The sequence below is a fragment of the Hibiscus syriacus genome, unplaced genomic scaffold (assembly GCF_006381635.1).
Source record: "Hibiscus syriacus cultivar Baekdansim isolate YM2019G1 unplaced genomic scaffold, ASM638163v2 tig00110462_pilon, whole genome shotgun sequence".
NCBI classification, from domain to species: Eukaryota; Viridiplantae; Streptophyta; class Magnoliopsida; order Malvales; family Malvaceae; genus Hibiscus; species Hibiscus syriacus.
The window spans coordinates 1,201,490-1,273,578 of record NW_024062747.1 but is presented as its reverse complement, the minus strand read 5'-3'; the positions used below and the strand labels follow the sequence as shown (position 1 = coordinate 1,273,578).

Genomic DNA, 72,089 nt, shown 5'->3' with positions numbered 1-72,089 from the left:
TAAAAACAAATATATAATAAGGACAATTTAATAAAATATACATTCTAATAATCTTTTATTTTTTTAACCAAACACAGTAATCTTATAGTCATACTAAACAAACCAAACATAAAATACAACATTCTCAATAATCTTATTCTCTGATAATCTTTTATTCCTACTAATAATTTTACGAAACCGTAAGAATTGTTAAATACGTAATATGGACGTGGGAATAGGATTCACAGGAATCCAAGCAAAAAAATATTATTGATAATGCTCTGTTGCCCCTTTGAGACAATGATTTTGAACCAAACAAAAATATGAGATTCAGAAAAGGTTTGGGTGTCGCCTACTCAACCTTTAACCACCAACTTCTTCTTCTTTAACATTTTCTCTGCCCCCAGAAAGATTTTTATGTTCTCATTCTATCGGCTAAACTCTCGAGATAACGTTCTCGAATAAATTAATTCACGAGATAATGCACTCCTCAGATTAATTGCTCAAATAGGGTGAAATCTACAGTGTTGCTCGTAGGTCGCCATGCCATCCGGGCGACCTACTAGGTCGCCATGTCTTCCCGGCGAGCTATGAGAGAGATTGCATGTGTCATGCACGTTCCAACACGTTGGGCATCCGAAGCCATCCGACCGAGGGCATTCGACCGAGGGCATCCGAGCGAGCTATGCGAGGGCATCCGAGGGCAAGAGGAATCACGCGAGGAGCAGGAGGAGTGCATGGCGACCTACAAGGTCGCCCGGAGTGCATGGCGACCTATGCTGGGAAGCTGCCACGCCGTAGGTCGCCCGGAAGGCATGGCGACCTACGGCCAACACTGTGCAATTCGCCCTATTTGAGCAATTAATCTTGGGAGTACGTTATATCGTTAAATAAATAATTCGAGAACATTATCTCGAAAATTTTGCCCATTCTATCGCTCCCAAATTAATGAATAATTATTAATTTATCTACTGCTAGATTTTCTTTAACTATCACTATATCAAATAATAATTATTTTACATATAATATTTGACTTTTGCCTAATGTGGCACTTAGTTGAATATTTTTCTGACGTGATATTTATATTTTTATTATAATTGTTAAGTATTAATAAATTTGTCATAAATTCAGACTAGATGTTATAGATACTCATTATATAGTGATTTTGTAATTTAATTTGTTTCATTTATAATATCAAAATTTAAATCTTATTTAACGGTCTAATACTTCATATCCTTAATCTAATTGACAATTAATATGTGATACTTGACATATGATATTATATGTCCAATGATAACATGACATATAAATTGTATCGACATTAATTTTTTAATAATCAATAAAATGATGACAACTACTTCATTAGTTGAATATACAATATCACGAATGCATTTAAATATTAAAATGTATAATATTTATTAAATTCAAGTATCACACCTAAACTAAACAGTATAAGCATCACATTTGATACACTTATCAAATTAAATACCAAATCTATAATATTTAATAAATTCAATGTGTAGTGGGGAAGTACTTTTACGTTGCGTCAGGTGCTGTAAATTTAATATTTCCATTGTGGAGGTTTGTGGGGCACAAGATGGGTTACTGGGGCGCATGAGGGTTTTGTGGGTAGTTGCGTTTGGAGGCTTTCGATGTGAGCAGAGGGGTTTTGGTTCTCTTTGGTTGTTTTGTTGTTCTAGATTTTAAGCGCATCGATTGAGGTTTTGGAGGTTCATTTGGTCTGTCTGCCTAGGTTTTCTATCGTAGCATCCAGGTAATCTTCTCCTAGTTACCGAGGTAGTGCTTAATGGAGGCTTCTAGCATTGCAAGTCGTTTTCATTCATAGGGTGCTCCGTTGCGGTCTCTTCATCGACTTTTTTCTTTGGTGGTCCGCTTTTGAGCTTTTGGAACGGTTTGACTGTCTTTGAATCACTCTTGAGATTATTGTTCGCGTTGATGTTTTTGAGTTGCTTTCTTTAGGTGTTGGTGATCATTGTATGCATGGCTTTCGTTTTTGGGTTGTATTTGTAGTGTTTCTCTTATGCTGCACTCTTTTCCTCCAATTAGACTAGGAAAGTTTTTAACGAGGCTCATAAGTTGTATTTCGACTCGTGATTTTAATAAATCTTCTTTCCTATAAAAAATGAACTAAATTTGAAAAAAAAAACACAATCACCAGATTAAATAACAAATGCTTATCGAGCCTCTAAACGTCAAGAATGAGGAATTAGAAATCTCAACCAAATATTTTGAAAAATTATATTATCATGAATCAGTCGATTTTAGGGGTGAATATTTTATCGAGTAATTTTTTTTATTAATTTAGTCGTGTTAACGAGTCTTAATCCATCTGCGCCACACACTCCTGAGTATGCATACAATCGTGCCAATCTACGAGGTGCAAGTTTATTATGCTATTTTCAGAAGAAAAAAAAGTTTTATTATGCTAATTGCTAAATATATACGACATAATAATAATATTAATAATAATAACTCTACAACAAAAAGGAATTCAAAATTTAAGTTGAAGATAGGTTGTACCTGTTTTCAGTTGATCTGAAAGTTATAAATTTTTGAAGATAGGAAGAACTATAAGTTCAAAATTTATGTTTTAGGACAAAGGAATGAGAATGTTATCAAAAATGGTTTCCCGACTGTGGTGCATTCATTCAGACAAATGAAAATTCGTTAGAAATGTTTGATAAATTTTAAATCATTTGGTATTGCAGGATCAAACATTAGATTGATATAATAAAGATGTCGCTAACTGATTCATCTCGAGAGGAAAATGTTTACATAGCCAAGTTGGCTGAGCAGGCGGAGCGATACAAGGAAATGGTAGAGTTCATGGAAAAAGTTGAAAAACTGTCGATGTGGAGCTGACTGTCGAGGAAATGAACCTTCTTTCTGTGGATTACAAAAATGTTATTGGGGCGAGGAGGGCTTCATGGAGGATCATCTCTTCTATTGAGCAGAAAGAAGAGAGTAGAGGAAATGAGGATCATGTTGCAACCATCAAGGAGTATAGGGCCAAGATTGAAGCTGAGCTCAGCAAGATATGTGATGGGATTTTGAGCCTTCTTGAGTCTCACCTCGTTCCTTCAGCTTTATCTGCTGAGTCCAAGGTGTTTTACCTTAAAATGAAGGGTGATTATCACAGGTATCTTGTTTAGTTTAAGACTAGTTCTGAGAGGAAGGAGTCCGCTGAGAGCACTTTGTTGGCTTACAAATCTGCTCAGGTGGGTGAAATTGATAATGACATCTTGTCAATGAGTTATTTCATTATAGTTTTTTTGTGTTGCGGAAGACGGCTACCGGATAGAGCAAAATCGCAACTAATAATTTGAGAAAATAAAAATGAAGATAAAAGAGACAAAATTTACGTGAAAAACCCCTAAATAATATAGGGTAAAAACCACGGGCAACGGTAGAAGAATTTCACTATGAGAAAATAGGAATTACAACCTCTCTCGATCTACCAAGTAGAAAACAATGATAATTCTCTCTTGATAAAAAGAAGAAAACAACTCTCAAGAAACTCTCTAAATTCTCTAGTATTGGAAGAAAACTAGAATGCTTTGGGATGGTTTTAAAGCTAAATGAGGTAGGGTATTTATAGTTGAACCCTTAAAGACTAATCTTGTAAATACCCTAAAAGTAAAGTGACTAAATTGGGTATTTTAGCCTTTATTATTTTATCAAATTTGGTGGCCAAATTTTACTAACATTAGCCACCCTTAATACTGCCAAGCCGCCCCATTTGTTTCCTTCTCCCTTTTTGACTTTCAACAATCTCCCACTTGAAGATTTTATTGGAACAATTATATCTTCACACCATTCTTTCTACCTTGTACCTTCATGTTGCTTACGTTTCTGACATGCCACAAGAGGATCGACACCAAGTAAATTTATCAGTACTGATCGCCTTGGTCATGAAATCTGCTATGTTGTCTTTGGTATGGATCTTCTGCATATCTACCGTCTCTTCTTCCACCTTTTCATGAATGAAATGGTACTGAACTCGTATGTTCTTTGTCCTTGAATGAAATGTTGGATTCCTTGCTAGATGCAAGGCGCTTTGACTGTCACAAAACAGAGAGACATACTCTTGATTGTGCCCAAGCTCCTCCAATAGCATCTTCAACCAAATTGCTTCTTTACTGGGTTGTGTAGCTGCTACATATTCTGCTTCTGTTGTGGATATAGCCACAACTGACTGTAATTTTGAAACCCAACTTATAGCTCCACCAGCAACTTTAAACATATATCCTGTAGTAGATTTGCTTTTATCCAAATCCCCTGCATTGTCAGAATCTACATACCCATTGATTAGTAAGTTTGATCCTCTGTAATATAATGCAACATTTGAGGTCCCTTTGATGTATCTCAGGATCCTTTTTACTGTATTCCAATGCTCTTTGCCTGGATTCGCCATGTACCGACTAACCACTCCCACTGCTTGTGCAATGTCTGGTCTTGTGCATATCATAGCGAACATTAAACTTCTCACTGCTGATGCATACGACACTCGAGACATCTCCATCCTCTCTTCTTCACTGCTAGGACTCATACTGGAGGATAATTTGAAGTTAATAGGAGAGGGGTAGAAATTGGCTTACAATCTTGCATGTTGAATCGTGATAAAATCTTCTTCAAATAATTCTTTTGTGAAAGCCAAATCTTCCTATTACATCTGTATCGATGAATTTGCATCCCTAGAATCTTGTTTGCCGATCCCAAGTCCTTCATTTCAAATTCCCTAGCCAGTTGTGCCTTCAATTCTTCAATATGATCTTTGTTGGGTCCTGCAACCAACATGTCATCCACATACAACAACAATATAACAAAATCGTTATCACCAGACCTCTTGAAATAAGCACAAGGGTCAGCATTAAGTCTGTTGTATCCAAGGCACATAATAAAGGAATCAAATCTCTTATACCAACACCTCGGTGCCTGCTTTAGACCGTACAGAGATTTGTTCAACCTGCAAACCAAGTTCTTCTTTTCTTTTTCTTCAAAACCTTCAGGCTGAAGCATGTAAATCTCTTTTTCAAGATTTCCATGAAGAAAAGCTGTTTTAACATCTAGCTGCTCTAGATGTAAGTTCAATGTAGCACACATTGCCAAGACTACTCGAACTGTTGTTAGTCGAACCACAGGAGAAAAGATTTCATTAAAATCAATACCTTCTTTTTGAGTATATCCTTTGACCACCAGTCTTGCACGATACCTCTCCACTTGATCGTCACCATTTTTCTTGATTTTGAAAACCCATTTGTTACCAATTGGCTTCCTTCCTTGTGGTAGTGGCACAAGGTCCCATGTATTATTTTTATGAAGGGCTTCAATTTCTTCTTGCATTGTCATCATCCACAGTGAAGCATCTGAGTTGTTTATTGCCTCCTGGTATGTTGATGGCTCACCGTCCTCTGTTAAAAGGTAGTATGCAATATTACCTTCTATAACATAATCTGAGTGCCAATTGGGACGTCTTCTAACACGATCTGATTGACGAGTTGTTGGATCTTCAGAACTCTCTGGTTCTTGTTCATCATGTGCTGGTTCTGCTTCAGAAGAATCTCCTTGTTCAAACTCATTTTCCACATGTATATGTGTAGTCTTTGACTTTTCAACGCTATTATCATATTTTTTTCTTTGTAGCTTATCTTCTACAAAGATAACATCCTTGCTGATGATCACTTTGCGGGCAGTGGGATCCCACAAGCGATACCCCTTTACTCCATCAGCATACCCCAAGAATTTGCATTTCCTGCATTTTGGATCTAGCTTTGAAATTTCTTGGGAGTTGTACATCACGTACACAATACTTCCAAATACATGGAGGTTTGAATAATCAGCTGGTTTACCAGTCCACATCTTCATTGGTGTCTTCAGCTCTAATGCAGTTGATGAAACTCGATTCACCAAATAACAGGTGGTATTGACTACTTCTGCCCAAAATGATTTTTCTAGGCCTGTGTCCCTCAATATTGCTCTTGTTCTTTCTAACAAGGTTTTGTTCATCCGCTCTGCCACTCCATTTTGTTGAGGAGTGTTCGCCACTATGAACTGTCTTTTGATGCCTTCTTTCTTGCAAAAGTCATCAAATTCTTTGCTTGTGGATTCTCCTCTATTATCTGTTCTGAAACACTTGATCTTATTTCCAGAATCAAGTTCCACCCGCGCTTTGAAGTTTTTGAAAGTTGAAAACACGTCTGACTTCTTCTTAATAGGGTACACCCAACATCTCTTAGAGTAGTCATCAATAAATGAGACAATATATTTTGCTCCGCCTAGGGATGTAACTGGTGCTTGCCATACGTCAGAGTGAACCAATTCTAGAACACTTTTACCTCTAGAATTTGACATGTTGAATTTTAACCGGTGCTGCTTACTTGTTATGCAATGCTCACACAAAGTAAGTGATACATTTGTTAAGCCTGGAAGTAGCTTTTCCTCCACAAGGACTTTCATTCCTTGTTCTGATATGTGTCTAAGTTTCTGATGCCATAGCATTGAAGAATCTGAACTACATGAGGCAACAGAGGCTTCTGCTTCTAGCAAAGTCTCTCCCTTCAGCATGTACAAGTTTGCAGCTATCTTTTAGCCTTTCAGCACCACAAGCGCTCCACGGAACACCTTCATGATTCCTTTCCGTGTTTCAATCTTGCTTGCATTATTATCCAACAATCCGTAGGATAATAAATTTTTCTTCAGGCCTTTCACGTGCCGCACATCTCAAACAACTTTGATTGTTCCATCGTACATCTTCAATTTGATGGTTCCCACGTCAATGATCTCTAAGGCATGATCATTGCAACTATACACAGATCCTCCTGAGACAGGTTAATACTGATGGAACCATTCTCTTCTTGAGGTCATGTGATATGTTGCTCCCCGAATTAATGAGCCGTATATCTGCAAATCATTTTCTACCTTCCACGGTGGTTGACGCTTCACAGCATATATCATCTCCATCATCTGAAGTTTTTACGGTATTGCCTTGTGGATTGGAGTTTTATTTAGACTCCAATAATCCTTCTTCAAGTGACCCTTCTTTCCACAGTGGTAGCACTTTAAATTCTTTTTGCTTCTTGACTTCGATCTACTATGTTTGTGACTGTTGCTTTGGTCACGTTCTGTTGATCTCCCTCTCATCGTTGTCAACGCTTCTGCTTGTTGCAGATTTACTTGTCTGTCTTCCTTGTTCTTGCGCCAATTTTCTTCTTGTAGAACAGTAGTTGCAACGTCATCGAAGACTAGACTGGTGACATTACTGTTTGTCAAGTTGATAATGAGTTGATCGTACGAATCTGGTAGACTTTGAAGTAGAAGTTCAGCACGTTCTTGTTCTCCTATTTTACAGCTTAAGGATGTAAGCTGAGAAAATAAGGTGTTCAATGTATTTAAGTGCTCCGTCACTAAAGTAGATTCTGGCATACGGAGAGTGTACAATTTCCTCTTAAGGAAAATTTTATTGTGCAGCGATGTGGCCTCGTACAATTTGGTGAGATGATCCAATATCTCCTTAGCTGTCTTCTTCTCCTCGATGCTTGACAATACTTCATCTGCTAATGCCGATGAAAGTTTGCCACAGCATTCACGTCCATCTCGTTCCATTTGATGTCATCTGTGAAATCCACCGGCCTTTCATTGATAGCTGCTAGACACCCGTCTTTCCTTAGGATGTCCTTCATCTTCAATTTCCACAATGAGAAATTTCTCCCATTGAACTTTTCGATGTCAAATTTTGTTGCCATAGCTTCTATTATTGATAGCTCCCACTATTTCACTATCGTGAATAGTTATCTAGAACCTCAAAGAATGGGTAATACCTTCTTATTTTCTTATGTTGGAGGATCCACCTTTTGGTGGCAACCACAAAGACAATAAGCAAATATTACACACTCAAATCTGGCTCGGATACCAATTTTTGCGGAAGACGGCTACCAGATGGAGCAAAATCGCAAGTGATAATTTGAGAAAATAAAAATGAAGATAAAAGAGACACAAAATTTACGTGGAAAACCCCTAAATAATATAGGGTAAAAACCACGGGTAACGGTAGAAGAATTTCACTATGAGAAAATAGGAATTACAACCTCTCTCGATCTACCAAGGAGAAAACAATGATAATTCTCTCTTGATAAAAAGAAGAAAACAACTCTCAAGAAACTCTCTAAATTCTCTAGTATTGAAAGAAATCTAGAATGCTTTGGGATGGTTTTGAAGCTAAATGAGGTAGGGTATTTATAGTTGAAGCCTTAAGGACTAATCTTTTAAATACCCTAAAAGTAAAGTGACTAAATTGGGTATTTTACCCTTTATTATTTTATCAAATTTGGTGGCCAAATTTGACTAACATTAGCCGCCCTTAATACTGCCAAGCCGCCCCATTTATTTCCTTCTCCCTTTTTGACTTTCAACATTTTGAGCATCCTCTGATAAGAAGTTCATAGTTTCTTTTTATGCTGTTCATGATGGCAGGATATTGCACTCGGTGACCTAGCACCTACTCACCCAATTAGGCTGGGACTTGCTCTTAACGTCTCCGTTTTCTACTATGAAATCCTAAACTCACCTGATCGTGCTTGCAATCTTGCAAAACAGATAATGAACCGAATTATGCTGTTTTAGTTGTCTGTTTATTGAACTTCTGTTGCTAGAGTCTCATGTGTTTACGATGCTATAGTAAATTGCTATAATGTAATCATGCCCCCACTTGATCTGCTTTTGATGCAACTTTGATTACATCTATTAGAGTTGCTGGCCTGAGAACCTTTTAACTCCTCCATATATTTTGTGAACCTGTTTGATACTTGTGATGTTATGGACACTGAGCTTAAAAGAAGCTTGAAGGAGTGACTATATCTCCACACTTTCTGATCATAAATTGTGGTTCTTTATAGCATGGAGCGAGTCTACATAATAAGATGTTGGCGATTGCTTTCTGAATTTCATAAAATGTTATCCATTTTAATGAGGTTTATTAATTTACCCTATACATGTACAATTAGGGGTGTGTAAAAAAATCCGATCTGACCGATCCGATCCTAAAATTCAGATATCCGATCCGTTTTTCAATTTTTAGATAGTTCGGATCGGGTATCCGATTTTTTTTCGGATTTTCGGATCGATCAAAATCCGGTTTCGGATTATCCGAAACCCGAAAAAATTTGGGCTATATTATTAGCCCAGAGTTGTTTGGGCTATATTAGATTTATGTATGTATAGATTTCTGGATTCTAGCTTGTATTTTACATGGCTTGAAACACAAGTCGGACAAGGTTGAAAATCAGTAGTCGAAGCTAGAAAACTTACTTGAAGGCCAAAAATATATCGACACATTTAGCGGTTCCATCTCTACCAAGGAAAGTGTCAAAGAGATAGAGAACAACGATCAAATCGTTGTGTAAGCAAAACAAGCCGACGTTCGGGGTAAAGCCGAGCAACTTGATGTACTGCTGCAAGGAATGCAATGCAGGGTAACAGAACTGGAGACGATCTGTGGAATAATGCATGCTCAAATAGGAAATATTTTCGAGAACAAGATTATCCAGTGTAGGTAATAATGCCAGATTCTTACCAAAACTCTCCTCTTGAAACATACCCTTGCCTCCAGAGTCTTTCATAGTTTGGCCCTGTATTGTTTTTGAAAAATATTTGTATATTCTAAGCCAATTAATGTAAATATAGATTATTTTTGTCACAAATGTTGTAAAAGAGTGACCAGTGGATGGCAAATATTGTCACTTTTTATGACTTAATTAGATTTGTATTTGATGATTTTCTGTTAGTTTCATTTCCAGATCAAGTTTTTCCATTCTGTTGACTTCATATAAATGAAACAAGTAAAAAAGAAAGTTCCAAGTTTTGCTAGGTTTTACCAACTGACGACTAACAACAGTTTGTTGAATGTCAATAAAATGTTGTTCACAAATCAGTCATTATCAACATCTCAAAATCTCAAACTACATCTCTAAATGCTCATCACATCACTTTTTATCATATTCTTATTTCTGCAAGAAAATTAACTGCGTTAGATACATGGCACCCAAGGAGAATATGATGTGGAAAAATCCATAGCTATAGCGGATATCATCCTTTAGTTTCACCATATCTTTGCTAAATTGGGAAATCATAAGAGCTATAAGTGTTTCTTATTTGATTAATGCTTTTATTATGTTGATTTTTTTTTTTGAATTTTTTGCAAAAAAAAAAAATCGGATTCGGATATTCGGATATCCGATCCAAAATTTTGGATATCCGATTTTTTCGGATCGGATACGGATCATTACTTTAGGTATCTGATAATGCACACCCCTATGTACAACACGTCGATTTTAGATTGTTCTTATGTGAAGATCCAGAAATATTTCCAAGGTGATGAACTGAATGTCTAAAGATTGTTTGTCTTCTAACATAAAATGAGATGTTCTTCATTTGGCAGGCTTTTGATGAGCCTATTTCTGAGTTGGATACATTGGGTGAGGAGTCCTACAAGGATAGTACATTGATCATGCAACTTCTTCGGGATAATCTGACCCTTTGGACATCCGACATAACGGTCTCTCTCTCTCTCTCATGAGTTTTCTTCCATAGCCTTCTAAATCTTTCTGCTTTATTTACTGTAATAAAAATTCTGTGTCTAAAGTCAACAAGCCATAACAGTTTACATGGGATGTTGGATTACTTACATAGTATGTTGATTTGCATGTGCTTGAATGTGGTGTTCTGTGATTGAATGTTTGTCTTCTTTGGTTTAGGACGAAGCCGGAGACGAGATCAAGGAAGCTTCCAAACCCGAATCGGGCGAGGGACAGCAGTAATGAGTGAAGTTCATATGATATGTACTCTGTATGCTGTAATTTATGTTGCATGGATTTACTTTTACATTGATGCAATGTGGGCTGTTGTAGAAGGTTCCTTTTTTATACATTCATCGGCACTTGGAGTTGAATGTTGTACATTCCAGGGGATTATTGCTATTATTATTATTATTGGGCGAGAATTTGATTTTGTTTGGTTTCATGTTGTAATGCTAGAATCGAGTTATTAAATCTTTTCATTAGAAAGATGAGAGAATAAACAGTTTAGTAATGCATCTTATCGTAAATGACAGTTGATTATAAGTAATGCTCAACTATCAAAAGATGAAAGAAAGTAATTCGAAAAAATTTAAAGATAAAATTAGAACAATTTATAATTCAGTGACTAAATTTAAAATCTACACAGATTATTACAGACATTATAACTTGTTTATTGAATTTTCGCATATGAATACACAAATTAAATTAGAATAAACCGAATCTAGTTTTGAACATTTTTATTAATCCATAATCCAATCGTTTTACTTTTAATTAAATAATTAATTTCAAAAACGCATTAAAAAGGAGGGAGAGAGAGAAAAGGACAAGTGGAGGGACATTTCACATTCGAAAAGAAACGGAAAACAGAAAAATGTTGGACAATATATGATATCATGTGTACATACACAGATTATATTTATGTCAAAATAAGTTAATAAAATAAAAATTTACTATTTTTAATTCAAATGGCAAGCAGTTTAATATCGTTTAAGAATGTATAGAGTTCGATTCATTGTTTATGCAGCAAACTTCCGTTGGGAGACTCACTTACTAAAATCATGTGTGTAACTCAGGTCGATGCAAATTAATTAAGTTGAAATATTGGGGAAATGCTCACGTGTAGTGTTAATATACGACAAAAAAAAATGTGCTATCGGTTTTGTTATTTTTGTTATTATTTAAATAACAAAACCGATAAAAATGATCGAAAACATTATTATGCTCTAAAAAATACCGATTTTGTTATTATTAGGCGTTTTAACAAGATTTTTGAAAAAAAATGATCGGAAAAATTATTAGGCGCTAAAAAATAACCGAAAATATTATTAGACGCTAAAAATGACCGAAAATATTAAAAAATAATGTTTTAGATAAAATAATAATATTACCGATAATTTTTTATCAATTTTATTATTTAAACAATAAAAAATCGATAATACCTTATTTTAACATTATATTAAAGTTTCACACAGTAAAACTTCCCGAAATATTGACAACCGAGAGGGCAGCGAAAAGAATTATAATTTGATATATATAATATGTAAAAATCAAATAAGTGACTAAAATCGTGTGTATTGAAAGTGAATTCTTATAACTTGGAAGACTTGAAAAAAAAATAACCGCAACCATTTAAAGATGGAAAAGGCTGACATTGAAAAGACTTGAAAAAGCGCAAGAGATGGTCTAAAATCTGAATTAACGGGTTTAAAAGTGTGAAATGACTGCTACAGTCCCCCCACTCCCGACCTTTAGTCCCTGATTTATTCTCCATTTTGTATTTAATTTATTGTCTTCTGTCTATATAAATTTATATTCTATTTCACTTCTTGTTTTTGTTATAATAATTGACATTGATTCAGTTTGATTAATTAAAATTGAATATTATACAAGTTTATTTCAGTTGTATATAATATTACTAATTAAGTTTATTTTATTCATTGGTTCATGAATTAAATTTTTAATCATATTTAAATGATTTATCGTCTTAAAATATTAGATCAATTAATCGTTGATATTAGACTTAATTTTTAATGCAATTAAATTGTTTTTTATGTATGATTAATACAATTAATTGTTCAAAATATTAATCCTAGAAAAATTCATGTAAAACTCATTGAGTTTTACACTAAGTAGACACATCTTTTAAAAATAAACATAAGATTAAAATTTTAACAACATTACAAAAAATAATTATTAATTGAGTTTTAATTTATTGATATTATTGAATGATGAATTATATGAACATGGAAAATATAATAAACAAATAATTTTATGTTATTTGTTGTTGTAAAAGATATTGAAATAATCTTATGCAGTTAAGCTTAATTTGACACGTATGTGCATATATTAATATTTATTAAAAATTAAGGTTAACATGTTAAGTTATTTATTAGATGATCCCGAAGTGTTTTCTACATATAATTGTGTACTAATTTAAAAGATCAACATTATAATATCGAGAATATTTTCTTTATAATACATTCAAATACACTTTCATATTTTATTTATAATTATTGATAATTTGACATGTCAGATCTTAAGTTAAAAGTTTTATATTAATTTTATTTCACTTATATGATTACAATATTACTATATGTAAAAGAATATGAGTTACAACATAAATAAACACGGAATATCATAGACAAATGTATATAAAGAACGTCTCCCAAAATTTTGATTGAATAACATTTTAGGTTCTTATAAGTTTAAATTTATGTAAAATTAGATTTTTACTTCTTTAGTTTCTTAAAATAATATGTAATAAGTTCATATTATTTTGAACTAAGTATATTGTCCCTTCTAATATTTGATCATAGGTTTTTCTAGGAATGGCAGAACGACCCGAACCCGATGGGGAAATCCGAAACCCGGTTAAGTTCGGGTCGGGTTTGAATAATATCGGGTCGGGTATCGGGGTAAAATTCGGGGATTTTTTCGGGTTCGGTTCGGGGCAAGGTATCCCGCCCTGCCCCGATTATATATATATATATATATATATAATATTTTATATATTTTTATATTAATTATATATATATAAACAAAACATTTAACCTAGGTTTCCCAGTTCCCACTTTCCCCTTAGTATTTGCTATCCACTTTGACTTAATATTACGTATGCATATTCGTTGTATGATTTGAATATCGGAACAAGTTTGTATTTAATTATGTATGTGTTTTATTTTGGAGTTTAGACAATTATTTAGAATTGAGTTTGAATTTGTGATTATAGTTTTAATTGTAAATCATGTAGACTAATTTTTCAGTTTTTTTGTGATTGTTTTTTCTATTTTTTTATGAAAACTACGGCTGCTCGGTTTTTTTCAGGATTGGGTCGGGTTCGGATACAACATTTCGGGTCGGGTTCGGTTATGAGGTAAAAGAAATCCCCAACGGGACGCCCCGATAAAAAAATCCGACGGAGAACGGGGCGGGGACGGGGGAGTAAAACCGCCCCGAACTCGTCCCGTTGCCATTCCTAGCTTTCCCGTATAATATCTCTTGATATATGTATAGAAATATAAATAATTGAGAATTTGTATAAAAATGTTTATTTATATACATCATTATATTAAATAATAAATTAAAATTTGAAACAAAACTCATATAATTAAAATATCAGTAATAGCCTTTCCATTACCTTTAAGGAGTGTTTGGTTCAGGTAATATGAGATTATCGACGGAATGTAATCTTATTCCACCGTTTGGTTGGCCAACATTCTTAGCCCACAGTAATCTTTTATTACCAACAGTTGATTTTTTGAGGTATATTACCAGGAATGTCATTACCTCCATTCCCTTAGGTATTGTTGGATTACCAGCATTTTGGACTAAAATGCCCTTAATTTTTTTTCCCAAAAATATCATTCTTCTGTCGTTGAATAATAAAAATTCTACGAAGGTTTAATTACAAATTTATCCTTAAACTATTTTAGATTTACAAAAAAAATTTATAATTAAAATTTTATATGAAGTTCAGGGGTTAAAATAAAATTTTATCATTTCATTAAACCTATTTATCTTTTCAATTTTGTAAAAGAAATTATATAAATTTTATGAATTTAATTTTTTTAAAGAAAATATATAAATTAATTATAATAATATTATAGTAGAATTCAACTTGTTAAAAAAACAAATATATAATAAGGATAATTTGGTAAAATATACATTCCAATAATCTTTTATTCCTTTAATCAAACACAATAATCTTACATTTCTGCTAAACCCACCAAACACAAAATACAACATTATCAGTAATCATATTCGTTGGTAATCTTTTATTCCCATTGATAATCTTATATTCCGTGAACCAAACGCACCCTAAGGGCGTTTGGTTCAGGGTATCTCACATTACCAGGGGAATGGAATGTTATTCCCCCATTTGGTTGGCTAACATTCCCAGCCCCCGGTAATAAGTTATTCCCAACAGTGGTATTTTGGGGGTATATTACCGAGAATGTGAATACCCCATTCCCTTAGGTATTATTACATTCCCGGCGTTTTGGACTAAAATGCTCTTAAATTGTTTTATCAAAAATATCATTCTTTTGTCATTGAATAAAAAAAAATCTATGAAGGTTAAATTACAAATTTATTTTTAAACTATTTTAGATTTACAAAAAAATCCATAATTAAAATTTTATATAAAATTCAGGTGTTAAAATGAAAATTTACCCTTTCATTAAATCTATTTATCTTTTTAATTTTACAAAAAAATAATAATAATATGAATTTTATGAATTTAATTTTTTTTAAAGAAAATATATAAATTAATTATGGGTGAATCCACGAGATAATGCACATCCCAGATTAATTGCTGAAATGGGTGAATTCTACAGTGAGCTTGGAGGTCGCCATGGCATCCGAGCGACCTTGGAGGTCGCCATGGCATCCTTGGAGGTCGCCATGGCATCCGGGCGACCTTGGAGGTCGCCATGGCATCCGAGCGACCTGTGGGGTGTTTTGCAAAGGACCAGGTGTAGGTCGCCATGCAATCAAATAGTGTGGTGTTTTCAGATTCAATTTTTAAAGCATTTTTGGTCTATTATTGTATTTTATTTACATTTATTTATAATACCTTTAGGCATCTTTGTTTCTCTGTTTAATTTTTAAGATTAACAGAGTTGTGTATATATAGAAATTTATTATTGAATTTAGAGAAAAAAGATTAATTATGAAGTCTAGCATTTGTATTGGAATGTCCAGCGTGATACGTTTTTGTAGGTCGCCATGCACGTCCCAACACGCTGGGCATCCGAGGCCATCCGACCGAGGCCATCCGAAAGCATCCGATGCCATCCGAGAGCATCCGAGGCCATCCGAACGAGCTATGTGAGGGCATCCGAACGAGCTATGCGAGGGCATCCGAGGGCAACCGAGCGAGCTATGCGAGGGTATGAGGGCAACCGAGCGAGGGTAGGTCGCCCGGAGTACATGGCTCGCTCGGTTGCCCTCGGATTCCCTCGCATAGCTCGCTCGGTTGCCCTCGGATTCCCTCGCATAGCTCGCTCGGTTGCCCTCGGATGCCCTCGCATAGCTCGTTCGGATGGCCTCGGTCGGATGGTCTCGGATGCCCAGCGTGTTGGGGCGTGCATGGCGACCTGGTAGGTCGCTGGGCGTGCATGGCGACCTGGTAGGTCGCTGGCGTGCATGGCGAGGGCACTATCTCGTGAAAAAAAAATTTTCAACGCATTATCTCGTTGATTTTGCCAATTAATTATAGTAATATTATAGTAGAATTCAATTTGTTAAAAAACAAATATATAATAAGGATAATTTAATAAATTATACATTTTAATAATCTTTTATTACTTTAACCAAACACTGTATTATTACATTTCTATTAAATAAAACAAACATAAAAATATAATATTCTCACTAATCTTATTTTCACCGGTAATATTATTCGTATAGATAAAGTTACATTCTGCGTTCATAAATTTCAGGAGAAAAAAAATCGGCCAAAAGTGAAATAGTCTCGCTCAGTGTGTTTATAGCAGCTCGCTAAGCTAAGTTTGGATGTGGTTCTGAAACACGAGGCAAACAACTCGAACCCGTCTTCCCTGCAGTTGCTTTGTCCATGTCTAAATTCTTCTTCCGCAGATCGAATCCCCACATTTTTTCTAATTTTGTTAAAAGCAACTGAACTCCTCCTCAAACAACACTAGTTTTGTCTAAGCAAAGATGTTCTTTCCAATCTCAGCTAACAACTATAATATCAACCCTTTTTCTCACCTTCCTCCTCCTCCTCCTCCTTCTTCTTCTTTCTTATCTTCCATCTTCCCCAAGTTCTTTAAGCCACGAACTAATGACAATGTCCTCCTTAATCACCACCATCATGATCTGGTGTCGGCTTCTTCATTGTTGCCCGCCGCTGCAAACCCTCAGCAGCTTAACCTCAACGAGACTTTGCTCAACATGGCGCTTTTGAACGAGGACGGGGACCATGGAGTACTTGATTTTAGTGGTGGGCTTCGTCCGGGGTTTGTTTTATCCGTCAAGAAGGCTCTGAAGAAAGATCGGCACAGCAAGATTTGCACTGCGAAAGGGGTGAGGGATAGGAGGGTGAGGCTGTCCATAGAAATCGCCCGCGATTTCTTTGATCTTCAAGATATGTTAGGGTTGATAAAGCTAGCAAAACGTTGAGTGGTGCTTAGGAAATCGAGGAACGCCATTAAGAGCTGACGAAGATGAAGCAATACGGGAATGTTGGTTGTCGGTGGTCAAAAGAGGTTGTCTCTTGTCTTGATGATGACGATCAGCACGAAATGATGGCTAAGAATCGAGTGTTTGTTCGATGGAGGAGAAAGCAACTCACTTGAGCTAGAGGGTGTTGTTTCAAAAGAGAAAAAGTTACAGAAATTAGCGGCAACCCCTCTTAAAGAGTCAAGGGCAAGGGCAAGGGCAAAGGCAAGGGCAAGAGCAAGGGAAAGAACTAGAGAAAAGATGAACAGTGCTAATGAGTGGAAAATATGTTCAGATTCAAGCACTCACCCATTGAGTTCTTGACCCAACTGAAACATCCAAGATACCTGCAGATCATTTAGTTTATGGCCACAACAACATGGTATCGTTCCTTTAAAGTCGTTGCTCATCAAGTTGAACAACCTAGTGCAGCATCAGAGAAAATGTCATCGAAAATCTATAGTAATCAGAAGGATGTTGAAGCCATCTACAATTTTGGGTTATCAGCAAAGCCTTGCAACTTCAAAGGATGCAAACTGCTGCAACAGCTTTGACAGTAATGGCTTCCCAATTTGTCCCAGAATTGGGATACTAATGGTACAAACGGCACTCTACCCTTTGTGCTATAACTAATGTCGACCTCTCAACAGGTACCATCCAAGAACATATATACACATACACACTAACACACACATATATATGAGGCCCTTCATACATCTGATTATCTCATTCACATACAATTAATCGATTTCAGTCTTGATTTTCAGGAGTTCGACTATATGGAAAACCCTGAGAGGCCTGCTTTACTTGCAACGAAGGACCATAGTGCTTATATGCAGCGCATGAGCATCGAAGATGTAAGCTACAGTTTCAATTTGTTGTTTTATTTAAGGTTTGATGGAGGAAATAAAACTCTTTGAATGCTTGCTTTTCTTTTGAACCTCTCAACTCAATTGCTGATCTTGAACCATATATCCTTTTCTCTACTAGCTTGGTTGTTTCTCTAGGTTTCCATCACTATGCTTCTGTTGATGATTAGCGGACAGCATGTAAATGAAGTTGGGCTTAAATTTGTCTCAAGTACTCGAGAATCCATTCGTTAAATTACAGTACAGAATTCATTGGATGGAACCTCTTGTACCATACTCTTATTTTGGCTAATGATTTTTATGAGATAATTATCTAATATTAATTTTGGCAGCGGCACTTTAGCTTTTTCCTTGAACCAAATGATGAGAAAGATTTAATTATGATATATGACCTAATTAAGATACCAGATGATGACAACGATGAAATATGTATTGAACCATCTGGAAAATGGTTAATCAACGGATATCTGGGGTTAAGAATGATTAGTTTTATAAGAGGAAGAGATGGTTCAAGGATCGAACCCGAAATTAATGTTAACTTTTGTCACTCTATCATGGTTTAGTCAACAAATTAAAAATAAACTAACTTGTAGGGAGAGTTAACAATATTAAGTCATTTTCTCTGATAACCGTTTAACCAGTTAGAAGAGTAGTGAACTATGAAACCTTTAGTAAATCTTCAAGTTGAAAAATGATGCAGAGATAAAAGTGAAAAATATGATGTAACACCTCGATTCGTACTCGACCCAGATACGACTATGAGGTGTCACATTGACTTTTCAACTCTTTGACTCTTTGAGAGTTTTAACTAAAATTTGACTTTTATTGGGAAAAAAATTAAAACACATCATAGCATCTACAATTTAGAACATAATTAGTACATGCCAACAACATTTCAAAATCAATACTTATACAATTCAAAATTTCTCTCTGATCTAATAATTCTCACCAGTATGTTGTCTTGCTCTTGCATATTCAACGTACTTCTCGAAGCTCGGATCCTACGTGTGCAAACAAACACACGCTAAGTCTCTTATTCTCATAAAGTACATTCACCTATGGTTCACTTTCACGCATATCACTTTTGCTGAGCACATAGATTATTTTCGTATAGAACATCTTCATGTAAACATTTTCACATATCATCTTCATGTAAAAACCTTTACATAGTATATCCCATAGTATTATGTTTAAATCTATATATCATTTCATGTCAGACTTCGTAAACAAAATATATCAAATTATTAGAAAAGATAAAGTCATAATTCAAATCATTTACATTAACAAATTTTTAAGATTTGGCTCTTCACGGACCAAATTATTCACAATGAAACGTCGAATTTAGTATTTCAGCATGAATAATATCGGTACTCTACCTGTAGTACCAATACTTCTCTTATAGTGTACTGATACTTACTCTAGTATCGATACCAATTCGACATTCTGGAATTTCTTCTTTACTTACAGTATTGATACCTTATCCTTGGTATCGATACCTTCATATAAGTATCGATACTTCTTCAACCAATATTGATACTGTTTATTCAATTCATATTATTTCCTTCAATTTAACCTTATAGTATAGGTACTGTTCTTCCAGTACCGATACCCTAACCCATTATTCATCTATTTCCCTTCAAAATTTTACCCAACTTCATTAAAATCTTCTACTTAGACTCTATTCATGCCTTTAAACTCATTTACAGTTATTACAACTAACTTATATCTATTAAAACCCCTCTAACACCCCAATTTCTCCATGAAACTCTTGAAACTAAAAATCATATCAATTATCCAAACTTGTTCTTAATCCTTTCTAACACTTCTATCCCCTTAATTAAACCCTTGACAAGTCAAATATATCTTTAAAAAATCAAAAAACTGTCAATTTAAATCAATTCTCCTAAAAAACCATTTTATTAAATCACCATTAAATCCTTAATCTCTTAGTTTCAATTCATCCTTAGGCTTAAGCTTCTAAATCACCCAAAGAACCAAAATCAACTCAGAAATGAAAGAAACAATCAACTTTTAAATCTCTTACCTTAGCATGGAGGTTCATGGGGAAGAGAAGAAGAGAGGAGCAAGCTTCCAGAGTTTTCCTTTCTTTCTTTCTCCCTTGATCACGTGTTAAATAACCCTTAAAAATGAATTTTTAATCCATTTCTTATCAAAAGACCATTTTACCCTTCAATCCTTCAACCTTTGATAATAAGTCCTAAACAATAATTCCCAAAATTAGTCCTTGAACTTTTCAGTTTATCAAATTTTATCGTTAACTTTTAAATCCTTACACTTTAGTCACTAACTCGATGTTTGGGGTGTTACATATGAGAAAAATGATTTTAATTCATCTGAGTTAAGAATCTTCATGTATTTAATTTGTTCCTGTAGAGTACGAAATTCATGGCATGTAGGTGTCATTGTGCATATACAATTTTTTACACTAAAACATGTGTAGAAAATTATAAATTAAGGGCTCATGTTTTTGACAATTTTGTGAATTGATCTAATCACCCTCCATTCCTTATAAAGGGTATTTATTAAATAGTTTCAATTTATATGCAAATAAGTTGATAGAAGAAGCTAATGTATCTATAATATGCATGCATGCTACGCCACAGTAGATCCTATAAGTTGCCACATTGTGCTTGTTGGAAAGAAACCCAAAAATCTTTTAATCCAGTTTTGTATGTCATAGCATTAAAGTGCAGACAGGATTGGATCATAGAACTCCTTATAGCAATCTCAAAATTAAACAAACTTAATCTTGTGGAAATTATATATGAAATGTCCATAGTTTTAAGCTTAAAAGTATGCATTTAGTGAATGATGAATTCTCTTTAGCCATTGTGCTGTGTTGTGCATAAAATTTTATAGCAGTTTTGTCTGAGAGCAAGACTCAACAGGGCCGAGGGGAGTGTATCACAGGAAAAACTTATTTTTAATATAATCCGAGACTTGAACATAATTTCTTAGCCAAACCATAGCCTTGAAACCAAAACCTAGGCTATATACAAATGCAGAGAGTTGTGCTAGAAGAGAATTTTCATATTTTTTCTCGACAATATAATTTTATTTAGTAATCATACACGTTTTGATGTGGTTTGTCTTAAATAGGGGTAGAATTTCCATTTCGTTTTGAGGATTGATGAGCATAAAGACCATATGGATTGTCAGTACTGCATTAAATGAATTCTACCAATGGATAGATTTTTGTTACCATCTTTACTCCTAAAAACATTACTACACAATGCACAGGTCTTGACATCACCACATCACTTTAGCACCCCTTTGATCCTATAGTTGCGGATCCAAGGTCTAGGTAGGGTAGATAAAGACGTACTTTGAAATCTGAATTTTCTGTTGTTAATTGCACATTTTATTGATTATGTCCATTTGAAAATTTATTTGTATCAACTCATACACAAAATTTTTATATGGTTAATATATGTGTCCACCCTAAAAAAATATTTCTAGATCTACCACCATTGATCTTATCCCCGCTTTCCATATAGGTGTCTTAGTCCTAGGTTAAGTTAGTGGTGCATGCTTTATAATTTGTTCTTGTTCCTATGTTATGTTGGATTGGTAGCAATCATTGTTTAGGCTGGGGCTCACCGTTTTGGAAGCTTCCTTCCTTTTTTTTCTTCTTGTTCTTTTCTTTTTTTCCTTGTTTTTTTTGGGGTTTGTATGTTACTCTTGTGTCTGATGTTAACACTGTTGTGTTTGAGTGTTTCAGTTTCTATTTTGCTGCTATGTTTCATTGCCATTTAGAGTTTTTAATAAAATGACATCGGAAGAGGCTTTAGTCATGTTATGAGTTCCGATTTTGAGAAATAAAATTATCACAGGGACACATGATGTTAATTACAAAGAAAAACTTAATTAAATATATACAACAGAAGATGATTTAAAGACTTCCAGGTTGAGCTTTGGTAGGGTGTACGTTACCTAAAGTCACGCATACATGATGCATAAGACTCTCCAGTGTGTTATGAATGCATGGAAACAATATATTCCTCCTTTGATGACAGTCTTCAATTCATTACAGTGCCTGCATATATGGTAATGCCTACACAGATATTCCCATACTGAGATAAATACTAATGTGTCAAACATCAACATGCATGAGGTGAAATGGCAATAAACATTATACTTTCAAACACAGAACAATACTAATGTGATCTACTTTTATCATAAAACTAGTATTAGATCACCCATTATTTATTTAGGTTAACTCCATCAAATATGAATAAACTTTAAATTCATTGTCGATTCATTGGATTATTAGCTATTAAATGTTAATTTGAGGTGGATATCAATTCTACAAAATAATGATATGATCAAAACAACATTCTTTCGGTATATAATTATTATTTTAGAGGATTACATAAATTATTTTATTCTCATTTTCTTTCAATTTTCTTCTTTATCTCATTAACTCTTTTTCTTCCCTCCTAATTTTATCCTGTTTAGAATTTGACCAAGCTCTAATCGCACCGATCTTCATTCATTGACATCGATCTCCCTATTGACGATGAACGAAACGAGATTTTTCGAAGTCTAACTCAAGTGACTTGGATTTAATTTTTTATTCTTTAGCATTTTTAATATTTAGATGTTTGAACTTAGTTTTAAGGTTTAATTTTTTTTATCTATAGTTTTTTTGGTCCAATTAGATACACGATCTTGACATGTTGATTTAAATTGATACTTAAAGTTTTATTTTTGATTCAAATTGATACTTAAATTGATACCTAAAGATTTTAAGTTCGAGTACCACAAACTACAATGATGTTTTAAACTTCATTATCAAATAATTAAAAAATATTTAGAATATATATTATTTTATATTTAATTTAAATTAATAAAAAAATAAATGATATGTGATTAAATTTATTTAAAAGCATGTCTACTCCTTTTATGATGTCACCAATCACCATCACATTTATGGAGTTTGGGAGGAGAGGTAAAAAAAATATTTTGATACAGAAAGTGGGACAGCAAATATAGGAATAAAATATATAAATTATTTAGAGGTAGTAATAAAATTATCGGAATGTTGCATTACTTATATATTACTAAGAATGTTATATTATCTTGTTTAGTTTGTTTGACAGCATGTAAGATCACAGTGTTTGATTAAAGAAATATAAGATTACTAAAATATATATTTTACCAAATTGTTTATGTGATATATATTTAAAAAAAATTGAATTCTTAATATTAAAATAAAATATTTATAAAAAATATATTATTTCATTATTTCTAATTTATATATTTTTATTTATAAAATCTAAATTCATAGAATTTATTACCAAATTTAAAAGAATAAAAAATTATAATTTTAAAATTATTCAATTATTTTAGGGGTAATTTCATCCAGAATCATAAGATCCCGTTAGGTTCACGTAATATCCTATTACAGGGGAAATGAAATCCACATTCTCCCGTTTGGTTGGCCGGTAATCTTATTCCCGGTAATATTTTATTGCCGACAGTGATTTTTTGGAGTATATTACCGGGAATGTGATTACCTCCCTTCCCTTAGGTATTGTTGGATTACCGGCGTTTTGGACTAAAATGCCCTTACTTATTTTTTCAAAATCATCATTCTTCTGTCGTTGAATAATAAAAATTCTACGAAGGTTAAATTACAAATTTATCCTTAAACTATTTTAGATTTACAAAAAAAATCTATAATTATAATTTTATATGAAGTTCAGGGGTTAAAATAAAATTTTACCCTTTTATTAAACCTATTTATCATTTTAATTTTGTAAAAAAATTATATAAATTTTATGAATTTAATTTTTTAAAGAATATATATAAATTAATTATAGTAATATTATAATAGAATTCAACTTGTTAAAAAATAAATATATAATAAGGACAATTTAGTAAAATATACATTCCAATAATCTTTTATTTTTTTAACCAAACACGGTAATCCTACATTCCTACTAAATCAACCAAACATAAAATACAACATTCTCAGTAATTATATTCTCTGATAATCTTTTATTTTTAATAATAATCTTACATTATGTGAACTAAATATACAATAAGAGTTGTTAAATACGTAATATGGACGAGGGAATAGGTTCACAGGAATCCAAGCAAAAAACAAAAAATAATAGTGCTGTTGATAATGCTCTGTTGCCCCTTTGAGACAATGATTTTGAACCAAACAAAAATATGTGATTCAGAAAAGATTTGATAATAAATTTTTCCTTGATTTAAGCACCCCCTGAAGGTAATTTATGGAGGGATTTTTCACTTTGAATGGAAGAAATAATTGTACGACACTAAAGACAAAAGGTTTAGGTGTCGCCTACTCAACCTTTAACCACCAACTTCTTCTTCTTTTAACATTTTCTCTGCCCCAGAGATTTTTATGTTCTCATTCTATCGCGCCCAATTTAATGAATAATTATTAATTTATCTGCTGCTAGATTTTCTTTTACTATCACTATATCAAATAATAATTATTTTACATATAATATTTGACTTTTGCCTAATGTGGCACTTAGTTGAATATTTTTCTGACGTGATATTTATATTTTTATTATAATTGTTAAGTATTAATAAATTTGTCATAAATTCAGACCAGATGTTATAAATACTCATTATATAGTGATTTTGTAATTTAATTTGTTTCATTTATAATATCAAAATTTAAATCTTATTTAACGGTCTAATACTTCATATCCTTAATCTAATTGATAATTAATAAGTGATACTTGTATTTAACATATGATATTATATGTCCATTGATAACATGACATATAAATTGTAACGACATTAATTTTTTAACAATCAATAAAATGATGACAACTACGTCATGATCACGAATGCATTTAAATACTGAAATGTATAATATTTATTAAATTCAAGTATCACACCTGAACTAAACAATATAAGCATCACATTTGATACACTTATCAAATTAAATTCCAAATATATAATATTTAATAAATTCATGAACCAAATTTGGAAAAAAAAAAACAAGCACCAAATTAAATAACAAATGTATATCGAGCCTTTAAACGTCAAGAATGATGAATTAGAAATCTCAACCAAATATTTTGAAAAATTATATTATCATGAATCAGTCGATTTTAGGAGAGAATATTTTATCGAGTAAATTTTTTATTAATTTAGTCGGGTTAACGAGTCTTAATCCGTCTGCGCCACACTCTCCTGAGTATGCATACAATCGTGCCCATCTAAGAGGTGCAAGTTTTATTATGCTATTTTCAGAAGAAAAAAAAGTTTTATTATGTAATTGCTAAATATACACAACATGATAATAATACTAATAATAATAACTCTACAACAAAAAGGAATTCAAAATTTATGTTGAAGATAGGTTGTACCTGTTTTCAGTTGATCTGAAAGTTAAAAATTTTTGAAGATAGGAAGAACTTAAAGTTCAAAATTTATGTTTTAGGACAAAGGAATGAGAATGTTTCCAAATGGTTTCCCGACTGTGGTGCATTCATTTAGACAAATGAAAATTCGTTAGAAATGTTTGATAAATTTTAAATCATTTGGTATTGCAGGATCAAACATTAGATTGATATAATAAAGATGTCGCTAACTGATTCATCTCGAGAGGAAAATGTTTACATGGCCAAGTTGGCTGAGCAGGCGGAGCGATACGAGGAAATGGTAGAGTTCATGGAAAAAGTTGCAAAAACTGTCGATGTGGAGCTGACCGTCGAGGAAAGGAACCTTCTTTCCGTGGCTTACAAAAATGTTGTTGGGGCGAGGAGGGCTTCATGGAGGATCATCTCTTCTATTGAGCAGAAAGAAGAGAGCAGAAGAAATGAGGATCATGTTGCAACCATCAAGGAGTATAGGGCCAAGATTGAAGCTGAGCTCAGCAAGATATGTGATGGGATTTTGAGCCTTCTTGAGTCTCACCTCGTTCCTTCAGCTTCATCTGCTGAGTCCAAGGTGTTTTACCTTAAAATGAAGGGTGATTATCACAGGTATCTTGTTGAGCTTAAGACTAGTTCTGAGAGGAAGGAGTCCGCTGAGAGCACTTTGTTGGCTTACAAATCTGCTCAGGTGGGTGAAATTGATAATGACATCTTGTCAATGAGTTATTTCTTTATAGTTTTTTGAGCATCCTCTGATAAGAAGTTCATAGTTTCTTTTTATGCTGTTCATGATGGAAGGATATTGCACTCGGTGACCTAGCACCTACTCACCCAATTAGGCTGGGACTTGCTCTTAACTTCTCCGTTTTCTACTACGAAATCCTAAACTCACCTGATCGTGCTTGCAATCTTGCAAAACAGGTGTTTATTCTCTTCTAATTCATAACGGCTTCTTTTGTAGTTTTGTCTATTTTGAGTCATAACATATAATGAACCGAATTATGCTGTTTTAGTTGTCAGTTTATTGAACTTCTGTTGCTAGAGTCTCATGTGTTTAGGATGCTATAGTAAATTGCTATAATGTAATCATGCCCCCACTTGATCTGCTTTTGATGCAACTTTGATTACATCTATTAGAGTTGCTGGCCTGAGAACCTTTTAACTCCTCCATATATTTTGGAATCTGTTTAATACTTGTGATGGTATGGACACTGAGCTTAAAAGAAGCTTGAAGGAGTGACTATATCTCCACACTTTCTGATCATAAATTGTGGTTCTTTATAGCATGGAGTGAGTCTACATAATAAGATGTTGGGGATTGCTTTATGTATTTCATAAAATGTTATCCATTTTAATGAGGTTTATTAATTTACCCTATACATGTACAACACGTCGATTTTAGATTGTTCTTATGTGAAGATCCGGAAATATTTCCAAGGAGATGAACTGAATGTCTAAAGATTGTTTGTCTTCCAACATAAAATGAGATGTTCTTCATTTGGCAGGCTTTTGACGGGGCTATTTCTGAGTTGGATACATTGGGTGAGGAGTCCTACAAGGATAGTACATTGATCATGCAACTTCTTCGGGACAATCTGACCCTTTGGACATCCGACATAACGGTCTCTCTCTCTCTCATGAGTTTTCTTCCATAGCCTTCTAAATCTTTGTGTTTTATTTACTGTAATAAAAATTCTGTGTCTAAAGTCAACAAGCCATAAGAGTTTTTTACATGGGATGTTGGATTACTTACATAGTATGTTGATTTGCATGTGCTTGAATGTGGTGTTCTGTGATTGAATGTTTGTCTTCTTTGATTTAGGACGAAGCCGGAGACGAGACCAAGGAAGCTTCCAAACCCGAGTCGGGCGAGGGACAGCAGTAATGAGTGAAGTTCATATGATATGTACTCTTTATGCTGTAATTTTTGTTGCATGGATTTACGTTTACATTGATGCAATGTGGGCTGTTGTAGAAGGTTCCTTTTTTTATACATTCATCAGCAGTAATCGAGGGGATTATTTCTATTATTATTATTATCGGGCAAGAATTTGATTTTGTTTGGTTTCTTGTTCATCAGCAGTAATCGAGGGGATTATTGCTATTATTATTATTATCGGGCAAGAATTTGATTTTTTTTGGTTTCTTATTGTAATGCTAGAATCGAGTTATTGAATCTCTTCATTAGAAAGATAAGAGAATGAAACAGTTTAAGTACGCATCTTATCGTAAACGATAGTCGAACATAAGTAATGATTAACTGTCAAAAGATAAAAGAAAGTAATTCGAAAAAAATTAAAGATAAAATTAGAACATTTTATAATTGAGTGATCAAAATTGAAATCTACAGAGATTAATACACATTAATAACTTGTTTATTGAATTTTAGAATATGAATACACGAATTAAATTAGAATAGACTGAATCTAATTTGAACATTTTTATTAATCCATAATCCAATCGTTTTACTTTAAATTAATAATTAATTTTAAAAAAGCATTAAAAAGGAGAGAGAGAGAGGGGTTAGTAGAGGGACATTTCACATTGAAGAAAGGGAAAAAAAGAAAAACGTTGGACAATATATGATATCATGTGTACATAGACATTATATTTGTGTCAAAATAAGTTAATAAATTAAAATTTTATTATTTTTGGTTCAAATAGTAAGTAGTTTAATGTAACTTAAGTAAATATAGAGTTAGATTTATTGCATATATAGTAAATTCATGTTGTAAGACTCACTTATTAAAATTATTAAAATTATGTGTGTGACTTAAATTAATCCAAATTAATTAAATTGAAATATTGAAAACCAAAAGGGCAATAAAAAATTTATAATTTGATATTATATAATATGTGAAAATCAAATAAGTCATTAATGCCGTGAGTGACGAGTATCGATATGAATTAATCAAAGTGAAGTATTATACCAAAAAGACAACCTAATAAAAAAAGTAACCACAACCATTTAAAGATTGAACTGGCATTGAAAAGACTTGAAAAGGCGCAAGAGATGGTCTAAAGTTTGAATTAACGGGTTTAAAAGTGTGAAATGACTGCTACAGTTCCCCCCCCCCCACTCCCGACCTTTAGTGCCTGATTTATTCTCCATTTTGTATTTAATTTATTGTCTTCTCTCTATATAAATTTATATTCTATTACACTTCTTGTTTTTGTTATAATAATTGACATTGATTCAGTTTGATTAATTAAAATTGAATATTATACAAGTTTATTGTAGTGTTAGATAATATTACTAATTAAGTTTATTTTATTCATTGTGTCATGAATTAAATTTTTAATCATATTTAAATGATTTATCGTCTTATAATATTAGATTAATTAATTGTTGATATTAGACTTAATTTTTAATATAATTAAATTAAATTATTTTATTTTATGTATGATTAATACAATTAATTTTTTAAAATATTAATCCTAGAAAAATTCATGTAAAACTCATTGAGTTTTACACTAAGCAGACACTTCTTTTAAAAATAAACATAAGATTAAAATTTTAACAACATTACAAAAATAATTATTAATTGAGTTTTAATTTACTGATATTATTGAATGATGAATTATATGAACATGGAAAATATAATAAATAAATAATTGTATGTTATTTGTTGTTGTAAAAGATATTGAAATAATCTTATGCAGTTGAGCTTAATTTGACACGTATGTGCATATATTAATATTTATTAAAAATTAAGGTTAACATGTTAAGTTATTTATTAGATGACCCCGAAGTGTTTTCTATATATAATTGTGTACTAATTTAAAAGATCAACATTATAATGTCGATAATATTTTCTTTATAATACATTCAAATACACTTTCATATTTTATTTATAATTATTGATAATTTGACATGTCAGATCTTAAGTTAAAAGTTTTATATTAATTTTATTTCACTTATATGATTACAATATTACCACATGTAAAAGAATATGAGTTACAACATAGATAAACACGGAATATCATAGACAAATGTATATAAAGAACGCCTCCCAAAATTTTGATTGAATAACATTTTAGGTTCTTATAAGTTTAAATTTAAGTAAAATTAGATTTTTACTTCTTTAGTTTCTTAAAATAATATGTAATAAGTTCATAGTTTTCCCTACGAATGGCAGAACAACCCGAACCCGACGGGGAAACTTGAAATCCGACTAAGTTAGGGTCAGGTCGGGTTTAAATAATATCGGGTCGAGTCAGGTTTTGGGATAAAATTCAGGGATTTTTTCGGGTTCAGGGCAAGGTATCCGCGCCCCCGTCCCGATTATATATATATATATATATAATATTTTATATTTTTATATTAATTATATATAATACAAACAAAACATTTAACCTAGGTTCCAGTTCCCACTTTCCCCTTTGTATTTGTTATCCCCTTTGACTTAATATTACGTATGCATCTTGGTTGTATGATTTGAATATCGGAACAAGTTTGTTTTAATTATGTATGTGTTTTATTTTAGAGTTTAGATAATTATTTAGAATTGAGTTTGAATTTATGATTGTAGTTTGAATTGTAAATCATGTAGACTAATTTTCTAGTTTTTTGTGATCGTTTTTTCTATTTTTTTATGAAAACTACGGTTTCTCGGTTTTTCACGGGATTGGGTCGGGTTCGAGTATAACATTTCGGGTAAGGTTCGGGGATGTGACAAAAACAATTCCCGACAGAGCGCTTCAATAAAAAACCCGACGGGGAACAGGACGGTGACGGGGATTCATTTCTGGGACAGGGAACAAAACCCACCCCGTTACCATTCCTAGCTTTCCCGTATAATATCTCTTGATATATGTATAGAAATATAAATAATTGACAATTTGTATAAAAAATGTTTATTCATATACATCATTATATTAAATAATAAATTAAAATTTGAAACAATACTCATATAATTAAAATATCAGTAATAGCCTTTCCATTACTTTTAGTGGGTGTTTGGTTTAGGTAATATGAAATTACAAGGGGAATGTAATCTCATTCCCCCGTTTGGTTGGCCAACATTCCTAGCTCCCAGTAATCTTTTATTACCAATAATCTTTTATTCATTTAACCAAACACGATAATCTTACATTCATGCTAAACTAACCAAACACAAAACACAACATTCTCAGTAATCCTATTCGTTGGTAATCTTTTATTCCCATTGGTAATCTTACATTCCCTGAACCGAACGCACTCTAGGGGCGTTTGGTTAAGGGTATCTCACATTACTAGGGGAATGGAATGTCATTCCCCCATTTGGTTGGCAAACATTCTCAACTCCGATAATAAGTTATTCCCAACAGTGGTATTTTAGGTTATATTATCTAGAATGAGAATATCCCCTTCCCTTAGGTATTATTACATTCTCGATATTTTGGACTAAAATGCCCTTAAGTTGTTTTTTCAAAAATATCATTCTTCTGTTGTTGAATAAAAAAAATTATACGAAGGTTAAATTAAAAATTTATTTTTAAACTATTTTAGATTTACAAAAAAAATCTTTACCATTTCATTAAACCTATTTATATTTTCAATTTTACAAAAAAATTCATAATTATATAAATTTTATGAATTTAAATTTTTTAAAGAAATTATATAAATTAATTATAGTAATATTATAGTAGAATTCAACTTGTTAAAAAATAAATATATAATAAGGATAATTTAATAAAATATATATATTTCAATAATATTTTATTTCTTTAACCAGACACTGTAATCTTACATTTTTGTTAAACAAAACAAACATAAAAATAAAACATTCTCAATAATTTTATTTCCGTACGTAATCTTATTCCGATAAAGTTACATTACGCGTTCATAAATTTCAGGAGAAAAAAAATTGGCCAAAAGTGAAATAGTCTCGCTCAGTGTGTTTATAGCAGCTCGCTAAGCTAAGTTTGGATGCGGTTCTGAAACACGAGGCAAACAACTAGAACCCCTGTCTTCCCTGCAGTGCTTTGTCCATGTCTAAATTCTTCTTCCGCAGATCGAATCCCCACATTTTTTCTAATTTTGTTAAAAGCAACTGAACTCCTCCTCAAACAACACTAGTTTTGTCTAAGCAAAGATGTTCTTTCCAATCTCAGCTAACAACTATAATATCAACCCTTTTTCTCACCTTCCTCCTCCTCCTACTCCTCCTCCTTCTTCTTCTTCTTCTTCTTCTTCATCTTACCATCTTCCCCAAGTTCTTTTAAGCCACGAACCTAATGACAATGTCCTCCTTAATCACCACCATCATGATCTGGTGTCGGCTTCTTCATTGTTGCCCGCCGCTGCAAACCCCTCAGCAGCTTAACCTCAACGAGACTTTGCTCAACATGGCGCTTTTGAACGAGGACGGGGACCATGGAGTACTTGATTTTAGTGGTGGGCTTCGTCCGGGGTTTGTTTTTCCCGTCAAGAAGGCTCTGAAGAAAGATCGGCACAGCAAGATTTGCACTGCGAAAGGGGTGAGGGATAGGAGGGTGAGGCTGTCCATAGAAATCGCCCGCGATTTCTTTGATCTTCAAGACATGTTAGGGTTTGATAAAGCTAGCAAAACGGTGGAGTGGCTGCTTAGGAAATCGAGGAACGCCATTAAAGAGCTGACGAAGATGAAGCAATACGGAAATGTTGGTTGTGCCGGTGGTCAAAAGAGGTTGTCTCTTGTCTCCGATGATGATGATCAGATCGAAATGATGGCTAATAATCGAGAGTTTGATTTCGATGAAGGAGAAAGCAACTCACTTGAGCTAGTGGGTGTTGTTTCAAAAGAGAAAAAGTTACAGAAATTAGCGGCAACCCCTCTTAAAGAGACAAGGGCAAGGGCAAGGGCAAGGGCAAGGGAAAGAACTAGAGAAAAGATGAACAGTGCTCATGAGTGGAAAATATGTTCAGATTCAAGCACTCACCCATTGAGTTCTTTGACCCAACTGGAAACATCCAAGAAACCTGCAGATCATTTAGTTTATGGCCACAACAACATGGTATCGTCTTCCTTTAAAGTCGTTGCTCATCAAGTTGAACAACCTAGTGCAGCATCAAGAGAAAATGTCATCGAAAAATCTATAGTAATCAGAAGGATGTTGAAGCCATCTACAATTTTGGGTTATCAGCAAAGCCTTGCAACTTCAAAGGATGCAAACTGCTGCAACAGCTTTGACAGTAATGGCTTCCCCAATTTGTCCCAGAATTGGGATACTAATGGTGCAAACGGCTCACTCTACCCTTTGTGCTATAACTAATGTCGACCTCTCAACAGGTATCATCCAAGAACGTATAAATACACATACACACTAACACACACATATATATGAGGCCCTTCATACATCTGATTATCTCATTCACATACAATTAATCGATTTCAGTCTTGATTTTCATGAGTTCGACTATATGGAAAACCCTGAGAGGCCTGCTTTACTTGCAACGAAGGACCATAGTGCTTATATGCAGCGCATGAGCATCGAAGATGTAAGCTACAGTTTCAATTTGTTGTTTAATTTAAGGTTTGATGGAGGAAATAAAAACTCTTTGAATGCTTGCTTTTCTTTTGAACCTCTCAACTCAATTGCTGATCTCTTGAACCATATATGTCCTTTTCTCTACTAGCTTGGTTGTTTCTCTAGGTTTCCATCACTATATGCTTCTGTCTGATGATTAGCGGACAGCATGTAAGAGAAGTTGGGCTTAAATTTGTCTCAAGTACTCGAGAATCCATTCGTTAAATTACAGTACAGAATTCATTGGATGGAACCTCTTGTACCATACTCTTATTTTGGCTAATGATTTTTATGAGATAATTATCTAATATTAATTTTGGCAGCGGCACTAGAGCTTTTTTCTTGAACCAAATGATGAGAAAGATTTAATTATGATATATGACCTAATTAAGATACCAGATGATGACAACGATGAAATATGTATTGAACCATCTAGAAAATGGTTAATCAAGGGATATCTAGGATTAAGAATGATTAGTTTTATAAGAGGAAGAGATGGTTCAAGGATCGAACCCGAAATTAGTGTTAACTTTTGTCACTCTATCATGGTTCAGTCAGCAAATTAAAAATAAATTGACTTGCAGGAAGAGTTAACAATATTAAGTCATTTTCTCTGATAACCGTTTAACCAGGTAGAAGAGTAGTGAACTATGAAACCTTTAGTAAATCTTCAAGTTGAAAAATGATGCAGAGATAAAAGTGAAAAATATGATGTAACACCCCCGACCCGTACTCGACCCGGATGATACGACTCTGAAGTGTCACATTGACTTTTCAACTCTTTGACTCTTTGAGAATTTTAACTAAAATTTGACTTTTATTGGAAAAAAAATTAAAACACATGAGAGCATCTACAATTTAGAACATAATTAGTACATGCCAACAACATTTCAAAATCAATACTTATACAATTCAAAATTTCTCTCTGATCTAATAATTCTCACCAGTACATTGTCTTGCTCTTGCATATTCAACGTACTTCTCGAAGCTCGGATCCTACGTGTGCAAACAATCACACGCTAAGTCTATGACTTAGTGAGGCATAATGAGTATAATAAAATCATAAAACATTTATTTACACATTTTATAGAAAACATTTCTCAAAGAATTCCAAGTTACTTTTCATAACAAAATGTATACTTTAATCAATTGTTCAGTTTATATTAATTTATTTTTTAATAGCCCAACGTATACTACTGAGAACGTTAGGTATTTGAGTACATTGAGGTTGTGCACTAAAGTTGTCACCATAGCTCACATAATTTGCACCGAAGTGCCACATATTTATCCCGAAGAACCACATAGGTTTGCACCGAAGTGCACATAGGTTTGTACCGAAGTGGCACATAGACTTGTACAAAAGTGCTACTTAAAACTCTCGACTCTTGGCATGCCAACTATACCTCTAATTCTCATACATATACATTGGGCTTTAGCTTTATCATTATTTTTCATTTCACTATTTAAAGTGTATCTTATTCTCATAAAGTACATTCACCTATGGTTCACTTTCACGCATATCACTTTTGCTGAGCACATAGATTATTTTCATATAGAACATCTTCATATAAACATTTTCACATATCATCTTCATGTAAACATTTTCACATATCATCTTCATGTAGAAACTTTTACATAGTATATCACATAGTATTATATTTAAATCTATATATCATTTCATGTCAGACTTCATAAACAAAATATATCAAATTATCATAAAAGATAATGTCATAATTCAAATAATTTACATTAACAAATTTTCAAGATTTGGCTCTTCACGAACTAAATTATTCACAATTTATTTATCAAAGTATGATCAAAGTGTTTCATAATAAAATTTCAAAACATTTTCTTTCAAAACATTCAAGGTTGACTCATCGCGAGTCTTCCTCTTATTATATTTAAAAGGATAGTAAAATGCACATACTTTTGTCTCACATAAGTCCTAAGCAAACATCCTTTCCCTGTAGCTTACTAACTTTACATATTCATTCGTTCAACACTTGCTTTCAATCAAATCTACACATTTAATATGACCCATGAACATCGAAGCTCAATTATATTGAACCAATTAACTTTTACTTAATCACAATGAAACCCCGAATTTAGTATTTCAGCATGAATAGTATCAGTACTCTACCTGTAGTACCAATACTTCTCTTATAGTGTACCGATACTTACTTCAGTATCGATACCAATTCGACATTCTGGAATTTCTTCTTTACTTACAGTATTGATACCTTATCCTTGGTATCGATACCTTCATATAAGTATCGATACCTTCATATAAGTATCGATACTTCTTCAACCAATATCGATATTGTTTATTCAATTCATATTATTTCCTTCAATTTAACCTTATAGTATCGGTATTGTTCTTCCAGTACCGATACCCTAACCCATAATTCATCTATTTCCCTTCGAAATTTTACCCAACTTCATTAAAATCTTCTACTTAGACTCCATTCATGCCTTTAAACTCATTTACACTTATTACAACTAACTTCCATTAAAACCCCTCTAACACCTCAATTTCTCCATGAAACTCTTGAAACTAAAAATCATAACAATTATTCAAACTTGTTCTTAATCCTTTCTAACACTTCTATCCCCTTAATTAAACCCTTGACAAGTCAAATATATCTTAAAAAAATCCAAAAACAGTCAATTTAAATCAATTCTCCTAAAAAATCATTTTATTAAATCACCATTAAATCCTTAATCTCTTAGTTTCAATTCATCCTTAGGCTTTATTAAGCTTCTAAATCACCCAAAGAACCAAAATCAACTCAGAAATGAAAGAAACAATCAACTTTTAAATCTCTTACCTTAGCATGGAGGTTCATGGGGAAGAGAAGAAGAGAGGAGCAAGCTTCCTGAGTTTTCCTTTCTTTCTTTCTCCCTTGATCACATGTTAAATAACCCTTAAAAATGAATTTTTAATCCATTTCTTGTCAACGGACCATTTTACCCTTCAATCCTTCAACCTTTGATAATAAGTCCTAAACAATAATTCTCAAAATTAGTCCTTGAACTTTTTAGTTTATCAAATTTTATCGTTAACTTTTAAATCCTTACACTTTAGTCATTAACTCGATGTTTGGAGTGTTACATATGAGAAAAATGATTTTAATTCAGCTGAGTTAAGAATCTTCATGTATTTAATTTGTTACTGTAGAGTATGAAATTCATGGCATGTAGGTGTCATTGTGCATATACAATTTTTTACACTAAAACATGTGTAGAAAATTATAAATTAAGGGCTCATGCTTTTGACTAATGTTTTGTGAATTGATCTAATCACCCTCCATTCCCTTATAAAGGGTATTTATTAAATAGTTTCAATTTATATGCAAATAAGTAGATAGAAGAAGCTAATGTATCTATAATATGCATGCATGCTACGCCACAGTAGATCCTATAAGTTGCCACATTGTGCTTGTTGGAAAGAAACCCAAAAAATCTTTTAATCCAGTTTTGTATATGTCATAGCATTAAAGTGCAGACAGGATTGGATCATAGAACTCCTTATAGCAATCTCAAAATTAAACAAACTTAATCTTGTGGAAATTATATATGAAATGTCCATAGTTTTAAGCTTAAAAGTATGCATTTAGTGAATGATGAATTCTCTTTAGCCATTGTGCTGTGTTGTGCATAAAATTTTATAGCAGTTTTGTCTGAGAGCAAGACTCAACAGGGCCGAGGGGAGAGTATCACAGGAAAAACTTATTTTTAATATAATCCGAGACTTGAACCTAATTTCTTAGCCAAACCATAGCCTTGAAACCAAAACCTAGGCTATATACAAATGCAGAGAGTCGTGCTAGAAGAGAATTTTTCTATATATTTTTTTTCTCGACAATATAATTTTATTTAGTAATCATACACGTTTTGATGTGGTTTGTCTTAAATAGGGGTAGAATTTCCATTTCGTTTTGAGGATTGATGAGCATAAAGACCATATGGACTGTCAGTAATGCATTAATGAATTCTACCAATGGATAGATGTTTGTTACCATCTTTACTCCTAAAAACATTACTGCACAATGCACAGGTCTTGACATCATCACATCGCTTTAGCACCCCTTTGACCCTATAGTTGCGGATTCAAGCTTTAGTTAGGATAGATAAATGCTTACTTTGAAATCTGAATTTTCTGTTGTTAATTGCACATTTTATTGATTATGTCCATTTGAAAATTTATTTTTATCAACTCATATACAAAATTTTTATATGGTTAATATATGTATCCACCCTAAAAAAATATTTTTAGATCTACATCATTGATCTTATCCCCGTTTTCCATGTAGGAGTCTTAGTCCTAGGTTAAGTTAGTGGTGCATGCTTTATAATTTGTTCTTGTTCCTAGGTTATGTTGGATTGGTAGCAATCATTGTTTAGGCTGGGGCTGACCGTTTTGGAAGCTTCCTTCCTTTTTTTCCCTTGTTCTTTTCTTTTTGTCTTTGTTTTTTGGGGGTTTATATGTTACTCTTGTGTCTGATGTTAACTCTGTTGTGTTTGAGTGTTTCAGTTTCTATTTTGCTGCTATGTTTCATTGCCATTTAGAGTTTTTAATAAAATGACATCGGAAGAGGCTTTAATCATGTTATGAGTTCCGATTTTGAGAAATAAAATTATCACAGGGGACACAAGATGTTAATTACAAAGAAAAACTTAATTAAATATATACAACAGAAGATGATTTAAAGACTTCCAGGTTGAGCTTTGGTAGGGTGTACGTTACCTAAAGTCACACATACATGATGCATAAGTCTCTCCGGTGTGTTATTGAATGCATGGAAACAATATATTCCTCCTTTGATGACAATCTTCAATTCATTACAGTGCATGCATATATGGTAATGCCTACACAGATGTTCCCATACTGAGATAAATACTAATGTGTCAAACATCAACATGCATGGGGTGAAATGGCAATAAACATTATACTTTCAAACACATAACAATACTGAAACTTTAAATACATTTTATTGAGAGAAACAACCACGATATTTAAAAGTATTAATCTTCAAACATAATCAGACCAACATTCAAAATATATGAATTCCCAATTTTTATTTTTTTATTATCAAAACATTCAATCTATCAATTCATATATATATTATTACCTTAAGTATTAGAAAATAAAATACTTGTAGTACTTTGGTTATTTGATTCTTTTCTTTTCTTGGAAATGTATATTTCTGACCATTACAAAATCATGGAATAAAGGTATACATTCAAAGTTTAAACTATAGATTTAGTGTGAATGGGAAGACAAGTTATTCTACATCAACCTCAAATCAATATTAAGATAATATTTCTACTCATATCGGTATATCGTAGACCTAGTTGACAAATATTTTATTAGTGCAAAGTACACAAATGATTCCCGATGATAAAATATTATTTTATTGAGTCATTGAATATTAAAACTTATAAAATGGTCATCTGAATATTTATTACGTTTCAAACTCATCATTTTCTATTAAAATTTATATAAACAAGTTATCATTGTGTCAAATTTTATATAAAATACTTTAAATATAACGATTGTGCTAGCTTAGGGTATTCCTAGGCCAAAACTTAAAAGGTGCCTTAATAAGACTGAGCCCGTCCTAAAAGCTTGAAGATTCAAACCAAACCATAAGCAACTTAAATATACACCAAAAGAAGGGGTTAAGAGAACGATGCAGACAAATTTTAATTATTTTGGATTTGGAGTTTAGTTATTAATATATTTTGTATTTATATTTAAATATATCATTTTATATATAAAATATTTTTATTTTTATTTTTAAGTTTTAATTTAATACATGATTGTTACTGTAATATTAAAAAAATAATTTGAATATAGTTATCTTTTGATTTATAGATAATACTTAGATAATTTAAATATTATATAAAAATTTAACTTAAATTCTTAATAAAAAATTTACTTATTTGAATTTCATCATTGTGATCTATTATTATAATATAAACAGTGGTGGATGCACTAAGCACTCATAGGGGTTAAGTTCATCCCGTTATTTTAGAAAAGTGGTTAAATTTAACTTAATGTGTTAAGTAAAAAAGAAAAAAAATTACAATTTTTGCATATCCATTATTTTTAAAAAAATAAAATTTATATTTTGGACTTATTCTTAAATTTCTGGATCTACCACTGATATAAATATATATTAATTGTTTATTGTATATACATTTAAATTAATCACACATTTTTTATTCAAAATAGTACAACAATAAATGTGATATGATACTTATACATATATTATTATTGATTAATAATAGATATGAAATGATATCCATATATCATTACTGTCTTTTGGATATATTTATATTGATTGAATAATTCTTTACAATCTAACATCATCATTACACGTTATAAAATTAAAACTAATTTTTTAATTATTTTATTTTATTAAAATAAAATTGAAAATATTTCGGATTCGTTCATATTGAATTCATTAACTTTTTGTTGAATGTTATTAAGAACCCTTTGAACTTCGAAAAGAATGAAAGAAAAAGAAGAGAGTCGATAACCCTTGATTGAGACGACAGAAGGAAACATGAAGACGTCTGCCATTGCAGTTCCTGGAACAAAACATAGTTTGGTGTTTCTCTGAAAACTTTGTAAATCTGCTAAAACAACAACGTAACCTGATGACAACATAGAGCGTACCTTTGTACCTGGTAATAGTTACTCGAATTTGAAGATAATTTCTCATCTGCAGTTTTCACATTCTGAAGAATAATAACACATCATATCATAAATCAACAGAAGAAGCTGCTTTCGAGCTTTCCATTCATTTTTTTTGGCTTTGAGTTTTGAGAGAGAAAGTAGCAAAATAAGGAAAATGGCTTTTGAGTTTCAGCTGGAAAATAGATCATTCAGGGAAAGGCTGCGTCAGTTGAAAGCATGGGACACTGTTTCTTTACTAAACGTGATCTACTTTTATCATAAAACTAGAACCCATTATTTATTTAGGTTAACTCCATCAAATATGAATAAACTTTAAATTCATTATCTATTCATTAGATTATTGGCTATTAAATGTTAATTTGACATGGATATCAATTCTATAAAATAATGATATGATCAAAACAACATTCTTTCGGTATATAAAATATTATTTTAGAGGATTAAATAAATCATTTTATTCTCATTTTCTTCTTCTTTATCTCTTTAACTCTTTTATCTATAGTTTTTTTGGTCCAATCAGATACATGAACTTGACATGTTGATTTAAATTGATACTTAAAGTTTTATTTTTGATTCAAATTGATACTTATGATAAATGAATTACTTGAACTAATTTGAAAATTTTGAACCATGAAGTTGAGTTTAGAATTCAATTTGAACCTAAAATTAAATTTCAAATGCCTAATTAAACTCAAAAAATTTATATATCAAATTAAACCTTAAAAAGGAATTTAAATACTTAATTAAATAATAAATATTAAATTACAATTTTAGATATTACATTGTATATCACTTAACTTTTAATTTACTTCAATTATAATGTTAAATATTAGTATTAGTTTCAATTATATTACTTGAATGTTAATTTGATAACAACACGGCAATATAAATAATAATTATTGGCGTGAATGTTAACGTAAAATTAAAATAATTAAAAATTTAATATTATAATCAATATAATATCTAAAATTAAATGATATATGACACAAATTAAATTACTTCAGTAATTAAAATAATAGTTATTATTTCTAGAGATTTTAAATTTTAGTACCACAAACTACAATGATATTTTAACTTCCATTGTTAATTAGCTAAAAATCTTTAGAATTGATATTATTTTATATTTACTTTAAATTAATAAAAAAATTAAATGATATGTGATGAAATTTATTTAAAAGCATGTTTACTCCTTTAATGATGTCACCAATCACCATCACATTTATGGAGTTTGGGAGGAGAGGTAAAAAATATATTTTGATACAGAAAGTGGGACAGCAAATATGGGAATAAAATATATAAATTATTTTAGAGGTAGTTTGGTTTATGGATTATAAGATTATTTTTTTGAAATAAAATTATTAGAATGTTGCATTACTTATATATTACTGGGAATGTTATATTATCTTGTTTGGTTTGTTTAACGATATGTAAGATTATAGTGTTTGATTAAAGGAATATGTGATTACTAAAATTTATATTTTACCAAATTTATCCATGTGATATATATTTTTTTAAAATTGAATTCTTAATATTAAAATAAAAATATTTATAAAAAATATTATTTCATTATTTCTAATTTGTATATATTTTTATTTATAAAATATAAATTCATAGAATTTAGTACTGAATTCAAAAGAATAAAATAAAAGATAATTTTAAAATTATTCAATTTATTTTAGGGGTGATTTTATCCAAAAATTGTTAAATACGTAATTGGACGAGGGAATAGGATTCACAAGAATCCAAGCAAAAAAATGTACTGTTGATGATGCTCTGTACGACGCTAAAGACAATGATTTTTACCTTGATTTAAACACGCCTGAAGGTAATTTATGGAAGGATTTTCACTTTGGCAAGAAGAAATAATTGTACGACACTAAAGACAAGAAGGTTTAGGTGTCGCCTACTCTACCTTTAACCACCACCTTCTTCTTTTAACATTTTCTCTGCCCCCAGAAAGATTTTTATGTTCTCATTCTATCGCTCCCAAATAAAAATTAATGAATAATTATTAATTTATCTACTGCTAGATTTTCTTTTACTATCACTATAGTGATTTTGTAATTTAATTTGTTTTATTTATAATATCAAATTTTAAATCTTTTTTTAACGGTTTAATACTTCATATTCTTAATCTAATTGATAATTAATATGCGATATTTGTATTTAACATATGATATTATATGTCCATTAATAACATGACATATAAATTGTAACAACGTTAATTTTTTAGCAATCAATAAAATGATGACAACTATTTCATTAGATGAATATACAATATCACGAATGCATTTAAATATTGAAATGTATAATATTTATTAAATTCAAGTCTCACACCTCAACTAAACAATATAAGTATCACATCTGATACAATTATCAAATTAAATACCAAATATATAATATTTATTAAATTCATTAACCAAATTTGAAAAAAAAATACAAGCACCAGATTAAATAACAAAAGTATATCGAGCCTCTAAATGTCAAGAATGAGGAATTAAAAATCTCAACCAAATATTTTGAAAAATTATATTATCATCCATCAGTCAATTTTAGGAGTGAATATTTTATCAGAGTATTTTTTTTATTAATTTAGTCGTGGTAACAAGTCTTAATCCGTCTGCGCCACACTCTGCTGAGTATGCATACAATCGTGCCAATCTAAGAGGTGCAAGTTTTATTATGCTATTTTCAGAAGGAAAAAAAGTTTTATTATGCTAATTGCTAAATATATACGACATAATAATAATACTAATAATAACTCTACAACAAGAAGGAATTATACCACTTCTGAGAATACAATCACCATTGTACACTCTCTCTCGACTTATTTACTCTGCCATTTAACAAAAAATAATCATATTTCTGCACTATAATTTCAGAAAGAAAAACTCACAAAAGGTTAGGTTTCTTTTAAAACCTATAGCAATACAAATAGCTTCAAAGTGAAGAAAATACCATGCTTCTTGATAACAAATCATCATCATCATTAAACAACACTATATATTAATGAAAATCCATTAATACCATGTACAACTCTCAAAATAATGATTGTGAAAAACATATAGATCCGGGACATTACAAATCGGGTACCATTGACGCCAAGTCCAAGTCTTCATCAGAATCAATCACATCCTCAAAGTCATAGTATGGATTCACCTGCACATCTGAAGGTTAGTTTATCCTTGCAATCGACTACCGAATCTATAAGGTCTTTTGGATCAGGATATGCTTTAACTGCATATTATTGGTGCTAATTTACATTTCATTGAAGCCAGTTGGATACCTTGGGTCTCGGGGTAACTGCTTCAAAACTACGGAATTCGGGACTATCAAAGTCCGGAGGCTTCAGTACAACATATGCTCCTTTGTTATTGTATCTCTCTTCTGTTGCCTGCATCGTAGAAAGGATATACGAGTCAAATACAAGCAGATACGAGATAGACCAAGAATATGGCCATATTCCCACAGCAAATATTTATCTTAAGTTTCCACTATATTTAACACCAATATAAAATAGTTAGACACACCTGTATGCTAACCTTGGATCGTTAACAGTTATCTGTAATGTGTCACATTTATTGCTGTTACCTTTATCCGTGACAGCGTGTGATGTTTGTATGAGTTGTGCAAGTAGTTAAATTCCACACCCTTATTGGCAAACAAGATACATATAGTGGATAAGGCATATGGATAAGACATGATCGGTATATTGTAAATCCACTAATTAAAAGTAACACAATTAAGTAAAATTCCATAATGATGGCAATGACCCTAAAAGATAAATGCTGGGACTCAATGTTAGACAACTAGGACAACCATCAACAAAAAGATGAGAAGAGTTTAGATATGACAAGCCAGGAACAGATAACCGAGTACGTTTGAAGAATGGGGGAAGCAACAGAACATAAGCACATGCTAAAGGTGATGCAGAGTTAAAAGGACCTTGCTCTTAATGATCTACACATCTCCTAAATAGCACACAATGGTAGAAGTATGTTCTTTTTAATGTTGATTACTCTGTACTAGACAGGTCGTACTTTTACTTTGTACTAACAGATGCCTCACACGCATTAGAAAAATGAACTTAGGTATATCAAGCTTATTTAAGATGATTGAGTCTAGATGCATTTCAACAATACCACAAAGCAACTTCAATCTAGCCATGTCCAAGAAACAAATCGGTCTTTTACTTCTACTATTGAATCCCGATGATACATTTATGAGCATTCAAACCTTCTAAAACACTTCATTGTTATCATAAGATATCCCATCTTACACACCCACATATTAACCACATAAAATAACAGTTGTATAAAGTCTAGGTATAGACCCACTGAAAATACTTAAGAGGATGTGGTGGATGCAAAGTAAGCCACAGTGACCACACATGGACATAATTTGTCATTTGATGTCGAGAATCAAAACCAGAAACCAGGCATTTACATCTTAAGAGATGACAAGTAAATCATTGAAGATCACAAAGATACCTGAAATTGTGGGTAGTCCGGAGCACTAAACACGGTTATCAGTTTCCCTGATTCCACATCATGATCTATGGTATATCCTTCATCCATTCCTGCAAGACCAGGCCTCTTTTCTCTTGCATCAGGTCCTTCATGTGATCTGATAATTAGCTGAGGCAATTGCACCCAAAAACAACCACAGTTTAAATATTTTGCAACTCTAAAGAAAAGCTAGCTCATAAAATTAATAGCTATAATGAAGAATATGCAATTATAAAATAAAAGAATTGCTATAACATATGACTTAATTTAACTCAAACAATTAAAAGTAAATATCAATTACAGGCAAGTTTATTGCACAAAAAGAATGACAAAGTTTAGCCGGCTATTAGAGTGTAAAAATTAGATTACAGCACCAAGATATTCCCTTACTAGCTCTCTCCCACTTGCAACTGAAGTGCAAGTTTTGACAGGTATGCCATAACAACTTATTCCCCTAACTAACAGTATAATAGATACGCATGTTCTAATCGCATCGAGATGTAGAATAATAATAAGCATTATCTTCCTGCATATAACATAGACATGAAATGCTCAACCAGAAAATCAAATTTACCATTTAGCCAATAAATTCTGTTCCAGATTTAGAGTCAAATCTAGGCCAAAAATTTGAATGAGATGGTCCTTCGAAATTGTACAGCTCATGCCAGAACCACTACAACCTCACTCCTACATACTAGTATATTAGGGTCAATACCAAAATTATAGGAAAAACTCCATGAACTGCCCAGGTTTGAACATGAAAAGTCGCTTGTCCAACCTGAACTGCATTTTGCTCCATTTCACAGCCTTCAATTAGAAAACCAACGACCACGGTTTATCAATCCAAGCAGTATCCTCTAACACTAAATTGCAGATTGAATGCATTACTTTAAAGGATGGGAAGCACCTAAGAACATTTTACACTGGAATGATAACATCCCCTTCTCTTCTAATGGTTAGGAGTGGAGACAAAATAATTTAATTACACAATTACGAGATCAACTGTTAAATTTAACCACAAAAGCTTTAAATAAAAAATGTAAGTGAAAGCATAATTATGATAATACCTTTAGCTTGAACTTCTTTAAAAACTCCTCTGTGCAGTCAGGGCCCCATAACAAGCCAATACCTCTCTCCTTATTAGGTGAAAGACCAGGTTTCATTGATGGATCTGACCATAGCACATCACCGGGAATCAAATTATGTCCTTCCCAAGGAGGATCAAGGACTGATCTTCGAGCTTTAGATAACTCCTCCAAAGAACCAAGGCATAAGGCATTGGCTTCAGGGTCAAGATTTATCCTACGGTTCTTCTTCCCTTTCGTCCTTTTGGAAGGGGTGACAGTAATACTGCGGAAAAGCCCCCCGTGAGCAGTATATACACGCTCAGCAATTATAGAGGCCAAAGGAAGTCCTTCAAAGCATCCCAAACATTTGCGATACACATGCTTACCTTTATCCCCATACTTCGCCAAAACTTCCTTCTCAAATCCATAAGTAGAGGTACAGTACTTGGATTCATGATTTCCACGAAGGAGATACACTCTATGTGGCATGCAAACCTAGAAGAAAGTGATATACTGTCAAAAGTTACTTAATTATCAAAACGATAGATAGAATTCAGTTTCATTAATAAATAAATCACTGCAAACATCAAAATCCAATTCAGTTTAAGGAAAAATAAATCAACTTAATTTCTGACCACAAATGATGGAAGTCAGCTTCTAGAGCATGCGTAGTAACCAAAAACAAAAATAAAAACGGTATGCTAATCGCAGCTTCTAATGTATAAACTATTGTGAGATCCATAATCAAGAGTGTTAAGAAGCTATGTTAATGTTCTAGTTGAAGGGTCAAATTCATTTTACAAGCAGCGTATGAAAGATGGTACGCATAAATACTAGTAAAACAAGTGTTGTAAAAGTGAATTCTTTATAAAGAATTTTTGAAAATTGGAATTACCTTCCAGGCTAGCAGGAGCAAGAAAGTCTCAAGACCCCAAGCTCCTCTGTCAACATAATCCCCATTGAAGACAAAGATCCGATTTTCGGAAGGAAAGCCAGCATCTTGGAAGAGGAAGAGAAGATCATGCAATTGCCCATGAAGATCGCCAACCACCACAACCGTTGAATCGGTGTCGGGGGTCTCGATTCGGAGGCAATTGGGTTCTTTGTGGAGGATCTTAGAAGCTGTAAGAACGAGGGCGTCGAAAACGGGAACTGGAAACAACGAGGGCAAGGAGGAGGGGGGCAGATTTTTTGAACTCCAGTCGAACGCCGATATTAAGTGCTGGATCCAATCAAGGCTAAGCTGGCCATCGGAGGGCCAAGTCAGAGGGACCGGAACAGCCAGCGGGAGTGATGACGGCGAGGGGTTGTCGGAGGAGGAGACATCTGCATCTCCGGCAATTGGACTGATATTATTACTGTCGTCATCAGTAGACATAGTTTTTTTTTCTTGGGAACTATTTTTTTCTTGGGAAATTTTTTATTTTCTGAGATGAGAAATGTGGAAGGCCTCGTTGGAACGTACAACAGAAGAGTAGTTCAACACAAAGAGTATGTTGTTTTGGTTGATGACTATACGCTCTTGGTACATCATACAGACCTAATATGCGAGACCAAAATATATTCCAAGATAAATATTTATAACTCCCAATTTTATACAAAACTGCGGCATAAAAAATAATTGAAATATTTTACAATATAATGGATATACCACATAAATGATTATTAGAAATATGAATAAATTTTAATTTTCAATACTGAAGTTCTAAAAATGAAATAACAATTAATATTTTTTATTGTTAACAACTGTTTCTATATTAATAAAAGATTAACGTGGACGGTTGAGTTAGCACTGTTTGACCATGTTAGTTTCCTTTGACCATCCAGTTTTAACTCTACTTATATTGTTAATGATAGACGGATAGACAGCAAAGCTCCAATCTGTAGTTCGCAAGCATGCCCCTCGACCCTTCCCCGAACTAAAGGCATCCTTCTCCTACAAAAGACTGGCCTTTATTTGTCGAGTGAGTTGGTGCAACCATTGCACTTCAGTAATGGTAACAGTGCTTTTATTACCAAGCGACATCAAAGCTAGCTTTTGTCTTTGCATGGCGGATTGACTGATACGGCCTGGTTTTCGCTTTAGTTGATGATGACTGCTGTTGTGGTTATAGCTTGCATGTATCCCTATTGGATTGTTCATATAAGCGAAGGTCGTGCAAATCACTCTGCTTCTCTCTTTCATCGTATGACAGTTTCTGCTCCTAAAGAGTGTAATGAAACTCCATCATGATGACGACGGGCACCAGTTTCTGCTTCACTCTGTTTCATCTCATTTACAATCTTAATTAATTACGGTAGATATCGAACCGTTGTGAAAAGATGGGGATTGGTATGTGTGTGGTTAGGGGTGGGAAGAGAAGCCCATTTTTTTTGTCCGAAGGAAGAGAAGCCCAAAATTAGATAATGAAATTATAGGCCGAACTCACTATTAGAAATTGATCCATCGTCTTCAATTCTGTTATCAACACATTTACAACGTACAAGTATAAAGGAATTGGAAGTGCAGATAGAGAAAAGTGGACAATCCCTGAAGTAAATGGAAGAGTATCCAGAAGAATTGAGGAGTCCACCAGTGGCGCTGGTAGCGTTGGTAGGTTGCTCAGAGCAGCATGGTGCGATAACCACCCATCTCCTCTCCCAGCAGCCTCCTATCAACACCCTCGCCTTGCCCGAATTCTCTATACTCACCCATCTTCTCCAAGCTCCTCCTCTTCCTCCTCTCCACCGGCCGGATTTTTGAAAAGGGATTGGCTGGTTAAGCACCGGACCAAGATCCCCGCCGTTGTGGCAGCCCTCTTCTCCTGGGATCATGTGTCCGGTGACCCTGCACAATGGGTCCAAGTCTGCTCCGATCTGGATGACCTAAAAGCCGCCATTCGTCCAAGAAACACCAAATTGCTTCTCGTGGTGGTGGGCAAATTGGAGGACATTAGTGAAGATCGTCTCCTTGCCTTACGGAAGCGAGCAGAGGTTGATTCCAAGTATCTTCTCCTCTATAACCCGGATCCTTCCCAACTATATAACTCTCTTCAAAGGTGCTCCTTTTTCCCCTTTTACTGAATTAATTTCTCTATAAGTTGTACGGTGTACATATATATCCCATAGTAATGTCTGTCAGGTTGAGCGTTAGTTTTGCCGAACTAGGAGCTATATTTTACAAAGACAAAGGTCGAAGGATTAAAGCTCGCATTGAAAAGAAGAACTTTCCCACTCCCGACCTCCAAGTTCGCTACTGTTTCAAAGTAATAATAATTAAAGAATAGCTTTGCTTACTTTTTCTTTTCATTATTATTAATCCCATATGTATTGGCTCATTGGTTCACAAAATGGGTAGGTTGCTGTATATGCAGAGTTCCAACCAGACTGGGCTGAAGCCTTGAGGTTCTATGAGGATGCCTATCATGCTCTGCTTGGGGTTCTTTTCCCTAATTATCCTCTCTTTTTTCTTTTTTCTTTTTTCTTTTTACAATGTTATTATATACATATGCAGATGGTTGCTACCTTAACAAGATTGCCTCCCATACAACAGTTATATGAGATCAAAATTGTTGCTGAACACTTGCATTTCAAGATTTGCACTTTGTTGTTGCATGGTGGAAAGATCAACGAAGCAGTCGCATGGTTCCGCCAGCACATTGGCTCCTACAAGACCCTTGTTGCAGCTCCAGAAGTCATTTTTCTTCACTGGGAGTGGCTCAGCAGGCAATTTTTGGTTTTTGCTGAGTTGCTTGACTCAAGCTCTGCTACTCTTCCGAGTGCTTCCTCTCAGCCATTAGGCACTGCCGACCAACCTCTAAATGAATGGGAATTCCATCCAGCTTATTACTATCAGGTCTGTACCCATACATTGTTTCTTGGGGCTAAGAATAGGTATAAGCTAATATATGTACCTTGGTTGTACTATTCTCATGCTTGATTTTTGCTTGCTTTGATGAGATTGAACATGCATTCAGAGTTCTCTTAAATTATTCACCTTAGCTGAACCATAACATGCATCTTGCAACAGTCAGCAGCTCAATACATGAAAGAAAAGAGATCTGCTTTGGAGTTGGCAGTGTCAAATTCAGAAACTTCTAATGAGAATGATGATGGAAGTGCTGAATCTGTGGTACCGTCAGTTTATATTGGTCAGTTTGCTCGGCTACTTGAGCAAGGGGATGATTCAGCTATACTGTCGTAAGTCTTGGAAATTTTAACTAAAAGTCTTATTTGATTTGTACCATTTTCCTTATACTAAATGTTCAGATTTGTCTTCTCATCTGACTGTGCAGCATTACCGATGATGAATGCACCCGTTACGTGATTGACGAGGGAAAAACGTTTCAGGACTCCTTTGAAATTATTGCCTTGCTCAAAAAGTGTAATGAAATGTATAGTAATCGTAAATTTCAGAGGATGGGTTCACTTTGTGCCTTTCAGATTGCTAGAGAATATTTTTCTTTGGGTGATTTCAGCAATGCAAAACAGTTTTTTGATGGGATTGCAAATCTATATAGGCAAGAAGGATGGGTTACTTTGTTGTGGGAGGTTTTGGGCTACTTGAGAGAGTGCTCAAGGAAACAACGTGCGATAAAAGAGTTCATAGAGTTCTCTCTTCAAATGGCTGCATTGCCAGTATCTATGGTCGATAGCATCCAGTCCTCCAAATGTGGTCCTGGAGGACCTGCAAGTCTTGAACAGAGAGAACTGATACACAGAGAAATTTTTGCATTCATAAGTGGGGAAGCTAGACCAGAATCCCTCAATGGACTTGATGATCTCAAATTAACCGGAGATAATACCCTTCATCTTGAGATTGATCTCGTTAGTCCACTCAGATCTGTACTTCTTGCTTCAGTGGCTTTTCATGAACAGATAATTAAGTCTGGTGTCTCCTCCTCCATTACAATATCACTTCTATCACATTTACCCGTTTCCATTGAGATTGATCAGCTGGAAGTCCAATTTAATCAATCTCAATGTAATTTTATCATCGTGAATGCCCAAAAACATCCATTAGAAGCACCACAGATTGAGCAACATGATCATCGAATGGAGAGTGCTCCTTCTTTAGCACTTGTTTCAAACAAATGGCTGCGGCTGACTTATGACATCAAATCTGGTAAGTTCAAATTTTTATTCATTTATTGTTTTCACCATGCATTAGGTTCATCTAATAAAGACCTAGGACCTCATCCACATTGATAACAGTCATTTCAACCAGGCAGTCCTTAAATTTGCAAATAAGAGGAGAATGATTTCTCCCGTAATTCTGATAAGTTTTTCTACTTGCTGTTGCTTGATATCAGCCTGACTACTTTGCAGTGAGTTTGTTACAGCATTGTAGCTACACATTTGGACCTAACATAAGGTCATTAATACATTATTAAATTATTGATTGTAAGTGGCCTTTTAGCTTTCAACGAATGAACCTTGGATTTGATCAACCAAGAACTATGTTAAATCACTAGTGCTGCGCCATAGATAGTAAATAAGGGTTACATCAGATTGACAATAACTTGTTTCCTCTTTTCTTGTATGGGCTTCTAATTTTGCTTTCTTCAAAGTTCAATCAAAAGGGTTGCGTATTCTTGATTTCTCCCTAGAGATTCAAAAGCTAAAGTCATATTTAAATTTAAGGTCCTGATAGTTCTTATATTTAGGCAAAATCATATGGGATCTGATGTCTTTTTTCCACATGCATTATCTTCTACTGTAAATTATCCACCTTCTGTTCATTAATACAACATTCAAATTTTTCAGAACAAAGTGGAAAGCTTGAATGCATATCTATTATTGCAAAAATGGGACCCTACTTGATCTGCTGCAGAGCTGAAAGTCCTCTTCAATGGATGATTTACCTCTTTGGAAGTTTGAAAACCATGTAGAAACTTTCCCCACAAAAGATCCTGCTCTATCATTCTCTGGCCGGAAGGCTGCTCAGGTTGAAGAACCTGACCCACAAGTGGATGTTATTCTTGGTGCTTCTGGCCCTGCATTAGTTGGAGAGAGATTTCTGGTACCAGTTACCATAGCCTCCAGGGGCCATGCCGTCTACGCTGGTGAAATGAAGATAAATCTTGTGGATGTGAGAGGAGGTGACCTGTTTAGTCCTAGGGAATCTGAGTCTCTTTCACTGGATACTCACCATGTTGAGCTTCTTGGCATTGTTGGATCAGAACGGGAAGATGAATCTCAAATGGGCTCTGATAAAATCATGAAAATTCAACAATCTTTCGGATTGGTTCCTGTTCCGTTTCTAAAGATTGGAGAATCATGGTCATGCAAACTAGAAATCATGTGGCACTGACCCAAACCAATTATGCTTTTTGTTTCATTGGGCTACTCCCCGATTTCTTTTGAGTTGAATGCACAAAAAGTCAATGTTCACAAGACAGTGCAAATCGAAGGAAAGGATGCTGTTTTAATTAGCCAACGTTTTATGCTGCCTTTCCGCAGGGATTCCTTGTTGCTTTCAAAGATCAAGCCGGCCCCTGATTCCAATCAGTTTTCATCCCTACCCCTGCATGAATCAACTGTACTTGTTGTTAGTGCTAAGAACTGCTCTGAGGTCACATTGCAGCTACTATCAATGGCTATTAAAGTTGATGATGGTGCAGCTGAAAAGTCATGTTCCATCCAACACGGCAATGAAGATCTTGGCAATGTGGTTCTTGTGCCTGGAGAAAAATTCAAGAAAGTTTTCTATGTTATTCCTAATCTCGATTCCTCGAAGCTTAGACTGGGGACAGTGTATCTAAAATGGAAGAGGCATTGTGGAATTGAAGATAGATCTGATTTGACTGTGATCAATTCCAAGGTTGTAACTAAACACGAACTCCCCGAGGTACGTGTAGAGTTGTCACCGATTATTCTGACTTTGGAATGTCCTCCTTATGCCATCCTTGGAGATCCCTTCATGTACCATGTTAAAATCCGTAACCAAACCGATTTACTTCAGGAGGTTAAGTTTTCATTGGCAGATTCGCAAAGTTTTGTGTTATCTGGGTCTCACAGTGACATGGTGTTTGTTCTTCCAGAAACGGAGCACATCCTTTGTTACAAAGTAGTGCCTCTTGTCTCAGGTTTGCAACAGTTGCCTAGAATATCATTGACAACTGTGAGATACTCTGCTCGATTTCAGCCCTCCATTGATTCATGTAATGTTTTCGTTTTCCCTTCCAAGCCACTTTGCAACATGGTAGGTATAACAGAAAAAAGGGTGGAGGAGCCCGCTGTAGCAGACTAAATTCTATTCTTTATTCATTGTGATTCTTACGACATTATTTCCGTATTTTTATGAATATATGGAGGAGTCTTCGTTTCTTGAGACCAAAGTTTTGTGGTTGAACATAAGCAAGAACCTTGGATAACTCGGAGGTATCGATTAGCTTGTTTTCGTTTTTGGTGCTATGGAATAAAAGAAAGCTTAGACAGGTCAATGGTGCGAGATGATGGTGGTGGTTCATAGGCATGAAAGAGGTGACAAACATTTTATTCTATATTTTACATGGTATTTTGGTGGTCCAAGTAGTCTCTCTAGAGTTTGAACACTGTAATATAGAGGGAGGAAGCAATTTGTTGGATGAGAGGAGCCTCTCTAATTTTTTATTTTAGGTCTTTGTTAGTTTAAATATTAGTTGAATAAACTTTTATTCCTCTAAATTTTTAAATTTAAATACTTAATAAATCTTTACCTTTCTTGATGTTTAATATTAGCTTCGTCCCTCAATTGAATCAAATTATTGTAGAAAAAAAGTCATTGTTAGAACCTTAAAAACTATGCCTCGGTTATCAGAATGGTTAACTTCTTTTCTAAAAATGGAACCTAAACTGTAATATTCTCCGACTGTATTCAAAGGTATGTCGTATTTGATAAGAAAATGACATTTGATTAGTTGATATTTGGTTTTTGGGACCTGAAAACAAATTGATAGTTTAGGCTGGGGACCAATCTTGTAATTGAGGTATGGTTCATGGTCGTTTTCTAATAAAGTCTTGTTTTAGTTTGGTACCATCAAAGAAAAGGGTTACTACAACTGGAGGTGACGTTAATTTAGAAGAATCTGGATTAGAGTTATTTTGCTTTTTCCGTGAGTTGGTGAGATTAGAGAAACATAGCACGTGACTGAGTCATGCTGAAGCCGTGACTCGTTGGTAAACGCCGTAAGGCCCGTAATTGATGAACGGTTACGGGTGGCAAAATCTTGTATCCGCTTTGAAAGGAACCCCCTGTTTTTTTTAGGTTGTTTTGTGCACTCGGTTAGTTGTGAATTTGCTTTTTTTTTTATATAAAAAACAATTATTAATTTTGATGGATGCGTATTGAGATCCATATTTTCAAAACAAATAAATATTAACGGAGTTTGGTCTCTTTGTTTCGGCTAAATAACCAACTTTTCCAGCCAAACTGGAAAATTTAGTAAATCAAGTTTTTGACTTTTTGAGAATCCTTTTAAACGACAAATTATAAAGGGTAAATTACACTAAATGTCAATTATTGATATGTTTATAAATAAATTGTTTGTATTCTTAAAAGTTATAATATAATCAACTAATTAATAGACGCAGCAACCATGTCATTATATCATTAAATCTTTTTCAATAGTATGAGCTGATTACAAGTTAGTATTTATTCATAACCTTTTTAATCTATTAACAACACGCAGGCGCAACTAGTCGAACCCAAGACGTTTAGAGAAAATAATCTTTTATTTTATCACTGAAATTACTTGATAGATTCTATATCGTTAAATCTTAAATGAGTGTCCAAAGTCAACATAATAAAATATTTTAAATTACTTTTTTGTTGAGTAAATTATATCATGTCCCACTCTATTTTAGTATGTTCAAAAATGGGTTATCGTATTTTAGAAAGATACTATTTTTTCATATTTTTTTGTTTAACCTATGGATGATTGAAGTTTTGGGCTTCTTGAAGATCATTAGCTCCATTCATGGATCTGAACAATGAAATATTATCGTTGGTAAGAGGAAGAACATGTCTCGATATAGAGATTATTAAGGGTGGATGACGTATATCAGAGTTCAAATAAGTTAAACATTTTAGAGTGGTTTTTGAAAAAGAATCTCAAAATTCTAATGATTAATCAAAATTTGAATTCATTTACCATCGTAGACAATTATATTTTATATTGCATGTGACTTAATTATTATAATTAATTAATTAAATCACTCGATTATAATTTTTTTGAAACATATGGATATTTTATGTTTAAAATATTCTGCGTCATATTGTAATTTACGATTTAACAATACATATTTGAATTGATACAATCAATTAGTTAATTAATTCGATTTTAATTCATATTAACTTTTAATTTTAATATTAAATAATTCTTTTATTTTTTTATAAAATGTAATTAAATAAAAAATAGTTAAATAAAATTTTATTGACATCAAATTAAAATTTGATTTTAAACAATTCATTTTTCGACTTATTGTTTTAACAAAAAATATTCTGGAAAGGTCGGCGTGGCTCCCTCGCCGTCCTCCATGTTGATGGGGCATGGACATGAGAAAAAGGTTATGCCGTGACTACCCATTCGCCAGGAGACAGCTAGGCGGACATTTCTCGACATGAGGGATTGTTATACTAGTTCGAGAGTAGTTTGTAAAATGTTGTCTATCCGACAACTGGTTGAAATCTTGTCCTCCAATTTTTAAAAGGGTATGAAAATACGTCTCTTGAGTTGTTTACATAGTTAGGAAGATTTTACGAAGAGACACCAAAGTGATAGAATACTTAAATTAAGGCGAGTTAAATCTTGCTTATGGTTAGAGACGAATTGAGAGGGGCTGATGGAAGTGGTCGTTTTCTTATAATGTTTTTTTTTTATATATTTTAGATATTTTTTTAGATATTTTTACTTGATAATGAGATTAATCTTCTAAATTTTATAAATTCACTTTTAATATAAAATCATATGTTCATTTCTATTCATTATCATATTTGAACTTATGTCTAAGTGGTATTAATTATCTTTTTTATTAATAGTTTAGAGTGATTATGATGTAATGTTTGTTTATAATCTTTCTTAACCATTAACAATGTATACACCCTGCAAACGTAGTTATTCGAGCTGTTAGGATTTTCGGAAGCTCGAATCGACAACAAGAACGATTTGCAAAGAGGGGTCGGAACGGTTTTGTGTTTAGGGAGTAAGGAGATTGAAAGATAGAGAATTGCACAGCGATTTATAGTGGTTCGACTTTCTCAACCAAAGTCTACATCCACTACCTTAGCTCCTCATCAAGGATTTTCCACAAATTCACTAATTTGTTCTTTCTTTTGAGGATAAAGAGTAACCTTACAAACTCCCTAGTTTTTTCGGGCTAAAGTAAAACCTTTCCCTAGCTTTTACACGGGCTAAGCTAGAACCTTTCCCCTTTACAAAAGGATAAAAGATGTAAACAATAAAACCTCTCTAAGGTAGGTGTTTACAAGATTGAGCTCACAAGAACAAAATATTTACAAGAGAAAGATGAAATAAGATTGAAAAACTCTTCTCTTGTGTTTGATTGCTTGGATAGTTGTTCTCTTGCTTCTTCAAGTGTCCTTAGCTTGTATTTATAGCTTGGAATGTGTTTGAAGTCGTATATAGTCGTTGGAGATGTTTTGGAGTCGTTTGGGGATGAGAAACAATTAATAAAACAGCTTGGAGTGTGGGGGGAATCGGTACCCCCTCATGGGGAATCGGTTCCCTAAGTGCAATCTGTTTTTGACCGTTAGACAGGGGGAATCGGTACCCCGGGGGGATCTGTACCCCTGGACATTCTGTTTTCTTGGAGCCAAAAACCTGCAGGGGGAATCTGTACCTCCTGGACAATCTGATTTTTCTTGGCTTTGAAACGGTTCGAAATACTTTGTAAAATTGTTTTAAAAATAGTTTAATATAAAACACAATTTTACACTTTAGTAAGGATTAAAATGAACTTTGAAATACTTGGAGTAATATTTTGATATTCGAATAATTACATCGAATATACTTAGAAAATCTTTAGTAAAATCTTAAAATTCATTTAACTTAATTTGTTATATCGAAACATCAAAATGTTTTCAACAATCTCCCCCTTTTTGATATAACAACATTTGAGTAATTTTAAGATTTTGAAATCAAGTTTGAAATTACTCCCCCTTACTTTAACACTTCTCCCCTTTAACACCTTAACACTTCTTCCCCTTTTTGTTAAATCAAAAAGACTCTAATCTTTAAAGTTCAAAATAACTTTGGAGAGTAAGTAGTAAATTTGACATTTTAAAAATCATTTGAAAAATCACAGCTCCCCCTCAATAAATGCATTCCAAATAAAATTATGCTTTTAGGATATTGACACTTAAACAAAATTTAATTTCAACAAAGAATAACAAACATGTTAGTAGCACAAGAAATTTAATACATCCAAGTCTAAAATACTTTATGCAATATTAATTATTGAAATTAAGTGCATATACATAAAGTTTTCCAAAAAATGTTATGCATTTGAAAATTTTGATATCAATTGTTAGAGAGATATCATTTTCATTTAACCCACATGCATAAACATTTAATTTTAGGTCAAAAATTTTAAAATTTATAAAATCAAAACATTTGAAAAGTTGATATCAATTGTTAGAGATATATAATTTGCATTAAAACCAATTTTGACCAAAATTCCTTATGATGAACTAAAAATTAAAAAAAATCATTAAAACTTTAAAATGTTCATCATAAAACCTTTTTAACATACATGAGATTAAAACAATAATGTATAATTATTTAAAAACAAAACTCATGCATGCTTAAAATCAAATGAGCAACCAAATAACTAAAATTAAAAACATTAAGCTTAGAGGTTACCCATTCCTTTTCATGTGTGGCTAGAGCATCTTGAATATCATCATTTTCATCACAATTGCTTCCACACACCTACAAGAGACATTTAAGTAGATTTTGGTATCCAAATTACTTTGGATCTGTAACACCCCCAACTCGTATCCGAGTCCGAAGTGTCACATTGACTTTTCAAACATTTATTCGTATAAAATAGTGAGTAATTTTAAAAAAAACTTTGATAACATTTAACTTATTCAAAACGTTTACAAAATATATCAGAGTTCATACAATTTATATATTTAGACTACATGCCAACTACACTCTATATACAGTACCTATATTTTCTGATCTGACATTTGGTAAGGAAAACTGACATGTCTTGCTCCGCATTACTCTTTACTCTTCTCGAAACCTACGTGTGAAACAATCACACGCTAAGTCGAAGACTTAGTGAGGCATAACAACTTATAATGCACTTTATAACATATATCAATACATGCAAGTTCTGTTCTATCATGTTATACCAATTCCATGCATTCTTCGTATCATATAAAATCATATCAGATTAATTACAGTAAATACATACATACACATAATTCATCATTAACAGTCTATCATGTAATCACATACTTTTATGGTTAACCTTTTCAATCAAACACTATACACACACAACATCATATCATTTCTATAACATTTATCATACCACTAACATATATTTGTTCATATCTCTGGATTAGCCCATGTATATATGTGAGAACTATCGATATGTGAGTCTATAGAGGTTGTGCACTAATGCTATCACCACAGCTCGTATAATTGCACCGAAGTGCCGCGTAGAATTGCACCGTAGTGCCATATAATAATGTCCATAAGGACCACATATTATTCCTTAAGAATCATATACATATACTAGGGATCAAGTATGTGTCTTTCAAGACTTCACACATGTTCCACATAATATATATATATCCCGAAGGACCGCGTAAAATTGCACCGTAGTGCCATATAATAATGTCCATAAGGACCATATATTATTCCTTAAGAATCATATACATATACTAGGGATCAAGTATGTGTCTTTCAAGACTTCACACATGTTCCAAAGAATATACATATGTCCCGAAGGACCGCGTAGACCCTCGACTCTTGGCATGCCAACTATACCCCTAGCTCTCATGACACATAACATGGGCGTTATCATTTATTTCATTTCAAATATTCACATAAACTTGTAATTCACTTTCACATATCACGTATCACATAGCTTCTTTTCATATTATCACATAGTCACATAGTTCACTTACACGTAGATCATTTCCATATAATTCACATGTCACATATATCATGTTTTCATATAATTTCTATCATTTCTCACCCAATCACATTTATTCATGTAAACATACTTATCATATCTTGTTCACATAAGATCATATACTTCATATAACATATAGAAACACCTAGAACACTTTCACGTAGCTTATATCAATTTTCAGAGCCCTTTCATATTACCTGATGACATATATCATATAGATATATAATAAATGATATCATATTATCTACCTTATGCTCTATTTCTTTGTATTCCCTTTTTCATATCAGCATACATTTAAATATTCTTATATGTCCTATCAATATCCTATAAACTTACTCATATTCTCATATATCATATTTTAATATAATTTGTATAGTAATACTCTATAATTGTATCATATAATGATTTTACCCAATTACTCCTTTATAAAATTTATATTACATGTTCAATTAGTCTCATGCTATCTTATAAATAATTTCCATTTATTTTATATCATTTTCCTTTTCCACTCACATAAACCATCTATTTATTTAGTTCCATTTCTCATGACTTCCCCAATACTCTTTAATAAAACTTTGTAGCTCTTCACTATAATACATAAACCATAGTTTCCTTTAATTTATCAATCTTCCCTATATTACTTATGTATCCTTATTTATGCCCTCGAATTCATACTATTCTCTTAGAGTCTCCTAACATTTCTCGTATAATCACTTATACCATATCATATAACTTATACTTGATTATCTTATTCTCTCATGTTCATTTCATTTCTTATGACTCTATCATATAACTTATCTCATGTTCTTCCATTATTACATATTAAAGTCTTACATACATCATATAGCATATACAAAGCATATCATTATCTTTAGTCATGCATACATACAATCAATGTAATACAGATAATCACATATAATTATAACCACACATAATCATGTCCATGACTTCATGCATATTACTCTAGGAAATAGACTCATCGCAAGTCTTATTTCCATTAAACACTACATATCATTAGTATGCACTCACCTTGCCTCACTAGTCCATTCCAATCTCTTATCTTCCCTTGATCGATCTTACTTGCCAAATGTTCCGGAATTGCTTTACGCGCATAATCTACATAAATGTACATTTTGAGGCAATTATTAGATACCTACACCTTGTAATTGGATACTAGCAACTTAAACGAACTTATTAAACCAATATTCCCATTTTTCCTTTAGGGGGAATCGGTTCCCTACTAAGGGGGTATCGATTCCCTCATGACATTCTGGAAATTTTGTTCGTTTGAAGGGGTATCGGTTCCCCTTGAATGGGTACCGATTCCCTTTGCCCATAAATCATATTTTCAACCCGAAAATTACTTCATTTCCTCTCAAACACTTCATATATCATCCCCTTTTCATTCTTAACTCTAGTACACATACTTAAACCAATCTATATTCATTTATTTCATCTTAAACCTCAAAATCCTATCTTCCATATGAGATTCAAGAATCATACCAAATTTTCAATGTGTTCTAATTCCAATTCTAACACTTCATACTTCTTAATTAGATTGATGACAAGTCAAATTCATCCATAAAACTTCAACAACCATACCATATCAAAATTTCATCTTAAAACTCATATTGCAAATTCCTTCATAATTCCTTTATCTTATTGTTTAAATCCCATATAAGCTTTCCTTAAGCTTATTTAATACCCAAAGAATCAAAACTAAGCTTAAAACTCAAGAATTAACCAACTGAAATTAAACTTACCTTTGCCTTGCTCTCCCACGTATGAAGAAGAAGAAAGGAGAAGAGAACTCTGGATGTTTCTCACATTTCCCACGTTTATATTACCTTTAAAAGGAATATAAAAATCTTTCTGGTCAAATGACCATTTAACCCTTAATTTCCTTTAATAATTACTAAATAACCTTCATCATATATATATCCAATAATCATTGAACTATTTCATTCTTATACTTTAGTCACAAAATTCTGAAACTTTACAATTTGGTCACTAACCCGGTATTGAGGATGTTACAGGATCCTTAGACGTTAGTTTCAATACCCCTTATTCCTTTCGGAACCCATACTTGCCTAATTTTAAAACGTTTTCCTTTCTTCAAAGGACAAGTATGTTTCAAATGACCATGATAATGGCAATGTGAGCATTTTGCCATTTTTAAACATAATAGATTGTTTTTAGAAATTAATTCTTTTTCTTTTGTTAAGCTTTCAAGCTTAACTTCTAACTCAAAATTTTTCTTTTCTAAATCATTTATTTTGATTTTTGAAAGTTCTAAATCATTTTTCAAAATTTCATTTTGATTTTCAAAATCGATTTATTTTCAATTTTGAGTTTTGAAATTAATTTTGTATATTTGGAATTCATGGTCTCAAATCCCAAATACAACCTATTATAAGCATCTTGTAACTCATCAAAAGTAAATGAATTAAATTCATTTGAGTTAGAAGATACCTCGGGCTCTTCAAGAGCCCTTAGAGATACCACCTTTGTTGGTTCTTCTTTCTTGTTTCCATGGATTTCATCGAGCTTATTCCAAAGCTCCTTGGCACTTGAACATGAAGAAACTCCTTCATAGATTTTAGGACCAAATGCACACAACACCATGTGCATGGCCTTGGCATTAAGTTGAGATTTCTTTCGTTCTTTGTCACTCCGCTTCTTCTCATTCTTCTTTGGAGAAGAGTAGCCGTTCTCGATTATCTCCCATGCATCAAGATCATTGGATTGGATGAATACCTTCATTAATTTCTTCCAATGACGATAGTTGTCTCCATTGAAGTATGGAGGCTTGTCTGTTGGTAGGGAGTCTTCTATGTGGAACGAGCCGGAGGTGGAAGTCATCTTCTCGGTTGTGTTGGGAATTGGTAGAGCTTCTTTGAGGACCGTCTCAAGGTGGTTAAACCTTCTTAACGAGTTAGACTCTGATGCCAATTGTTAGGATTTTCGGAAGCTCGAATCGACAACCGTAATGATTTGCAAAGAAAGGTCGGAACGGTTTTGTGTTTAGGGAGTAAGGAGATTGAAAGATAGAGAATTGCACAGCGATTTATAGTGGTTCGACTTTCTCAACCAAAGTCTACATCCACTACCTTAGCTCCTCACCAAGGATTTTCCACAAATTCACTAATTTGTTTTTTCTTTTGAGGATAAAGAGTAACCTTACAAACTCCCTAGTTTTTCCGGGCTAAACTAGAACCTTTCCCTAGCTTTTACACGGGCTAAGCTAGAACCTTTCCCCTTTACAAAAGGATAAAAGATGTAAACAATAAAACCTCTCTAAGGTAGGTGTTTACAAGATTGATCTCACAAGAACAAAATATTTACAAGAGAAAGATGAAATAAGATTGAAAAACTCTTCTCTTGTGTTTGATTGCTTGGATAGTTGTTCTCTTGCTTCTTCAAGTGTCCTTAGCTTGTATTTATAGCTTGGAATGTGTTTGAAGTCGTATATAGTCGTTGGGGATGTTTTGGAGCCGTTTGGGGATGAGAAACAATTAATAAAACAGCTTGGAGCATGGGGGGAATCGGTACCCCCTAATGGGGAATCGGTTCCCTAAGTGCAATCTGTTTTTGACCATTAGACAGGGGGAAATCTGTACCCCCTGGACATTATGTTTTCTCGGAGCCAAAAACCTGCAGGGGGAATCTGTACCCCCTGGACAATCTGATTTTTCTTGGCTTTGAAACGGTTCGAAATACTTTGTAAAATTGTTTTAAAAATAGTTTAAGTATAAAACACAATTTTACACTTTAGTAAGGATTAAAATGAACTTTGAAATACTTGGAGTAATATTTTGATATTCGAATAATTACATCGAATATACTTAGAAAATCTTTTGTAAAATCTTAAAATTCATTTAACTTAATTTGTTATATCGAAACATCAAAATGTTTTCAAAACAAACCAATACTTAAAAGGAGTATAACACTCTTTTAATCGTTGAAACCACTCAATAAATTACTTATAACTAATTTTATATTAAAATAATATATTTTATTCAAATGAATCGAATATAAGAATTATGGTTATTATAATGATTAATAGTTTTATAGCATCACTAATGTTACATAACTCTTTCATAATTTTCTTTATTGAATAAATAAAAGGGTAAACTACATAGTTAGTCACTAATGTTTGAGTAAGTTTTCGTTTTCACCATTGATATTTCAAAAGTCACAAATTGGTCACTAACATTATTGTTTGTTACAAATTGATCACTCGATGTTATCAGCTGTTAACATACGTGACTTAAAATACAACTGATGTGTTAACTGCTTACATGAACTTTTGACCGCCATGTTGGAGGACCATTGGAATCCCTTTGATTGATGCTTGAACTAATATGTAATTAATAATTAATTAACTAATTAATTAATTAATTAAGGGGGAATCAAGGTTTCATTTAAATCATTCTTCTTCTTCCATAAACACGTTTCTTCTTCTTCCACAAACTCATTGCTTCTTCTTCCATAAACTCATTGCTTATTCTTCCATAAACTTGCTTCTTCTTCTCCCATAAACCCCTTTCTTCTTCTTCCATAAACCCCTTTCTTTTTCTTCCATAAACCCATTTCTTTTCCCCCATAAATGTGTTTCTTATTCTTCCATAAACCCATTTATTCGTATTCTTCCATTAATATGAGAGAAAAAGTAGAAAGAAAAACGAGCAAAGAAATGAACAAAGAAAAATCATCGTACTTACATGGAGGTTACGACAAGGGGGCAACACTATGCTTTATAGTAAGCTTTTTTTGGGTTTGATAGAAAAAAAAGAAATAAAACCTTAGGTGGACATCCACAGTTGCAAAACAGAACATCAATATGGTCTTCCATCTTCATAGGAATTCTCTTCTCTTACAATTTTCAAAAAAAAAAATTAAAGAAAAGAGAGAGGAATGAAGAACCTTAAATTAAGTTTAAGGATTAGGATTTGTTAAAGGAGAAGAGGTGATCGTTGAAGGTTTTTGGGTCTCCAACGTGGCGGTCAATCCAGTCAACCAGTCCATGTAAACAGTTAATGCACCAACTGTATTTTCCGTTACTCCTGTTAGCGTCGAGTGACCAATTTATAAGAAACGATAATGTTAGTGACCGATTTATGACTTTTGAAACATCAATGGTGAAAATGAAACTTACTTAAATATTAGTGACTATTGGCGTAGTTTACCCTAAATGAAACAATGTTGCCACTGATAATACTACATGTAATGAACAATAAAATATATAAACTTGTACTTTTATATAAATTATAAATGAATAAATAATAAAATAGTGTTGTTTCTAACGATACTACCAAGTCTAAAGAATTACACTCACGAACTTAAAAATCTAATAAATAAATAGTAGTGCATGGATGCATTTCATCAATGCTTCACAGCTTTTTTATTTTAAATTCATTTTAAAATTGAAAATTCTTTCATTAATGAAAGATAATCAATACTATTATAAAAATATTTATATTTTCATATCTTTATACATATTTTTTAAAATAAAATAATTAAAATTTGTTATTTAAAAATATAAAAGTAATTAATTAATATATAAATAGTTTATTATTTCACTTGTGATAATTTATTAAATATTTATTTATATAAAAGATTTCCTATCCAAATAATAGTAGTAATAATAGAGATGAAGCCATGACAAATTATTATGATGAATGGATGATTGATTAACCATTTTCAGTTGTGTATAGTTAAAAAAAGGTTAGAAATAAAATATTTTTAATCATTAGGAAATCATAAAAGAATTTATGTACAAGAAATAAATTTGCACGCAGTTTCTTAGGTTAATCTCCGTTGTAGTCATTGAACTTAATTTCAATTTTTATTTATACCATAAACTTTTAATTTAATTATATTATTTTACTTTTATTATTAATAAATTAAACTACTTATACTAATAGTGTTAAGTAATTATTTTTATTCCATCATCAAATAATATTATAAATATTTTTTATTTCAATTTTATAAAAAAAATCTTTAAATTTATTTAAATGAAATATTTGAAATAATTCTAACAAAAAATTAGTTAAATTAACAGTTAAACATTATTTGATGATGATATATAAAATATATTAAATAAAAATGTCAATTTTAATTTATTTATTATAATCATTTAACCATGTTATTTATTATAATCATTTAACCATGTTAGTATAAATGATTTAATCTATCAATAATAAAAGTTACATGATGTAATTTGACTAAATTAAAATTTATAATTTAAATAAAAGTTAAAATTAAATTAAATGGTCTAAAATGTAAATTATGATAAATTATATTAAAAGTTACTTAACTATGTTTAAACAAATATGTTAATTATTAAATCTTTTAAAAATTAAAATAATCATTAAATTTTTTTCAAACGGTTATAAAATACTAATTAAGTTATATTAAAAATTTAAAAATATCATTAAATTCACTTATAATTACTAAAACACCACAAGACTTTCTTTATAATATTTAAATAGATGTAATGATTATTTTTATAATTTTTAATTGTTTAATGAATAAAATAATTATTTAAACATATTAATGAGATTTAGTGCATTTCACCCATAAAATTAAGATTCTTAAACTAACAACAGTTGGTTTAATAAGATAAGGCATTATATATCTTAAGTAGAGACGAACGCAAGATTTTATGTTAGGGATTGAACCTTTGAAATTTTAGAACATGACAAATGTACAAAATTACATAAACAAAATTAAAATTTCAATTGAAAATACCTAAAAAATCTAAAATATATGTTAATTTTAAATTTTCAAGGAGACGACTGCTTCCACCCGCACCCCTCGGTTAGTCGATCCATCCTTGCTCTTTAGTAAGTTTAGAGGTTTAGCACATTTTTATAACATGACAATAGATTTAATGATTATTTTTATAATTTTTAATTGTTTAATGAACAAAATAATTATTTAAATATAATATAATGAGATTTAGTACATTTTACCCTTATAGTTAACTTAAATCAACAATCAGTTGATTCATTGAGATAAGATACTATGTTAGGAGTGAATCTCTGCGATTTTAGGAGAGGACAAATTTATAAAATTATAGGGAGCGAAAATAAATTTTCAATAGAAAATACATAAAAGAATTTAAAGTATATGTTAATTTTAAATTTTCAGAGAGACGACTACCCAACCTGCCTCCTCGATCCATCCATGTTCTTTAGTAAGATAAGATGTTTAAATTCTAACATTTAGGAATAGAACAAACTGTGTTGAGAACCATTTTCGTAAATCATTTTTACAAAATCTAATACGGAATAGTCGATTAATACCTCGTACTGATGTATAAACCAAAAAATTAAGATTCCTAAAATAAATCTGAGCAGTGCACCGAAACAGCTGGATTTATTTGACGCCATATCGTACCCTGTATTTTATCAATTAGCCTCCCTATTTGCAATGCAATGGAAGCATCCATTACATAATGGTAACATAAACAAAGAGACTCGCTGCCCGAACTCAATCTGATATTGTTATTTTATTATTCGGTTTAAAATAAAATAATTCAAATTTAATTCGTTAAATTGTATTCATATAATTTTTATATCTAATTTAAGTTTAATACATTTATAAATAAAATATCAATTATAGTCATAAATTATTCACACTTTATTCGAATCGCTTACGAGCTTACACTTTGTTCAGGGCTGGTCGAGAAGGAAGGTGCCGCCGACGATGACATCGAAATCAATCTCGGTCTCAGTCAAGATTCTTTTTCATTAACCGTCAAGTTTCGTGGAGTTGTGGTGTAATTGAGATTTCCGCGCAATTCAGTGGTTTCCTTGGTGGAAACAATATGGTTGAATCCTGTGCGGTTCACTCCACTGACGAAGCGGTGGAGGAGATCATGAAAATCCACAGATCTCTGCCGCCGCGTCCTGCTCTTGACGATGTTCAAGCTGCCAAGGAGCTCATTCTGAATGTCGAGAAGGAAGACCTAGCTAGGCTCGACGCCATTGCTCGACAGACCAAGAGCCCTAATATCCCCGAGGAGCTCTTCCTTATCCTCCTCGAGATGCAAAAGAACTGTGTTCACTTCCAGAGCAAGGAGCAGATGCGGGAGGCGTATAAATTGCTGGATCTCGAGGCCGTCCATGCTTTGTTCGATGAATTTATCCAGAGAGCATCCAATTGCCTTTCCTCTTCTTCCTCCTCCTCGAAATCTCACGATAAATACCCCCGCTCAAACGCCTTGCCTCGAACCACCGCTACCCCGCCGCCTTCCAACAACTCATTTTCCGCCGCCACGTCGTCGTCCTTCACCGCTAGGGAGCCTGCATCAGAACAAGTACTCTTCTCCAGAGATGACAGTTCCGTTAAGAAGGCAAAGTCCTCCCTCTATGCTAACGCTACTGATGGCGGGTTGGGTATTTCTATTTCATCTACACCTCACATATTGGATTCCTCTCTTAAATCTGGGGGAGCCGCTGCTTCCGGTTAGCTTATACTTACGTTGATTTCTTTGTTTTTTAAGTAAAAGATTTTGACCAAGACTTTAGTAACACTTTGTTCAGCTTACTGATACTGCCACTGGTTTCTCTTTCTCTAATGCTCCAGCATATTACTTGCTTGTGCAGATCAAGATGGTGAGAAGTTGAGTTTGATTAAGCTAGCTAGTATAATTGAAGTCTCTGCAAAGAAAGGCACTCGAGATCTCAACCTCCAAGCCAAGTTGATGGATAAAATTGACTGGCTTCCTGAATCAATAGGAAAGTTGTCGAGTTTAGTTACACTCGATATGTCTGACAATCGAATAGTAGCTTTGCCTGACACCATTGGCGGCCTTTCGTCATTGAAGAAACTCGATTTGCATTCAAATAAGATTGCTCGACTCCCGGATTCCATTGGCGATCTTCTCAGCTTGGTCTTTCTAGATGTCAGTGCCAATCAGTTGTCATCTCTGCCTCCTACATTTGGGAGATTGGTACGCCTAGAGAAGCTTGATTTGAGTTCCAATCACTTTCCTTCGCTCCCAGACACAATAGGTTCACTCATTAGCCTAAAGAAACTGAATGTGGAGACAAATGACATCGAAGAAATTCCACATACTATTGGTCACTGCACTTCACTTAAAGAGCTTCGTGCAGATTATAACCGGCTCAAAGCCCTTCCTGAAGCAGTTGGGAAGATAGAAATGTTGGAGGTTTTATCCGTACGATATAATAACATCAAACAATTACCTACAACGATGACATCTTTGGCAAACCTGAAGGAACTAGATGTCAGTTTCAACGAGCTGGAATCTTTGCCTGAGAGTTTATGTTTTGCCACCACACTCGTGAAGATGAACATAGGCAACAATTTTTCTGATCTCCGATCCCTACCAAGGTCTATTGGGAACCTTGAGATGCTTGAGGAGCTGGACATTAGCAATAATCAGATCCGGGTCCTCCCAGATTCTTTTAGGATGTTAACACGCCTTCAAGTTCTACGTGTGGAAGAAAATCCCCTGGAAGTGCCTCCTAGGCACATTGCTGAACAGGGTGCACAGGTAATATTTCCCTTGCTATGCCTTCCATTTTTTAAAAAACGAAAGAAAAGAAAATGTTATCACATGGCTAAAGTTATTTCTTCATTTCCTTAGGCTGTTGTTCGGTATATGGCTGATCTTGTTGAGAAAAGGGATGTTAAATTACCCCCCATGAAGCAGAAGAAGAATTGGGCTCAAATATGCTTCTTCTCCAAGTCTAACAAAAGGAAGCGCAACGGAATGGACTATGTCAAAGCCTGATTTAGCGCACTTGTATGTTTGGGTAAGTTGTCTGGAAAGCAGTGGTGTTATCATGTTCTTGCTAAGTTGTCCCACACAAACATAATGACGGATTTGGAATACTCATAGCTAAATCTTATCCTAATGGAAAATCTTCTCAAAGGAAAGCTAATAGCAGAATTTTCACTCATAGTTGTCCTTGTTTTTGTATCTAACAGGTTTTTTTAAGCTGTTACCGAGTCAGATGAAATCAATTAGGACGATGCAACCAGTCATTGGCATCGCCAAGTGGATCATACATCATGGTTCTGACTTTTCTTCTTAAAATCGTGGATTTCTTTCCCTTTTTCCCTAATCAATTATAATTGTTTTCCCTCACTTGATTTTTGTTTTCCTTTGCACTGAATTGAGGTTGTACTGTTCAGAGCCGAGAAACAAGGGAAGAAAGAAATGTTGTAATCTGTGTTTCTATTGTAAAATTGAAGCTTGAGTACCATTTTAACAAGCCGTTATAGAAAATTATTTATTTGAACACGGGATGGTTTTGAAAAAGTTTCCAGACTGGTGCTTTGATTACTCCAATTTCTGCTGCTATCTTGATATTGCAGGCTCTCTTTTACAACAGCATTTACGAATTCCACGGAGTTTGAGCTGATCCAAAAGACACATCATGAATTCGCCATTGGGTCAGCAAGTCAGTGTTTCAAGTCTATATTGTACTATCTTTTCATCTTCCTCATTAGCAGTGAAATGATTAAAAGGGGTTCGGAAACCTGTCTGCAGTCTGGCATGCGTTCATGAAATAAGTACAAGAGACTTCAGTTTTCATGATGAGGTTGGTTTATGTAAATTAATACAAATATTTTAATTTGGTGTGACTGTAGACATGAAATTTATGATTTCGGTTCATAGTAATCTTGACATATAAAGATAATTATATTTATCCAACACAAAATTACTATATTTAGATGATTTTTTTAAAATGCGTCAGTGTCCTTATAGGCATAAAATTGTATAATAATACTACAGTCGAATCAATTTAAAATTAAATAGTAAAATCAAAACTAAAGTTAAACTTCAATGCTATTTGGTATAATTTACCCTCAAAATTAATATAAAATTATAAAAGTTATTCTAGAACACACAAAATCCGATTTAATTCTTGAACAAAACTATGGAAGGTAGGGCTTGGGGCTAGTGAATTCCATAGAGACGGGAGTCACAGTCGTCGTCTTCATGTACATGGCAGTTTGATATGAGTAGATCATATGCCGGTTGCTGGCTGGGTCTCCACTCCACGCTCCATGTTTGTAGAAGAACGAGTAATAGTAGATACGCGGGGGGCATGGACAACTGCCAAGGCCAACACTTATGTTCCAATCTCAATTAATATAATTTTTTTCCTAACTATGGACATATATTAACGATACAAGCTTTTATGTGAGTAGACACATAAAATTTCACGATAGACATTAATTATTAAAAAAAATCAGATTTTAGGATAAAACACTCACTCATCCTGATACAAGTAGATTCCTAAATGACTCTTATTATGCAATTTCCAAGCAAACCGAATCCAACTTGCCCAGCTTCCTATCCTATCTAACAATCTTTCATGTTTCCTTTACCGGGGCGGACTTCGTGAAGGAGAAGTCGTCTTCATTTCTTGCTTCTACATGGTAGTTTTCGTTTATTTCGGTTGCTCGCTTATCGTGGTCCACTCTTATTGTCAAATTGTCTATCGATGCGGGATTCAATGGCTCAGCCTCAAGATCAGACAAGTCATGATCTTCAAAGATATTCGAAGAACGTGTTGAATGACCCGTAGTTTTGAACCGACAAAGTGAGTGTCCGGGGGAATGAAGTGTTGAACTCGGGCTTACACTTCCACCCAGGGCTCTAGTGGGTGACTTTGTTGCATTTCCTCGTCTCTTTTTAGCAGCCATATGCCAGTTCTTAAGAGCCTTGGACGTTTGCTCATCAAAGATGGACATTTTCATGCGGGACCCCATCTGCAAGTACCCGGCATTATTAGCATCACTCGGTTTTTAACTCTATCCATAATGGACAGTTCACAGTAAAGAAAGCAACCGAAGGATCAAATCGAAGATGTTGGAAATCGAAGAGGCACCTTAGTTACGAGGGCGTACAGCGGGAGGGTGATGTAGCTGCACAAAAGTAGAACTCCGACCCTGAGAAACACGAAAAACATTTAAGTATCTGTGGTGCATGATATTACCATCCACAATAAACTGATGGTACTTGAGCTTAAGCTTAACCCAACGCAAGTTTTACTATGACAAGCTCGAAATCAGCATGAGAGCAAGAATTCATCCCAAAGGAGTACTGCACAAGGAATTACAAAAAAAAAAAAAATGAAAATGAGGGTTCGGATAAACACGAAATAAAAGAGCATGTGAAAAGCTTAGATAATTACCAATATCCACAAAAAATAAGTTATCTGGAACGCATTCTGCGAAAATGAAGAAAATATGGATCAAACATCCATTACAGCATGATAAGTACTCATCACATGAAATATTCTAGACAACTATGATGGAAAATAGCTAAAGGATTGAACTGGTTCATTGTCTGTTAAAAAGGCAGCTATTCTTATATTCGAGAATTGATCGAAGTAGAAAGTAACAAATACCTGAAATAATGCTAAATGAATCAGATGAAGAACTAATTGGGGTCGACCGAACCAAAAGTATTTGTCCGAGGCTTGTACCAGCGGCATTCCCTGGACAACAGCATGCCTTTCGGTGATCTCGAGTGCCATCTTTGTCAAAATTGCTTGAAGTTCTGTCCCAACAGCTAAGATGATCTGTTATGTATTAAACAATTAGAAGTTTAAAATCTTCTACTATAATTATAAAGAAACTTCTATAAAGAAATGTTGCTTACAATCACAGGAATTAGGGATGCCCAAAAGAGTGCTTGCCACCCTGCAAAAAGCATGTATGTTATTAGCAAACAGAATTCAGCTTCTAATTCAGCCTGACATAGCAAAATATTAATCCCCTCGAGAAAAACCGGCTCACCTTTGACATTTAGCAGCAGGAAGACCACAAATGATGCCCAGAGCACCGGATTGCGAACAAGATAAACCTATGATCAGGGATATTAACAGCAAGGGAAGTTGTCCGGTGCAAGACAGAAATATAACTAGTACCTTACTCCTATGACGATCTTAAAGTTGTCCTCCAATGATCTTTTGATATATTTTTGGAAGTTAAACTTATTTCCGGGAGCTAAATGAACCTATGAGACAAGTTTGAAATAGTCAGGAAGAGAAGGACGACCCGACATCAAATATCGTTGGCTTTGCAATTGAAACTCACATTGATAAATCCATTTCGCAATGTCAGGTAATCAACCCTCCCAACGGACTTGAAAAATTGTCGAAAGAAGCATCCCTGCAGTGAATGGCTAAGGTCAGTACTGAATTATCAAGGTAGCACATTGAAATACATGCTAATACACCAAGATAACCAAACATTAACTGGTGCAACATCTCCAAATGCAGTCATTCTAACATGAAACAACTTCGTGAACAACTTAAAAGCAGAATGCATAAATATTAGTGAATCATAAAAACAAAGTCATTGACTCACCAGCTTTAACCTTGTACAAGGCTTCAAACAGAGCTCTCTTGCGTCTTTCTGTGAACCACTGAGTGGCACAAGAGTATAGATGACGATGATAAAGTGAATTAAATCCAAATGCCCATAAAAAAAAAAAGTAAAAACTTGATGAAGAAAAGAGAAGGAAGGATTACCGTTTCAAGTTTGTGAAGAACCTTCTCCAAGGTAATGGAGATGATGATGATAACAGCACAAACACCAGCCACCGCCCACTCTCCTCTGAACTCTCGGTTGCCATTATTCTTTCTCCCTCCATTATTAACAAAACCCACAAACACC

At 33.2% G+C, this 72,089-nt stretch overlaps 7 protein-coding genes and 1 pseudogene across 7 annotated transcripts; 6 read left to right on the top strand and 2 right to left on the bottom strand.

The window, feature by feature from the left end:
• Positions 1-2,712: 2,712 nt before the first annotated feature.
• Positions 2,713-10,942, top strand: LOC120126953 (annotated as a pseudogene).
• A 5,809-nt stretch (positions 10,943-16,751) lies between these two features.
• Positions 16,752-17,213, top strand: LOC120126815 (transcription factor TCP1-like). The gene has a single exon (XM_039144894.1). The coding sequence runs from the start codon at positions 16,752-16,754 to the stop codon at positions 17,211-17,213; it is 462 nt and encodes a 153-aa protein (XP_039000825.1).
• An 8,469-nt stretch (positions 17,214-25,682) lies between these two features.
• On the top strand, positions 25,683-27,443 carry LOC120126860 (14-3-3 protein 4-like). Its single transcript, XM_039144922.1, has 4 exons — positions 25,683-26,200; positions 26,311-26,433; positions 27,018-27,134; positions 27,335-27,443. The coding sequence occupies exons 1-4, from the start codon at positions 25,718-25,720 to the stop codon at positions 27,395-27,397; spliced, it is 786 nt and encodes a 261-aa protein (XP_039000853.1). The 5' UTR covers positions 25,683-25,717; the 3' UTR covers positions 27,398-27,443.
• Positions 27,444-31,842: 4,399 nt separating this feature from the next.
• On the top strand, positions 31,843-32,748 carry LOC120126814 (transcription factor CYCLOIDEA-like). The gene has a single exon (XM_039144893.1). The coding sequence runs from the start codon at positions 31,843-31,845 to the stop codon at positions 32,746-32,748; it is 906 nt and encodes a 301-aa protein (XP_039000824.1).
• Positions 32,749-42,559: 9,811 nt separating this feature from the next.
• On the bottom strand, positions 42,560-46,699 carry LOC120127165 (serine/threonine-protein phosphatase 7-like). The gene is made up of 5 exons (XM_039145152.1): positions 46,180-46,699; positions 45,285-45,779; positions 44,200-44,346; positions 42,996-43,103; positions 42,560-42,868 (listed from the first exon to the last, which is right to left on the bottom strand). The coding sequence occupies exons 1-5, from the start codon at positions 46,660-46,662 to the stop codon at positions 42,788-42,790; spliced, it is 1,314 nt and encodes a 437-aa protein (XP_039001083.1). The 5' UTR covers positions 46,663-46,699; the 3' UTR covers positions 42,560-42,787.
• A 1,099-nt stretch (positions 46,700-47,798) lies between these two features.
• LOC120127164 (trafficking protein particle complex subunit 11-like) lies at positions 47,799-52,858 on the top strand. The gene is given in 9 exon segments (XM_039145151.1): positions 47,799-47,977; positions 47,980-48,322; positions 48,406-48,529; positions 48,622-48,702; positions 48,778-49,119; positions 49,294-49,463; positions 49,559-50,388; positions 51,030-51,107; positions 51,110-52,858. Coding segments are annotated over 9 exon segments (3,528 nt in total). The 5' UTR covers positions 47,799-47,823; the 3' UTR covers positions 52,516-52,858.
• Positions 52,859-66,084: 13,226 nt separating this feature from the next.
• On the top strand, positions 66,085-68,697 carry LOC120127172 (plant intracellular Ras-group-related LRR protein 4-like). Its single transcript, XM_039145158.1, has 4 exons — positions 66,085-66,889; positions 67,031-67,944; positions 68,038-68,206; positions 68,382-68,697. The coding sequence occupies exons 1-3, from the start codon at positions 66,250-66,252 to the stop codon at positions 68,182-68,184; spliced, it is 1,701 nt and encodes a 566-aa protein (XP_039001089.1). The 5' UTR covers positions 66,085-66,249; the 3' UTR covers positions 68,185-68,206; positions 68,382-68,697.
• A 1,072-nt stretch (positions 68,698-69,769) lies between these two features.
• Positions 69,770-71,271, bottom strand: LOC120126813 (MLO-like protein 10; the record flags this gene model as incomplete). The annotated part of the gene is made up of 7 exons (XM_039144892.1): positions 69,770-70,175; positions 70,295-70,356; positions 70,443-70,509; positions 70,601-70,636; positions 70,817-70,990; positions 71,071-71,111; positions 71,208-71,271. Coding segments are annotated over 7 exons (843 nt in total), but the record flags the coding sequence as incomplete, so codon positions are not given.
• Positions 71,272-72,089: the final 818 nt, after the last annotated feature.

What these genes read in the sequence shown, in the direction of transcription:
- LOC120126815 (XM_039144894.1), top strand. Translation starts at nt 16,752, where the DNA reads ATGTTCTTTCCAATCTCAGCTAACAACTATAATATCAACCCTTTTTCT.
- LOC120126860 (XM_039144922.1), top strand. Translation starts at nt 25,718, where the DNA reads ATGTCGCTAACTGATTCATCTCGAGAGGAAAATGTTTACATGGCCAAG. An exon ending in TGGCTTACAAATCTGCTCAG is followed by an intron (nt 26,201 to 26,310) that starts GTGGGTGAAATT and finishes TCATGATGGAAG; the next exon opens with GATATTGCACTCGGTGACCT. An exon ending in TTTGGACATCCGACATAACG is followed by an intron (nt 27,135 to 27,334) that starts GTCTCTCTCTCT and finishes TCTTTGATTTAG; the next exon opens with GACGAAGCCGGAGACGAGAC.
- LOC120126814 (XM_039144893.1), top strand. Translation starts at nt 31,843, where the DNA reads ATGGCGCTTTTGAACGAGGACGGGGACCATGGAGTACTTGATTTTAGT.
- LOC120127165 (XM_039145152.1), bottom strand. Translation starts at nt 46,662, where the DNA reads ATGTCTACTGATGACGACAGTAATAATATCAGTCCAATTGCCGGAGAT. An exon ending in CGGACTACCCACAATTTCAG is followed by an intron (nt 43,104 to 44,199) that starts GTATCTTTGTGA and finishes TCTACGATGCAG; the next exon opens with GCAACAGAAGAGAGATACAA. An exon ending in CAGTTACCCCGAGACCCAAG is followed by an intron (nt 42,869 to 42,995) that starts GTATCCAACTGG and finishes TCAGATGTGCAG; the next exon opens with GTGAATCCATACTATGACTT.
- LOC120127172 (XM_039145158.1), top strand. Translation starts at nt 66,250, where the DNA reads ATGGTTGAATCCTGTGCGGTTCACTCCACTGACGAAGCGGTGGAGGAG. An exon ending in TGGGGGAGCCGCTGCTTCCG is followed by an intron (nt 66,890 to 67,030) that starts GTTAGCTTATAC and finishes TTGCTTGTGCAG; the next exon opens with ATCAAGATGGTGAGAAGTTG. An exon ending in TTGCTGAACAGGGTGCACAG is followed by an intron (nt 67,945 to 68,037) that starts GTAATATTTCCC and finishes TCATTTCCTTAG; the next exon opens with GCTGTTGTTCGGTATATGGC.